General features: G+C 39.5%; 1 protein-coding gene across 3 annotated transcripts; it reads right to left on the reverse strand.

Annotated features, from left to right (window-relative positions):
* Nucleotides 1-5,681: 5,681 nt before the first annotated feature.
* ZDBF2 (zinc finger DBF-type containing 2) lies at nucleotides 5,682-45,066 on the reverse strand. Of its 3 annotated transcripts, none has more exons than XM_023542073.2 (6): nucleotides 44,940-45,066; nucleotides 39,531-39,583; nucleotides 38,753-38,825; nucleotides 37,786-37,889; nucleotides 21,820-21,941; nucleotides 5,682-15,479 (listed from the first exon to the last, which is right to left on the reverse strand). In XM_023542073.2, exons 4-6 carry the CDS (start codon nucleotides 37,843-37,845, stop codon nucleotides 8,231-8,233), a joined length of 7,431 nt encoding a protein of 2,476 aa, XP_023397841.1. In that variant the 5' UTR covers nucleotides 37,846-37,889; nucleotides 38,753-38,825; nucleotides 39,531-39,583; nucleotides 44,940-45,066; the 3' UTR covers nucleotides 5,682-8,230. The 3 variants fall into 3 exon arrangements, with proteins under 3 accessions (XP_023397841.1, XP_010584675.1, XP_064142837.1); XM_010586373.3 differs by having other exon boundaries at nucleotides 44,905-45,064; XM_064286767.1 differs by lacking the exon at nucleotides 44,940-45,066 and having other exon boundaries at nucleotides 39,531-44,881.
* Between the last annotated feature and the right edge of the window lie 27,023 nt (nucleotides 45,067-72,089).

A 72,089-nucleotide genomic window follows, 5' to 3' on the forward strand; every position in this document is an offset into this window, starting at 1 on the left:
GAAAAGCTACATAATAGAAGAAAATATTAGCCATACATGTATCTAACCAAGAATGCAAATCTAAAATACAGAAATAAGAAAAAGGCATCCTAATTGAGAAATGAGCAAAAGATATAACTGAGCACTTCATCAAAGCCAATATCCAAATGGCCAATAAACATATAAAAACTCATCAGCCTCATTATAACCAGCAAAATACAAACTGAAATTACAATGAGATACCATTACATACTCACTTGAATAAATTTAAAAAGACTGACGATCCCAGGTGCTGGTGAGGATGTTGAGCGACTGCAATTCTCATACCTAATTGCTGGGTACGTAAACTGGTACAATCACCTTGGAAAACTGGTAATATCTATTAAATCTTAACATAAAAATACCAGATGACTCAACAATTCTACTCCTAGAGATAAACTCAACAAAAATGAACGCATCAAATACACCAAACACATGCACAAGTATATCCATAGCCGCACTTTTTGTAATATCCCAAAACTAGGAAATAATCTAATTTTCCATTAATAGTAAACTAGATCAATAAAATGTAATCAGACAGCAGAATGCCATAAGGCAATGAGAAAGAATTACCACTATATGCCACAAACATAATGTTGAGTAAGAGAGGTCATTACACAAAAGAATATCATTAGCCTTTTATTCCATTTAGATACAGTTCAAAACAGGTAAAGGTAATCAATGATAATAGAAAATGGAATTGTGGTTATCTTTGGTGGGGATAGAGAATTGGGAGAAGGGACAAGGGGTGCTTTTGAGATGCCAGTAATGTTCTATTTCTTAATCTGCATGGTCATATGAATGTGTCCAATTGTAAAGATTCACCAAGCTGTATACTTAATATTTGTGTGCTTTTCTGTACACGAACATACATATATTGTGTTATACTTCAATTAAAATTTTAATTAAATGAATGTTGACCACGACCAGTACCATCATCAACAGGTCTTATCTCTGTGGCACATGTTGATTAGGATAACGGACAGTTTAGATACGATTCTCGGAGTCCAGTTACCTGCAAGCAATCCATTGTGAAAAGATTGAGAATATAGGGTGATATGTTGACACTGAAAAAATAAGGTATTACACAGCACAGTGAAGAATGCCAAAACAGGCAATAAAGGGACAAAGAGTCCTTTGCATAGAGGAAACGTAAAGGATTCAGGTGTGGGATAAGTGCACTCCAAAAGGCAGAGATCCTCACTGGTCTTGAATTTGGGGTAGTAATCAAGGATTAACAGGTCTAAGAGACATATAAAGGAATAGCTAGCCTCAGGCCTAATAGCTTTTATTATATTAGTTATCAGAAGACCAGGATACTGTTATCAGCTTTACTAAAAGCTAGCTACAAATACTATCAGTAATACAAAGGAACAAAATACTGATATATGCTACAACATGGATTAACTCCAAAACATAATGCTAAATTAAAGGTGCCAGACACAAAAGACAATGTATTATATGATTCCATTTATATGAAATGTTCAGAAAAAGCCGATCTATAAAGACAAAAAGATTAGTGGTAGTCTGGGGCTCAAGGTGGGAAAAGGTATGAACTGCAAATAGACATGAGGAATCTTAGTGAATGATGAAATATTCAAACACTGGATCGTAGTGATGGTTGCACAACTCCATACGTTTACTAAAAATCATTGAACTGTGCTGTGCACTTAAAACAAGTGAATTTTGTGGTATATAATTATTCAACAAAAATAAAACTATAATATTGGACAAGTCAATTAATTTCTCTGAGTCTGTTACATTAATAAGAAAATGAAAAGACTGGACCAGATGATTTATAAGGTCCCTTTCAAGTTGCCACCACCTGTCTGCCAGTTTCTTGTACTGTGGTAGCTACTGTGTTGCTGTGATGCTGGAAGTTATGCCTAGTATTTCAAATACCAGTAGGGTCACCCACTGGTTTCAGTGGAGGTGCCAGACTAAGGCAGACTAGGAAGAAAGGCCTGGCACTTTACTTCTGAAAAATCAGCCAATGAAAACCTTATGGATCATAACAGAACACTGGCCAACTTACTTTATTTGGACATGTCATCAAGAGAGATCTATCACTGAATGAGGACACCATGTTTGGTGAAGCAGAGGGCCAATGAGGGTGCGAAAGACCTCTGGTGAGATGGACTGGCACAATAACAACAACGGACTCGAACATGCCCGCAATCATGAGGATGACACAGGACCTGGCAACGTTTTGTTTATGTAAGGTAGCCATGAGTCAGAGTTGACTGTACAGCAGCTAAAAACAGCAACAACTTTTAAGTTGTATTCTAGGTCTATAATTTTAGAACTCTAGACTGCAGGCAGGATAGTTCAATGGTTAGGAGGACATACTATGCAATCACAGCATTGTATGGGTTTCAAATCCTGGCTCTACCACTTACTTGGCTCTGTGGCTTTGGGAAAATTACTTAACTGCTCTGTGCCTCAATTTTCTTACTGATACATACTGATAATTATAGTAACTTGGACTCTAATATAACAACAATCAAGTAGATGGCACAGAACCACGCAACGTTTCCTTATGTGGCAACTAACAACAACTCATAGGGGCTCTTGAAAGAATACAGGTTAAAAACTTAGAACGCCCAGCACTCAGTAAGGGCTCAGCTTATACACACACGTGTGCCCAGCTTAAAAACGTGGAAATTAAAATGCATGTAAAAACACAACATATATGCAATATATTATAAATGTAGGAAAAAATAAGTTCATAGTTATTTAAAGATTCTGTTAAAAAAAAAAAAAAAAACTATAGTTCATCCTAGGCCTATTCCTTAGTCAAGATAATTTAAAATACTTTAGGATAACTTTTAAAACATGCATGTGAAGTATAAAAAGAACAAAAGAAAATTTACTATATATCTTGTTATTTCCCTAATATTTGAAGGTCAAATACAGTATAAGGAAATTCTGAGGCTCTCTTCTAGCCTCCTTCTCTTCCTTTCTATTTTCTTAAGTTGATATTTTGGTGTGTAATTCCTTACATGGTTTTTCAGTATTTTCCTTATTTTCTATATATGAAAGTCCTTTATTGAAAGTGAATTTCCTCTTACATTTTGTTTGTAAAGAGCAGGATGTTGTTCAACCTGAGACTATAATTCTGAACCCAAAAACCCAGAAGTCAATACCACTGAGGCCAAAGTTATCTACCTCACTGATGTATACACACTCTTCCATGTTTTCTTGTCTTTTTTTTAACATACTCTATGGCATGGCATTGGAGGCACTCGCTGTATCTGTTGCCAGTAAGTGTCAAACAATGACATAAACACTGTCTTCAGAGCTGAATCCTGTTCACTGATCCTTTCCATACAGATAAAGTGAAAAATTGCTAATCCAACTAAGAAACAGTTATTTAATATTAGTAACTCTGAAATAACTACTCCATTGAATATAACCTGTGTATCTTTGGTTAACCTATTTTCTCACCAGTGTCAATACTTATATTTTTTTTATTGTTTTTATAAAACATACTTCTGTTTTCATTATTCTCTGATTCTTTATGTACTCTCAGAAAATGGTTCCAACGTGAAGAGAAAGTAAAGACAAATTTCAATACACAATAAATTTCATCTTCAAAAACAAGTTTACCCTTGGGTGGGGCTAAGATGGTGGAATAGTCAGCGGCTTCCTGTCGTCCCTCTTACAACAAAGACATGAAAAAACAAGTGAATCAATTATATAGGACGATCTAGGAGCTCATCAAAGACAAAGCTGAAGAGTCAGACTGAGCAGCAGCAGGAAGAATTGAAAAGCAGCAGAGAAACGCCAGTCGCAAGGTCGCCAGCGCCTGCTGCCTGGGTCAGCCAGCATGCCTAGGCTGAGGTGAGCAATGCTGTTCAGGCCGCATGTTACGTAGGGTGAGGCTGGGCAGCGGGGAGTCTGCACATGCCTCCAGGGCCAGGTGGAAGCAGTGCTGGACCTTCGAAAGCTAAGTGCAAGCATTGAACCTACCTGTGTGGGCAAAATAACCCCTTCCTCCCACAGTGGAGGGTGCTTCCTTTCCTTTACCCACTCACCACTTCACTCTACTCTGACACCAGTTTGGCAGTATTCAACAACTGCCACATTCGTTAAGCCAGGAACTCTGGGCTATGTGAGCCCACATCAGTCTTGCGGCTTTAAAAAACGCCATGCCCCCTAAGCCAGGGACTCTGGGTGGGTCAGGAGGCCCTGCCCCTTCACCCAGCCACTGGCATAAGGAGTTCACAGACTTGCACTGCCCTTCACCCCTGCCTAGACCTGTGTGGACCCATTTGACATCACATGCCCTCATTAAAACTGTGGGCATACACCTGAAGCCCATTCCCAACTACAGCAGCCAAGGGGGAGCTGCAGATTCATGATATTTGACACCGCCCTGCCCCTTAAACAGGGGCCTCACCCACCCACACCAGGGGCCTGAGGGCTGGTGGTACCACCCATTCCATCTAGCCACCCACGAAAGGGGTCTGAGAATAAGTGGTGCCTCCCACTCTCTCCAGCCACCACCACTGGCTATTCAAGGACAGGCTGCAATACCCCACCACTATGCGCTCTAAGGGACAGGGACATGTCCTCCACCCAGGCACCCGGGGCAGCCATCAGCCCTGTCTTGTTCCACACAAAGCCCCCTACTGCAGCCAGATACCTGTGCCTGCTCTAAACACCCCTATGCAGCCTTGCCCATCTAGGACTATAGGTGAGAGTCTGTACTACATACTCGGTGACTGATGACCTGGACACCTGTGCTACATCCACTCAAGAAAAGTGAACAGACTCCTGAACTCGCACACCTAGTAGCTGCTCTGACCACCTGGAGACAGGATGTGAGAGCTTCAAAGATGCCAATAGCCGAAGTAACTCACATGCCCAGCCTACTTTGGCATATCAAAACAAAACAATAAGTTAGGACACAGTAAACAAACATACAACAAATAAATGTAGTAATTTATTGTTGCCTTTTGAATATTTATTGTCAATATCAAATCACATAAAGAAGCAGGTCAAGACGGCTCCAGCAAGCGATCAAAATAAAGAACCAGGAAACCTTCCAGAGGAAGATACGGTAATAGAACTGCTTGAGGCGGAATTCAAAAGACTAATACACAGAGCTCTCCAAGAGATCAGGAAGGAGATAGACAAAACTCAGACCAAGCCAAGGAACACAAAGACAAGTCAATAGGGGAATTCAGAAAAACAATGCAAGAACAAAGCGACAGAATTAACAGGCTGATAGAATCCATACAGGGACAGCAACTAGCAATCCAAAAGATTAACAATAAAATTTCAGAAATAGACAACTCAATAGAAGGTCACAGGAGCAGAACTGAGGCAATGGAAGTCAGAATTAGTGAGACTGAAGATAAATCCCTTGACACCAATTTATTTGAAGAAAAATCAGAAAAACAAGTTTACTTTTTAAATTGCATGTAAAAAATACATCATTAGTCTTCACATTAATTTACATGAAAATATATAACTATTTGAATATTTAAATATAGTTTCTCTTGACAAAGAAAAGTGACACTCAGAGCCCTAGATACATAAATAAATTAAACACACAAATACAAAACACTCTTTATACAATATAGTCCACATACCATATAACTTAAGAAATTATAATATCTATGCAAGATACTGAACAAGGACAAGATCAATATTCATTTTTTTTTTTTTTTTTTTTTTTACTATTAGGAGAATTTAATGTATTCTTGAATACACAAAAACAGCCAGTTGTTTAATCTGCAGGTTAAGCCAAAATGTATTTAGACAAAGGGGCACATCTTGTATCCTCCCAAATTCTGAAAGTAATGAATTTCCAATTTAATTTAAATTATAATTTTTATAATTTCAAGTTTTCGTCTAAAATAATATTGACTATAAAAATTTAGCAAACATTTCCAAACTGTTAAAACAACATCATCAGTATTGTGTCATACTTTTATACTTTCAATAATATAAAGCTTAAATATAAACCTTTTTTTTAAAAAACGGCACTTAGAAGTTCTCAATCTAAAAAGTATGGCAGAATTTTTTAATTTAAATTTTTGATCACTTGAATTACAACAATTATCTTCTCTGCATGATATAATAACAATAGATCTTATACATCATATGTACATCGATTATATGTTCTCTTGTTTTTAAAAACCCAGAGGCACCTTGGGAGAAAGGCCTGGTGATCTAATTCCAAAAAACCACCCATTGGAAATCCTACGGAGTACATTTCTACTCTGACACACATGGGGTCACCATGAGTCGGAATGGGCTTGATGGCAAATGATGTGGTTTTTGCTTTTAAACTTATACTAAAAGCATGTAGAATGTCAATTAATAATACTTAAGGGAATTATGTGTCTATTTCATAAGGAAAAAAGACACCAATACCCACAAATTCAATACATTTTATATATTAGTTATTTGTTTACTTCCTAACCAGTCGAGAAGGCAAAAAAAAAAAAAAAAAACCAGTCGAGAAGTTTTCTTCCAAAATTAAAATTGGAAGATTATTTTGAACTAGTGGTCCACAGTGATATTTTAAAAAGGAAATTAAAATCTTTGTAATGAGGAGAAAGGTTGAAGAAGACATCACATATGTTGCTTTGCCAGTAAAAATACAAACATTGGCCCATTTTTTTTAACATAATTACTGTTTAAATTTAGAAATAAGTAAATTATAACATAACACTATCATAACAAACCCACATGTTAAATAAATGGCTCCTGAAATAAAGCATGTAGAAACCAACTGTTATACCATATTTTGTCAATTTTAAGATAACATATTTTTACATCTCTGAAACCATGATACATCTTACCATTGATCCTAGTTTCAATAAAATACGGTAGTTGTACGATATAGTTGAAACTCATGCCTCCTCCTAACACTAATGGTTTAAAGGGGTCCAGGATCTTAACAGGCAATTAGATGCATGGATAACAGCTCAATCAGTGTCCCTGAATAAAGGATCTAAATATATTCTGAGTACTCCAGACTTGAACTGCCTATTTTAATACCTTTTATTTGAACTATTAAAATCAGCTAGCAAGTTAAAGGAAAACCAAACTAATGTAAAAATACATTCTTTTTCACTTGTAAAATGGGCCTCACTTACATTACCCATTCTGTTCACTCTTTTGAAATATTAAGACATAAATAATTTATTAATAACAATTAATGGCCTGCCCAAAAATATTACCAAAACCACTAATTTCAGTCCAAGCTATTAAGAAATGTTATGGTAATGCCTAAAATATTTTTAAGACATAAGGCCACAAAATAACCTGGGTTTTTATATCAAACCACCGATTCTTCATGCAGAGAAGAATAAAGGTAGCAGAAAATAATGACCACACTGGCAAGCTCATTTTGCTCTTAAAATGTAACAACGCAAAAGAAAAACCTGCAGAGATCGTATGTGCGCGTGTGTCCAAACGCTTAAAGGTCAAGGAATCTCATTCTATAGAATTTAAAGGAAAAATAAGTTATCTTTTGTTTATGATCACTTAAGTCTACCTTGGAGCCCTGGTGGCACAGTAGTTAAGAACTCACCTACTAACCAAAAGGTCAGGAGTTCAAATCCACCATCTGCTCCTTAGAAACCCTATGGGGCAGTCCTACTCTGTCCTATAGGGTCAGCATGAGTTGGAATTGACTCGGCAGCGATAGGTTTTTGGTAAGTCAACCCCAGTCAAAGTTGAGGTAATTTATTATAGTTATTTCCTTTTGATTATCCAGTAAGATTACTATATCGACAATGCCACTTTGAAACACATAGGACGTAGGTATATACTCATTTGTTCCAATTTTTAAAAAGTAAAGATAGCATTTAATAAGTTTGCTAAGCACATTCTCTAAATGTTATAACCTGCCGGCAGGAGAGGTGCAATCATAAAAAATAAATAAGAAGGGCATGAGTTAAGAGACAAAATTTTATATACTGTACTGGGTGGGTACTAAATTATATCATGATATAAATTAAGATGAAGCTCTTCTACTGAAAATGGACAAAGGGTGCTTCTGAGACTTAGAAAAGAAATAGGACCCTAAGCACTGATTTCAAATGAATATAAAAGTTCTGAAAAATAATATCTATAGCAAAATAGCTCAAGGTTAGTTTTCCCACCAAAGTCAGGAAAGCTATGTGCACTAGGTACCAAATATATTTCCGCTGAAGTACTGACTCCTCAACTAGTTGTAACACAAAAACTTCTAGTTTACCTTATTACCGCTCAATCTGTTTGACAGCCGAGTCTTGACTCTATCAGATTGTGGTATCTGAGAAGATAAACTTCGCAAATCATACACTTTCACGGGTTCAGAAGGCTGTTTTTGTGTCCTAAGGCGATTTTTATTACGATTCATCTTCCTTCCTGCAACACGGGAAGGATCCTGCACAGGCTGCTTTGGAGCAGACCTCGCCATAGCTCCGAACTGCTCTTCAGCGCCAGCTGATGGCACTGAGTTCGAAAGTATTTGGTCTGGTCTCTTCACCTTCTTTTGCCTTCTGACTTCAGATTTTTTCTTCTGCAGATTCATTCCAATAGAAATGTTCTTGGATTGATATCGATGACGTAAAAAAGCCGAGTATTTTGGAATATACTTTCTAATTATATCACCTGGTTTAGTCCTACTCCAAATCGGTTGTTTTTCTGAAGTTATTCTGTCTTTTTGCTGAAGAACAATTGGCTTATCATTAGCTGTCACCTTCCTTCTCCACATTTTTTTACTTTTACTTTCTAAAAACTCATTTCTGCCTGATTTTGCAGAGACTTGGGCAGCATCAGGATTTAAAAGAGTTAAGTGGAAATTACTTTCCTTTGGTACATCACTAGAATTCAAAATCTCTGATCCCTCTAGAAACACAGAAGACCCACTGGCCTCCTGATGCGACTTTAACTCATATCCATATCTTACGGGAACAGCCGTAAAAGATGCTGAAGCGGAGCTTTGTATGTAAGCATCATTTTCCTGTGCACGGCAGTCTGGGTCGCTCCTGTTGAAATGAATTTTCACCCAGTTATCACTGTCAGATTCTGGTACTACTGTGTTAGGAGGATCAATTACAGTTTGCTTAGTCAACGGGTCATAATACCTAATAGAACTCTGCTTATACTTGTACTGTATATTATCCCAACTATTTTGCCCCATTTCAGAGAAACTGAGGGATTCATCTTCCTTCGGTTTAGTATTTGGAGAAGAAAGAACATAGACTAAGGCATTGGGTTGCAAAGGTTTCAAGACTTCAGTACGTGATTCAGGAAATTCAATTGTTCCCATTTCTTTTGTTGTTATTTTGTCGTTCTGTAAACGTAAACGCTTCCTTTTTGGTGCGTCTTCTTCTTGTCTAATTATTTCTCTTTTCATCACTGGGTAACTATTAAAATTGGTTTGAGTTCCATGGCTGACTTTCACAGTCTGGCATCGAGGAGCCATGTGCCATTTTTGTTTATAAGGCCTCTTTGCTTTAGAATGAAGGCATGGTTTATCTAAGGCCATCGAAAAGTCATCAATATCCAAAACATCACCTTCAATATCATCACAATCTGATAGCACTTGAACTGATGTAGTTTTCTGGTTAAGGTCAGCCCAGGTAACCTTTTTTCCTTCATTTGAATTATTTTTTTTAATTGTCCTGGTCTCACAGTCATCATCAAAGTAACAGTGGAAACGACCTTCCTTGAATTCCTTCACAAGAGCATTTATTTTTACATCATCTTCTCTCATTATTTGAGACCATGTTTTCCCTACAAATGAGGGAGGGACGTGAGGCAAGTCTTCAAGAACTGGTTCATCAAAATTATCTTCTGCGATCCTCTTTGTTTTCTCCAGGTTGCTTAGAGGATTAACCATGGAAACAGAGCTTGAATAGGTGTCATGGTTATCTTTCAGGTCAAAGGATATCGTCTCAAATAGGTCTATTTTATTAACAGCTTCGTTAGGCTGGTCACTGTCGCACTGAAGAGAAGGATCACATTGTAAATTCATCTCAGGATCATAAGGTTCACAGCTTATACTTTCTAGATCTGTATGTTTTAACTTCAAAGAGTTTTCTTTATCAGCCATTTCATAGATCACTGACTCAGGGGAAGAATCATAATCCGTTGCAGAAGTACTATATTCACAGCTCTGATTTTTTAGGCCAGCATCTCCCAGGTTCTTTTGAAGATTGACTTTTTTGGTAGCTTTTTGTACTTGATCAGTCACTGACTGAGAAGAGTTTTCCCAGTTGAATTTTCTTTTAGGACCCCTGGATCCACAACTCTTATCTTCTGAGCCAATATATTTCTTCATTTTTTTATAAGGCCTTTGAGAGTGGTAACTCATGGACTGATGTGAAACATCAGCATTAAACTCTATCTCAGAACCACAAGGATCACAGCTCAAATCTTCCAGAATAATATAGTCTCCTTTCTGGTTTACTAATTTGAAAATCTCTTTGGATTGGTTTGTCACTGATTGAGGAGAACCTTCACAAACGTATCTCATTTCAGAATCACAAGAAGAGTCACAACTCTCATCTTCTACACCAATACAATCTTCATTTATACAGTTTGTTTCTTTGACAGTCATTTGAGGCTGGTCAGTCACTGACTGAAAAGGGGTATCAGAATCAGAAATTATTTCGCAATCACTATCACTGGTCACCAGGTTCAAATATACCACCTCATGAAGATTTGTTTCTTTGACTGACCCTTGAGATGGGTTAACTACTATTTGAAGAGGGACATCAGAAACACAAATCATTTCAGAATCACTAGGTTCACTGGTCTTTTCTTCCATGCCAAGATGCTTTTCTTTCTGAAAATCAGTTTCTTTGCAAGCCACCTGAGGTTGGTCAACATCTATCTGAAAATGAACACCAGAATCAAATTTTATTTCAGAAGCAATGGATTTATAGTTCTTATTTTCTAGGTCATTATGATCCTTCTTTTGAAAGCTGATTTCTTTGACAGCTACAGGAGACTGATCACCCACGAACTGAATGGAAACATCAGAATTGTAAGTCACTTCAAAATCACCTAGTTTATAGCTCTTATCTTCCAGATAAATACGGTCTTCCTTCCAAAGACTTGTTTCTTTAACAGCTTTCTGAAGCTGGTCATCCACTGGCTGAATAGGATTATCAGAATCAAAACTTATTTCAGGACCACAAGCATCATTGCTTTTATCTTCCAAATTGGCATGTTCCTGTTCCAAAATGTGTAGCTGTTCAACAACTGGCTGAATAGGGACATTTGAAGAACGAATTACTCCAGAACCATTGAGTTCATAGCCTTTATTATCCAGATAAACATTTTCCTCCCTCAGATTTCTTTCTTTAACAGCCTCTTGAATTTCATCAGCCACAGAATGAAGAGGTTTGTCAGAACCACAAGTTATTTTAGAACCACTAGGCTTGACAATCTTATCTTCCAAGTCAACATGCTTCTTCCAAAGGTTGACCTCCTTAAGTACTTCTTCAGTTTGACCAGCCGCTGACGGAAGAACATCAGAATCATACGCGATTTCATAACTCCCAGATTCACGCCTCTTATCTTCCGTATTAACTTCTTCATCCTCCCAAAGACTTATTTCTTTAACAGCTTTCTGAAGCTGGTCAGCCACTGACTGAAGAGGGTCATCAGAATCAAAACTTATTTCAGAACCACAAGACTGATCGTGCTTATCTTCTAGTTCAATATGCTCCTGCTCCAAAATAGTTATTTGAGGTTGATCAATTATTGACTGAAGCAAGAAATCAGAATCTAAACTCATTTCAGAACCACTACTTTGGCTGTCCTTATCTTCCAGGTAAACATGATCTTCCTTCTCAAGGTTTGTTTGTTTAACAACTACTTCAGGTTGATCAGTGGCAGCCTGAGGAGAAACATCAGAATTGTGTATTAATTTAGAACCATTAGGTTCATCAATCTTATTTCCCAGGCCAATATGCTCTTCCTTCCATAAGTTTATTTTTTTAATAGCCTCCTGGATTTGTTCAGCCAATGCCTGAAGAGGGTAATGAGAATCAAAACTTATTTTTGAACCACTAGATTCACTGTTCTTATTCTCCAGATCAACACACTTTTCCTTCAAAAGAGTTAGGTGAGGTCGGTCAGTCATGAAATGAAAAGGGGCATCAACATCCAAACTTATTCCAAAACCTCTAGATTCAGTACTTTCATCTTCTGGGTCAACACGATCCTCTACAAGTTTTTGAGTCCGTGACCGAAGAGAGACATCAGAATCCAAAGCTATTTCAGAACGACTACAATTATCACTCTTATTTTCTAGAGCAACACGCTCTTCTTTCTGAATGTTCGTTTTTTTAATACATGTTTGAGGTTCAGTCACTAAATAATGGGGGATATCAGAATCCAAAATCAGTTCAGAACCACTACATTCAGCACTTTTACCTTCCAAGTCAGCATGCTTTTCGTTTTGAAGGTGTGTTTTTTCAACCACTACTTCAGGTTGGCAAATCACTGATTTAAGGGGCATACCAGAATCCAACTTTGTGTCAGAAAGAGTAAAATCATTACTTTTGTTTCCCAAACGTACACGTTCTTCTTTCTGATGGTTTATATCTTTAACAGCTATGTCAGGATGATCAGTTATTAAATGAAGAGGAATATCAGATTTCCAACTGATTTCAGAAACACGAAATTCACGGCCCTTAGTTTCTAAGTGTACACGCTCTTCTTTCTGAAGGTTTACTTCTTTATCAGCTATGACAGAATGATCAATCGCTAAGTGAAGAGGGATATCAGATTCCAAACTCATTTCAGAAACAGTAGGTCTGTTACCCTTAGTTTCTAAGTATGCTTGTCCATTTTTTTCAAGGTTTCGTTCATCAACAGAAACTTCAGAACAGTCAGTCACTGAATGAAAAGTGTCATCATAATCCGAGCTTAATTCCAAACCTCTGGGTTCACTTCCTTTATTTTCTAAGTTTAGCTGCTCTTCTTTTTGAAGATTAAGCTTTTTAATAGCTACATTAGTAGGATTAGTCACTGAATGAAGAGGGATACCAGAATCCAAACTTATTTCAGAACCAGTGGATTCATCACTCTTCCTTTCTAAATGTACATGCTCTTCTTCCTGAATGGTTCTTTCTTTAACAGCTACCTCAGATTGTTCAGTATCTGAATGAACGGGTATATCAGAATCAAAAGTTATGTCAGAAACACACGATGCATTACTTTTATTTTCCAGATCAACATATTCCTCCTCATAAACAGTTACCTGAGGCTGGTCAACTACTGACTGAAGAGAAATATCTGATTCAAAAGTTATATCAGAACTATTTGACTCAAAGTTCTTATCTTGCAGCTTAATGTGATCTTTTATTTCTTCAAAATCTAGCCGAGACTGCTCAGTAACAGCGAGAAGGGGATCAGAATCAAAAGTCAGCTCAGAGCTGGAGCAGTCATAGCTTTTAATTTCCATGTCAACATTTAGCTCTTTCAAATTTATTTCATCCAGAGCCCCTTGACGTTGATCGTTAGATGACCAACAAAGAGAAGCCTCAGAATCAAAACTTAGATCAGAAATGCTAGGTTCATCACTCTTTTTCTCCAGGTCAGTATCTAACTCCTGAGGCTTTACCTCTTTAACTGTTACTTCAGATTGGTCAGCCATTATTTGAGTGTCACCATGGAAACTCATTTTAGGACCATGATATTCACAGTTCTTATCCACAAGATCAGCATTCTTCTCTCTCAGAATGTTTATCTCCTCGACAGCCCTCTTAGATTCATCAGTTACTATCTGAAGAGAGCCATCACAATCAAGACATGCTTTAACACCACTGGGCTTACAGTTCTTATCTTCCAGATCAACATGCCTCTCCTTTAGGTTTCCTCCCTCCACAGCCAGCTGACAATGATCTACTACTGACTGAGGAGAAAACTCACAATCAAAACTTGTTTCAGAACAACTTGATTCATAGTTCTTATCGACCAAGCCAATGTGAACCTTCTTCTGAAGTTTTATTTCTTTGACAGCCGATGGGAGCCGGTCGACCACTGCTTCAAGTGGGAAAGCAGAATCAGCACTTGTTTCAGAACTACTAGATCCATAGTTCTTATCAACCAAGCCAGTGTGCATTTCCATGGGAAGGTTTCTATCTTTTACAGACTGCTGAGGGTGGACAATAATTGGCTGAAGTGAGGTATCACAGTGAAAATCAATTTCAGAACTACCAGATTCATAGCTTTGGTCAACCAGACTAATATTCACAGACTTCTGAAGGCTTGTTTCTTTAACGGTCACTTGAGGTTGGCTGGTAATGAACTGAAGGGAACCATCACTATCAGAACTTACTTCAGAAGCACAAGATTTATTATTCTTATACTGCAGATCAGCATGTTCTTCCACTGGAAGGTTTATTTCTTTGGCAGTCACTTCAGACTGGTCAGTCAGCGAAAGAAAAGAGGAACTGCAATTAAAACTCATTTCAAAACCTCTGGATTCACAGTTCTTGTCTCCTGGGTCAACTTGTTCCTCCTTCCAAGGATTTAAATCTTGTACAGCCTCTTGGGGTTGATCAGACACGGAGTGAAGAGACCTACAATCAAACTTCATTTCGGAGCACACCGAGCTCTTCTGTTCCAAAACGCGTGACTTGTTAAAAAACATATGCTTTTCTTCTTGGGTATGATCCATATTAGAAAATAATTCTTCATGGTTCTTTGGAATGGCATCTTCAGAGATTCCTTTGTTAGAAGATATGTTAATTTTATCCAGGTTTGCTGCTGAGTTTTCTGCTAATTTAGAGAGAGATTCTGATCTTAAGGGGCCCTCGGTATCCATAAATTCATGAAATTTAAAGCCTGCTGACAAAGTTTTACCCTGAGGATTTACACCTTCCTGTAAAATCAATTTACCTGAATTTATGGATAAAGATTTCGTAGTTGATTCTTTAGGTTCCGGATACGAAACTGAAGAAGTTTCTACATGGGATGATAGTACAGGATTGCTAAAGCTGTTGCCTGGTTTTTCAAGGTATCTGTCAACTTTGTTTGGGTCATATTTGTTACCCGAATCCAAATGGGCTACTACTGGTAACCTCGTAGCATTAGATATAACTGGTCTATGATAAGAACTTTCAGATAAACGACTAGCAGGAGGAGCACTGGAAATCACTGGGGGACGTATTACGTTTTGTCCATTATTTGTAGCTTGATCAACATCTACCGGATTAAATTCTTGCATATTGCTCCCAATCTTATGAACAAACTTCAAGGTATACTGTTGTCCCTTCTCCAGTTTTTGAATAACCGATGGTCGAATTGAAATATCCTTTATATATTCCTGAGATTTGCTAGGTCTAGAAAATAACTCTTCGAAACTCTTGGTGGGTACATCTCCCCTGACTCCAGCAGTGTTCTTAACCATTTCTTCAGGAACGAAATCATCAAAAAGGGCCACTTCAGGTGACACAGTATTCTTAAGATGTCTCTCATGGTGCATTGACCTAAAAATCAAGGGGAAAAAAATTCATAAAGATATTCTAATATACATTTAAAATGTTAAAATAAAGGCACAGTAATTTTTTTTCTTTCCATTCCACGTCATCCCTAGAGGATAAAGAATCAGGGCAATCATACCAGACTGTATACTTACATACTTCAGAGAGGCAATCAGTGCAGAAGATGGAGGTAGCTGCACCAATTTTAAAACTTAATAATGGAAATGGCTCCTAAACATGAGAAAAATGCAAATAAAACCAAATGTTTTTCAGTTATCAGAATAGTAAGTATCAAAATATTTGACACAAGTCACTTAACCACTCTATGACTCAGTCTCCTTCTCTGAAAAGCACCAAAAAAACAAACCAAACCCACTGCCGCCAGGTCGATTCCAACTTATGGCAACCCTACAGGATAGTGTAAAACTGCCCCATAGGGTTTACAAAGAATGCGTGGTGGATTAGATCTGCTGACCCTTTGGTTAGCACCCAAACCCTTAACCACTAGGCCAACAGTATTTTCCCTCCTGAGACCGTTTTGAGGAACAAATTAATTGCAATATGTAAACTTTTTAAAAAGCCTGGCTCGTAATATGAATTCACAAATGTTAACTATTATTATTATAACACATTGTATTGGCAAGGCTGTAAGGACACTGGCATCTTACTACATCGCTTGTAGAAGTGCAGATTAATCTCTATAAAAAGCCATTTCTCAGTATCTTAAAGTGAAAAATGTACATACCTTCTGACCTAATAATTCTATTCTTGGTTTCTTTGTGTGCTTAATGAGGTATATACAAGAATATTCACTGCTACGCTTTTTTTTTTTTTTAACTCACAAATGACTGGAATCAACCTTAATGCTCATCAATTAGGTAAAGGTTAAATAATTTATGGTACTTAATGGAATACAGTATGAGCCCTGGTGGCACAATGATTAAGTGCTAGGCTGAGAACCGAAAGGTTGGTGGTTCAAACCCACCTAGCAGCTCCTTGGGAGAAAGATCTGGCGATCTGCTCCCATGAAGAGTACAGCCAAGAAAACTCTATGGGGCAGTTCTGCCCTGTCACATGTGGTCGCTGTTGAGTCAAAGTCGACTCGATGGCAGCGAACAACAACAAAAACAATGGAATACAGTGTAGGTTTTCATAATAATAAAGCAACTCTACATGTACTTTTAATAAAGATCAATTACTATAAAATACTGTTAGTGAAAAAAAGCATAGGGCCCTAGGTGGCACAGTTTGTGCCTGACTACTAACTTAGTGGTTGGTGGTTCGAATCTACCCAGTGCTTCTGCTGAAGAAAGGACTGGCAATCTACTTTTGTACTGTAAAGATTACCACCAAGAAGACCCTATGGACAGTTCTACACATGGGGCTGCCATGAATTGAAACTGACTTGATGTCAACGGATTTGGTTTTTTGTGATTTTTATAGTGAAAAAAACAAGTGTCTATAGAATGCTCCCATATATATGTACACTAGAGGAGCAAAGACCATATACTTGGAATATCTGCAGGACACACGAGAAACTGGTCACACTGGCTGCCTCCAGGTGACTAGGGTGGCTGGGGCAGGAATATGAGAAAGACTTACTTTTGAATGTGCCTTCTGAACTATGTCTATACATATATATTTCCCATTCAAATTTTTAAATTAAATTATTTTTAAAAGATCTAAAATATTCATGTCTAAAATCAGCCTATGAATCTCTCCTACCAGCATGAAGACAATGTACGGGCTCCAAAGCACTTCAGGATTTGCTCTTTCATATAAATATAACCAGTTGACTTGATGATACTGACATGTCATGAATGCTTAATTAAAAAGAAGCAAATATTCAGTCATGTAACAATCACCTACTAAGGACATACTACCATGTGAAAGATCCCATGATAGGCACTGAGGCAAATTCAAAGAAAGATGTTAACATCTTACATTAGTATGACACACTTGTTACAATTACTGAACCAATATCAATACATCATTATTAACTGAAGTCCATAGTTTATTCAGATTTCCTTAAGTTTCACCTAACATCTTTTTCTGTTCCTGGGTCCCAGCTACCAACAAAAGCCAACCTGTTGCCATTTTTGATTCTGACTCACAGCAACCCTGAAGGAGAGAGTAGAACTGCCCCGTAGGGTTTCCAAGAAACACCTGGAGGGTTTGAACTGCCAACTTTTTGGTTAGCAGCCGTGCTCTTAATCACTATGCCACCACGGTTTCCAGGGTCCCAGTCAGGATACCATATTAAAAAAAAAAAAAAAACCATATTAAGTCTTACAAAAAGGGGAAACTGGGTGAGAGTATATATCGGAACTCTCTGTATTATCGTCTCGATTTTCTGTAAATCTAAAACTGTTCTTAGAAAATAAAATCTATTAAAAACAATAAATAAATTAAAAACAAAAAAAGAAAGTAACTCCTAAAAATACTTTTATTAAGTATTTTTCAACTTGTGAGATGCCACAGTTGTCTAAGATAACAGGCACATACGAATTGGCCACATGCAATTGCTTTACTTTTAACAGGTCATAAATATTGCTGCTACTTTCCTTTCCATCTAAGTTTATTATCTTAATTTAGAATTTGAAAAGAGAAAAGTTAACCCTGACATGAAAATATACTACCATGTGGGGCAAAAAAATTCCATAAGTCTTCATACTTCTGAACTCTAGTCAGTGAAATTGCAGTGCAGTAATTACCCTAGTTCTCAGAGCCTAGGTTATCTTCATTCGCCTTAAAAAATATCACAACATTCTCAAAACAAAACTAATTTTGTAATATTTGACTAAGAAAGGAAAGAAAGAAAGGAAAGCAATCGCAAGATCAAACAATTTGGCAAAACCCCAAAAAGGTTAGGAATCACCATCTCGATGCTTTGATTTATATCTATATTTGTATATGCACGTGTTTAAGATTAACAACTAAGTAACAATCCACATTCCTAGACATTTGTAATTAACTTTATAAGAAAAAAAAAAAAACCTTCAAAAATCTAACCATTACAGGTTAAAAACCACTGTTTTATTTAACTCTTGGGTTAAACAGGAATTTAATAAAAATGATACATGAGTAAATAAAACAATTATATATTAAAACCTATGAGATGTGGTGTCAAAGGACACTTAGCACACTTAAATACTTGCATTTAAAAAAAAGAATGCATAGATACAAATTAACTAAGTGAACCCCCAACTCAAGATAGAAAAATAACAACCAAATCCTCCCTCCCAAAAAAGTAGAACAAACTGATAAAGAGAAAAAAGAAAAAAAAAAAATGAAGAGGGAAAAAAACCAAAGCAAGAGCTGATCTTTGCAAAAACCAAAATAATAGAAAACCCTACAATGTCTAGACAAGTGGAAAGAGTGAAGAAACAAAAATAAAACAAACTCTGTAATTTAGAAAGCATATAAATACAATTAAATCATGTGGCATTGGCATGGGATTAAAAATTTTCAAGGTAAAAGAATGGTATTCGAAACAGGTATATATGTCCAAACCAAACCAAATCCAGTGCCGTCGAGTCGATTCCAACTCATAGCGACCCTATAGGACAGAGCAGAACTGTCCCATAGAGTTTCCAAGGAGTGCCTGGTGGATCTGAACTGCTGACCCTTTGGTTAGCAGCTGTAGCACTTAACCACAATGCCACCAGGGTTTCTGGTATATATGTACATATACAAAAATACAGGAATCTACTTTGCTACAGATAGCATTTTATACCAATGAGGGCAATTATATAGCCTTTTATAAAAAATAATAATAATAAGTAAAAGTCCTGCCTAACACACTTACAAAAACAAATTCAGTGAAATAAAAAATATTTAAAAGAAGAAACAAGGACATGAAGAAAAGGACATGAAAGAAGCCATAAAGGAAAAGTTCCCTTAGATCCAATGACGTCAGAATGCTTTATTTCTGCATGGCAAAAGGCGCCATAAACAGTTGAAAGACATATGGCCACTTGTGAAAAAATATTTGAAATTTATTTAAAATACAAAAGGACTATTATCCATATGGAGCCCCAGTGGTGCAGTGGTTAAGAGCTATGGCTGCAAGCCAAAAGGTAAGCAGTTCAAATCCACCAGCTGCTCTATGGAAACCCTAGCGGGCAGTCCTGCTCTGTGCTATGGGGTTGCTAAGAGTCAGACTTGCTGGCAATGGGTTTATTATCCATATATAAATATCACTTATGAATCCAAAATACACAAATAATTCAGTAGAAAAATGGGAAGAGTATATGAACAAACAATTCATAGGATAGATGGACGGACAATAAATAAAGAGAAGCTTAATTTACTTATAAGTAAAGGCTACTTTTTACTTAAAAGATACCCTTTTTTGGCCTATTATATTGGAAGGAAAAAAGAAATTGGTAATTCCAGTGTTGGCAACAATGACATGAAATGTGCATTCTCATATACTATTGCCGTGAGTATTAACTAGTATGTATAGCCTTCTGGGAAGTGTCTATGAAGAATTAAAAATGTCCAAATACAATCTGAGTAACAAAATAATCATAATAATGATTAAAATTAAATAAATAAATATCCATGAGTCTATAACGATAGAAATAAATAAATGAGAGAACAAAGAAAACTCTTTTTTATGGTACAATTCTGATTAAAACATTTAATAACTTACAGAGAAGAATCATTAATGTATGCTGAAACAAGGGGATGAAAATATGATGAAAAGCAGAATATTTACATAGTCTCAAAGTACTTCCCCACAAGATACTTATAAATTATAAATGGAAAAATAGTAACTTTACAGTGGAGCAATGTAACAGATAGCACCACCTTAATCAAGTGACTCAGGTTAACATGGCAATAAAACATAATAACATCATGTGCTATATCATGTAATACACTCAGGGCACAATATCAGTTTTGAGGTATTCTTGCTCAAAATTCATAGCTTAACTTTAATGATGAGAAACCATCAAGCATACCTAAATTTAGGGATATCCTACAAAATAACTGGCCTATACTCTTTAAAAGTATTAAGGTCTTGAAAACAAAGGAAGACTAAGGAATTGTTCAAGATTAAAGACAAAGGAGATGCAACAACTAAATACAATGTGTGATTCTGGATTGAGTCCTGGTCAAAAAAGCATTGTTTGTATGACTGATAAACTGCAAATTTATTTTGATCAAGATAGACTAATTCTACCTTTCCACCACCTAAAAAACCACAAATTTTTTCTCTAATTTTTCCCACTAAAACTCTTCACCATTTGCTAAATTCTGGGTTGGTGACTTGCAAAGGAGAGTTCATCCCTTTTTCTGATCTAGGAGCCCTGGTGGCACAGTGGTGAAGCAGCTCGGCTGCTAACCAGAAGGGCAGTGGTTTGAACCCACCAGTGGCTCCATGGGAGAAAGGTCTGGCAGTCTACTTCCATGAAGATTTACAGCCTTGCAAACCTTTTGGGGCGGCTCTGCTCTGTCCTATAGGGTCATTACAAGTCGGAAGCGACTGGACAGCAGTGGGTTTGGTTTTAGGTTGGTGGTGCTGATCTCAGCTAATTGTGCACAGACATGCTAATCATCTGTTTCGCATTACTTGTACGGGTGTGGCCGCAAACTCACAAGAATATTTAATATGATTTTCCATCAATGTTTTCCCTTAACGTAGGGCCTTAAATGTTGTCAAATATTTCTTTTTATTAAAACAACCAAAACAAACTGATACAAGAGAAAGCTATTGAGATATTGACAGATTATAAGAAGACCAATTCTATTTGATGACTCTTCTATTCAGAGCTAACAAGAACATGGAATTGACTTAGTTTTTACTTTGATCACACTCTGCTATTACACTAGCTTTTCTGTTACTAATCTTTTAAAAGCTATTTTTACTCCTCCCTTTGTCCCCTGCTTAATCCCATGACATACTCATAACATCAAAAAACCAAACCAAATCCATTGCCATCAAGTCGATTCCAACTCATAGCAACCCTATAAAGACAGAGCAGAACTGGTCCATAGCGGTTCCAAGGAGCACCTGGAGGATTCAAACTGCCAACCTTTTAGTTAACAGCTGAACTCTTAACCACTGCGCCACCAGGGTTTCTTACAAAGGATCTTAATGATATGTAACCATTTACTGGCCTAAGATTTTTGTTTAGGAAAATGCATAGTGTAGGACACATGCTTCGTAGTGAAATTCCTTATTTAAGCTAAAAACATAATTGCAATAGAAAGTTAACACATGAAATTTCACGTCAACTACATTTCTTGATGCAAAGATTCGCTTTAAAAAGTCCTGGAACACAACCAACCAGTGTAACATATAACTATGAAATAATATTCCTCCTCTCGGCTACTTTACCTGCTTTCTTGATACTGATATGGGTGGTGCCGCAGTACATCCTGCAAAAAACGCTCCATCAGACTACTGCTACCCATCCTTTTCTCTGTGGCCATGTTTCTGTGATGGGCACTGAACATATGCTATAAAGAAAAACAAAGTGAATGTTATTAAGTTGGTAATCTTAGTAGTGAGAGTGTCACAGGCCGGATTCATTTATGTACTGCTGGAAGAAGTATAAATTGGTACGCCCTTTTATACAGTAATGCTGAAATATGCATCTGAAAACAAACAAAACAACAAACTCATTGCCGTAGAGTCAATTCCAACTCATAGCAACCCTATAGGGCAGAGCAGAACTGCCTCATAGGGTTTCCAAGAAGCAAGTGATGGATTCGAACTGCCAACCTTGTGGTTAGCAGCTATAGCTGTTAACCACTGTGCCACCAGGGCTCCAAAAACCATGAAAATATCTCTAAATCTACCCTAAGGAAATCATCTTAAATGTGGATAATTTATACAAAAATGATGCTTATTACAACATGAAAACAAAAAACTAAATCTCACCTGTGTTGAACAGTAAAATTCTTAAATTATACTATGCCATGGGATGTAATACTATTACCACAATAAAACTCTTTAAAAGATGTAATACTATGCAGCCATTTAAAATGAGACGATTGTGAGGATGGCGCAGGACCTCACAGTGTTTCCTTCTATTGTACATAGGGTCGCTATGAGTTGAAACTGACTCGACAGAACCTAACAACAAAACGAGACAAATAATTTTTAAATAACCTGGAAAAATGTGATATATTAAGAGAAAAATGGGGTGCAAAAAATCACATGTACAGTTTTATCTCAAACTACAGTTTAAAAATGTACAAATAAATGGTAAAAAATATAAAAACATCTTAAAAGCACTTACATTTGAATGGTATAATTATGGGTGATTTTTTCTTCATAAGAGAATTTTTCTTATATATTGTCTTAGTTATCTAGTGCTGCTATATTGCAAGTGGGTGGCTTTAACAAACAGAAGTTTATTTTCTCATAGTATAGGAGGCTACAAATCAAATTCAGGGAGCCGTGGTGGCACAGTGGTTAAGAGCGCGAATCCACCAGTTGCTCCCTGGAAACCTTGTTCTATCTGTCCTATAGGGTTGCTATGAGTCAGGATCGACTGGACAGCAATGAATTTGGTTTGGTTTTTGGTTTTGCTCTAGGGGAGGGCTTTCTCTCTCTGCTGGTTCTAGAGCAAAGTCCCTGTCTCCTCTGAGCTTCTGCTCCTGGGCAATTTCCATGTGCTTGACATCTCTCTTGTCCCATCTTCCTTTGCTAGATTGCATTTAATCTCTTTAAATTTCAAAAGAGATTGACTCAAAATACACCCTACACCCACCACGTGTCTGTCACTTTGTCGTACTGTGGTGGCTTGTGTGTTACTGTGATACAGGAAGCTTTGCCATCGGTATTTCAAGTACCAAAATGGTCACCCTTGGTGGACAGGTTTTAGCAGAGCTTCCAGACTAAGATAGACTAGGAAGAAGGGTCTGGCAGTCTACTTCTGAGAAAACTGACCAGTGAAAACCTTATGAATAGCAACAGAATATTGTCTGACACAGTGCTGGAAGATGAGCCCCTCAGGTTAGAAGGCACTCAAAATACAGCTGGGGAAGAGCTACCTCCTCAAAGTAGAGTCGACCTGAATGTCACAGATAGAGTTAAACTTTCAGGGTCTTCATCTGCTGATGTGGCAAGGCTCAAAATGAGAAGAAACAGCTGCAAACACCTACTAATAATCAGAATGTGGAATGTATGAGGTATGAATCTAGGAAAACTGGAAGTCATCAAAAATGAACTGGAACATATAAACATTGATATCCTAGGCATTAGTGAGCTGAAATGCACTGGTATTGGCCATTCTGAATCAGACAATCATATGATGTACTATGCGGGGAATGACAAACTGAAGAGGAATGGCTTCACACTCATTGTCAAAAAGAACATTTCAAGATCTATCCTGAAGTACAACACTGTCAGGGATAGGATAATATCTATACACTTACAATGAAAACCAGTTAACAGAGCTATTATTCAAATTTACACACCAATCGCTAGGCCACAGATGAAGAAATTGAAGATTTTTACTACCTTCTGCAGTCTGAAATTGATCCAACATGCAATCAAGATGCATTGATAATTACTGGTGATTGGAATGCTAAAGTTAAAGAAGGATCTGTAGTTTGAAAATATGGCCTTGGTGACAGAAATGACGTCAGAGATCGCATGACAGAATTTTGCAAGACCAATGACTTCTTCAATGCAAATACCCTTTTTCAACAACATAAACAGTGACTATACATGTGGACCTCACCAGATGTAATATACAGGAATCAAATTGACTACATCTGTGGAAAAAGATGATGGAAAAGCTCGATATCATCAGTCCAAACGAGGCCAGGGGCCAACTGTGGAACAGACCATCAATTGCTCATATGCAAGTTCAAGCTGAAGAAAATTAGAGCAAGTTCACAACAGCCAAAGTACAACCTTGAGTATATCCTATCTGGATTTAGAGATCATCTCAAGAACAGATTGGTCACACTGAACATTAATGACTGAAGACAAGACGAGTTGTGGAATGACATCAAGGACATCATACATGAAGAAAGCAAGATGTCATTAAAAATACAGGAAAGAAAGAAAAGACCAAAGTGGACATCAGAAGAGACCCTGAAATTTGCTCTTCAATGTAAATTACCTAAAGTGAAAGGAAGAAATGATGAAGAACTAAATAGAAGATTTCAAAGGGTGGCTCCAGAAGACAAAGTATTATAATGATATGTACAAAGTATTATAATGATACGTTCTTCCCAAAAGGGAAGAACACACTCAGCATTTCTCAAGCTGAAAGAACTGAAGAAAAAATTCAAGCCTCGAGTTGCAATACTGAAGGATTCTACAGGGAAAATATTAAACAACGCAGGAACCATCAAAAGAAGACAGAAGGAATACACAGAGTCCCTATATAAAAAAAGAACCGATCAACATTCAACCATTTCAGGAGGTAGCGTATGATCAAGAACAGATGACAGTGAGGAAGAAGTTCAAGCTGCATTGAAGGCACTAGTGAAAAAAACGCTCCAGGAACTGACAGAAAACCAACTGAGATGTTTCAACAGACGGATGCAGCGCTAGAGGTGCTCATTGGTCTATGTCAAGAAATTTGGAAGACAGCTACCTGGGCCAACCAACTGGAAGAGATCCATATGTGTACCTGTACCAAAGAAAGTGGATCCAACAGAATGAGGCAATTATCAAACAATATCATTAATATCCAAAAACCAAAAAACCAAACCCGTGTGCCACTGAGTCAATTTCGACTCATCATTAATATCACACACAGGTAAAGTTTTGCTGAAGATCATTCAAAAGAGGCTGCAGCAGTACATTGGCAGCGAGCTGCCAGAAAATCAAGCTGGATTCAGAAGGGGATATGAAACCAGGGATATCATTGCTGATGCCAGATGGATATTAGCTGAAAGCAGAGGATACCAGAAAGATGTCTACCTGTGTTTTATGGACTATGCAAAGGCATTTGACTGTGTGGATCATAACAAGTGATGGATAACATTGTGAAGAATGGGAATTCCAAACAATTGTGCTCATGAGGAACCTGTACACAGACAAAGAAGCAGTCATTCGAACAGAACAAGGGGATATTGGCTGGTTTAAAGTCAAGAAAGTTGTGCATCAGGGACTTGTGTCTTTTTACCATACTTATTCTGTATGCTGAGCTGAGCGAATAACCTAAGAAGCTGGACGATATGAAGAACGCGGCATCAAGATTGGAGGAAGACTCATGAACAACTTATGATATGCAGATGACATAACTTTGCTTGTTGAAAGTGAAGAAGACTTGAAGCACTTACTGATGAAGATCGAAGACCACAGCCTTCAGTTTGGATTGCACCTCAACATAAAAACAAAAATCCTCACAACTGGACCAATAAGCAACATCATGATAAACGGAGAAAATACCAAGGTTGCCAAGGATTTGATTTTACTTGTATCCACAATCAACACCCAGGGAAGCAGCAGTAAAAAAGTCAAAAGATACACTGCATTGGGCGAATCTGTTCCAAAAGACCTCACTAAGGTGTTAAAAAGCAAAGATGTCACTTTAAGGACTACGGTGGGCCTGACCCAAGCCATGGTGTTTTCAATTGACTTATATGCATGTGAAAGCTGGACAACGAATAAGAAGGACCTAAGAATTGGCGCCTTTGAATTATGGTGTTGGTGAAGAATATTGAATATACCATGGATTGCCAAAAGAACAAACAAATCTGTCTTGGGAAGAAGTATAGCCAGAATGCTCATTAGAAGCAGGGACAGCAAGACTTCATCTCACATACTTTGTACATGTTATCAGGAGGGATCAGTCCCTGGAAAAGAACATCAGGCTAGGTAAAGTAGAGGGTCACCGAAAAAGAGGAAGACCCTCAATGAGATAGACTGACACAGTGGCTGCAACAACAGACTCAAGCATAACAACGATTGTGAGGACGGCGCAGGCCCGGGGAGTTTTTTCTTCTGTTGTACATAGAGTCTCTATGAGTTGGAAATGACCTGACAGCTCTTAACACAACACACCCTACACTAATCCTGTCTCATTAACATAACAAAGACAATCCATTCCCAAATGGGATGATAACCACAGACATAGAGGTAAGGATTTACAACACATTTTTAGGGAACACAATTCAACCCATAACATATATGTATATACATTCTTGTATTTTTCAATGAACACATATTTTTATAACAATGCTATTAAAAGAGCAACATTTGATGCCTGTATTAAAAGAGGTCAAAGATTAATTCACAAAAGCCATCATTTTCCTCCAAAGATTAAAAATCCTGATTTAAACAGAATATAGGAATACACTACATCTTTCTGTTTTAAAATTCTGTCCATACTTAGGATTCTGCCTTTCTTTTTTTTTTTTTGATTTTGGTAAAGGTGTAACAAAATATTTGCCATTTCAATATTCTCCACATGTACAATTTAGTGAAATTAATTATGTTCAACATCTTGTTCAACCATCACCAGTACTGTTTCTAAGCTTTTTCATTACCCTTACAGAAACTGTGTCCCCTATCCAATGACTGCCCCCATCCCTTCCTCCCACCCCACCGCCCCCCGCCACCAATATACTTTGGTCTCCAAACAATTGCATATTGGCTTTACTACTATCATTTTACATACAGATTAGCAAAAAAAGATGGGAAAGAAGTCTAGTATCTATTAAGCACCCATCATGCCAAACACAGTGGTATTCCATTCATGCACACATTGTTGCTAGCTGCCACAGAGTTGATTCCGGCTCATGACAACCCCATGTGTAATACAGCAGAACTGCTCCAAAGGGTTTTTTTGGCTGTAATCTTTACAGAAGCAGACGGCAAGGCCTTTCTTTCACAGCACTGCTGGGTAGGTTTAAACTGACAACCTTGCGTTTAGTAGCCAAGTGCTTAGCCATCTGCACCACCCAGGGGGTGTCACCCTTTATTTAGTTTTTCTTTTAAATTTCTCTCAATGCTTATAGTTTTCTGTATAAAGATCTTATACATCTTTTTATACTTATTCCTTAGGATTTGATGTTCTTTAATACTGTTGTAAATTACATATTTTTTAAATATATTTTTTAAATCTCATTTTCTGTATAGTATTTGTATATAAAATTATAATTAATTTTTATATTGACCAAAAAGCCTTTTTTTAAAAATAATTTTTATTGTGCTTTAAGTGAAAGTTTACAAATCAAGTCAGTCACATATAAGCTTATATACACCTTACTACATACTCCCACTTTTTCTCCCCCTAACGAGTCAGCCCACTCTCTCCTTCCATGATGGTTTTGCCAGTTTCTAACACTATCTACCCTCCCATCTCCCCTCCAGACAGGAGATGCCAACACAGTCTCAAGTGTCCACCTGATACAGGTAGCTCACTCTTCATCAGCATCTCTCTCCAACCCATTGTCCAGTCCCTTCTATGTCTGATGAGTTGTCTTCCGGAATGGTTCCTGTCCTGGACCAACAGAAGGTTTGGGGACCATGACCGCAGGGATTCTTCTAGTCTCAGTCAGACCATTAAGTCTGGTCTTTTTATGAGAATTTGGGGTATGCATCCCACTGTTCTCCTGCTCCCTCAGGGGTTCTCTGTTGTGCTCCCTGTCAGGGCAGTCCTCGGTTGTGGCTGGGCACCATCTAGTTCCTCTGGTCTCAGGATGATGTAAGTCTTTAGTTCATGTGGCCCTTTCTATCTCTTGGGCTCATAGTTGTCCTGTGACCTTGGTGTTCTTCATTCTCCTTTGATCCAGGTGGGTTGAGACCAATTGATGCATCTTAGATGGCTGCTTGTTAGCATTTAAGACCCCAGACGCCACACTTCAAAGTAGGATGCAGAATGTTTTCATAGAATTTATTTTGCCAATTGACTTAGAAGTCCCCTTAAGCCATAGTCTCCAAACCCCCGCCCTTGCTCCGCTGACCTTCGAAGCATTCAGTTTATCCTGGAAACTTCTTTGCTCTTGGTCCAATCCAGTTGAGCTGACCTTCCCTGTATTAAGTACTGCCCTTCCCTTCACCTAAAGTAGTTCTTATCTACTAACTAATCAGTAAATAACCCTTTTGCACCCTCCCTCCCTCCCCCTTCTCGTAATCGCAAAAGAATGTGTTCTTCTCAGTTTATACTATTTCTTAAGATCTTATAATAGTGGTCTTATACAATATTTGTCCTTTTGCCTCTGACTAATTTCACTCAGCATAATGCCTTCCAGGTTCCTCCATGTTATGAAATGTTTCACAGATTCGTCACTGTTCTTTATCGATGCATACTATTCCACTGTGTTAATATACCATAATTTACTTAACCATTCATCTATTGATGGATACCTTGGTTGCTTCCAGCTTTTTGCTATTGTAAACAGAGCTGCAATAAACATGGATGTGCACATATCTGTTCATGTAAAGGCTCTTATTTCTCTAGGGTATATTCTGAGGAGTGGAATTTCTGGGTTGTATGGTAGTTCTACTTCTAACTTTTCAAGAAAACGCCAGATAGATTTCCAAAGTGGTTGTACCATTTGACATTCCCACCAGCAGTGTGTAAGAGTTCCAATCTCTCCGCAGCCTCTCCAACATTTATTATTTTGGGTTTTTTGGATTAATGCCAGCCTTGTGTTGGAGTGAGATGGAATCTCATCGTAGTTTTAATTTGCATTTCTCTACTGGCTAATGAGCGAGAGCATTTTCTCATGTATCTGTTAGCTGCCTGAATATCTTCTTTAGTGAAGTGTGTGTTCATATCCTTTGCCCACTTCTTGATTGGGTTGTTTGTCTTTTCGTGGTTGAGTTTTGACAGAATCATATAGATTTTAGAGATCAGGCGCTGGTCGGAGATGTATAGCTGAAAATTTTTTCCCAATCTGTAGGTGGTCTTTTTACTCTTTTGGTGAAGTCCTTAGATGAGCATAGGTGTTTGATTTTTAGGAGCTCCCAGTTATCTGGTTTCTCTTCGTCATTTTTGGTAATGTTTTGTATTCTGTTTATGCCTTGTATTAGGGCTCCTAACGTTGTCCCTATTTTTTCTTCCATGATCTTTATCGTTTTAGTCTTTATGTTTAGGTCTTTGATCCATTTGGAGTTAGTTTTTGTGCATGGTGTGAGGTATAGAACCTGTTTCATTTTTTTGCAAATGGATGTCCAGTTATGCCAGCACCATTTGTGAAAAAAACTATCTTTTCCCCAATTAACTGACACTGGGCCTTTGTCAAATATCAGCTGCTCATATGTGGATGGATTTATATCTGAGTTCTCAATTCTGTTCCATTGGTCTATGTGCCTGTTGTTGTACCAGTACCAGGCTGTTTTGACTACTGTGGCTGTATAATATGTTCTAAAATCAGGCAGAGTGAGGCCTCCCACTTCTCTTCTTCAAAAAGCCTTTTTTAAACTCATTTATTAATTTTGACAATTTATCTCGGTATCTTTTAGAACTTCCTATGTCTACAACCATATATAAATTATGACAGTTTTATTTCTCTTCATCTAATCTTTATCATTTTTGTATCTTTTTCCTTCCTTATTTCAGTGGCTAGAGCCTCTGATAAAATGCTAAATATAGCTGTAATTAAGACATCAAGTCTATTTCACTTACTATATTACTGATACATTTGGATTTATATCTGTAATTATTACTAAATCTTTATTACTAAATCTTTGTTTTTATTATTCTTGCCTATACAATATTCTTTTTTCTCTTCTGTCTTGTCTTCTGTGGATTGTTTCTTATTTTTCCATTTTTCTCCTCTTCATAAACTTGACTGAAACTAGTTTGGTTTTTGTTTCTTTGTTTATAAACTTGGTAATCAGCTACAGATTCTCTTCTGAGTCTATTAAGTGGTAAGAGATTACAACAAAGCAGTCCTGACCTATTAACGTCTAATGATACTCGTAATTTTTACTGTCTTCTTGAATAATGCCAACTCCTTAGGAACTAACTCCATTTAATCCCCTCCCAATTTCTATGCCAGTGTTGTTAATCTCACAAAATATCATTCATTTACAATGCCTACGTATTTACCCTCTCCATTGCTCTTCATTCCTTCCTGTATCTATAGCTTCCATCTGAGATCATTTTCCTTCTGCCTTGTGGTGTGACAAATTACTTAGTATAGCCTTTCTCATCATGGTCTTTTAACTCCCATCCAGGACTATAATTGACTTGTTTGCACAGCCCCGCCCAATCACCTGGGTGGGAGTTTTGCCTTAAAAGAGAGCCAATTCCAGAGCAGAGAAGAGAGACTGGCTGGAGAGACCCGCAGGAGACAGTGCAGTGGGCTTTCAGGCCCACTAAGCGAGAAAGCTGAGTGCCTTTGGGCAGGGACTGCGGGCCAAGGAGAATCCTACACCTGACCCACGAATTTGGGACCCGCCAGCCTCCACAACTGCGTGAGCCATTTCCTTTATATGGGTCATAGGTTCGTTAGTTCTGTGAGACACTGCAGTGAGTTGGGGAGCCCAAAGACAGGAGGGAGAGTACTGAGGGGAGAGGAAGTAGCTGATGTTAGAGATGATGGCATGGTACGGCAGCCTGGAAAAGTTGAACACTTGGGACATCTTTAACCTCCACCTCATAGGAACCAGCTTTGTGCTGATCCTTATAAAAGAAATTATTCATTTAGTTGATGTCTGAATGATGGGTTTCACTGCAATGGCCCAGACTCACTGAAATATGTGGTTTTGGGAAAAAGGGGATAAACAGGAGGATGAGAAACCTTTGGTTTCTGGACGGGATTAAAAACACCTGTGGATTGAAGCAGCTGTTATGCTGCAACCAGTTACCCAAAGCAAAGACTATTCATGGGATTTAGGAAAGGTGGCTCTAACTCCTGAGGAATTGGTTAATTGGATACATATGGAAATAAAGTGATAAAAGGCCAGACATACAACTCCTTGGTTTCTGTTATCCATAATAGCTGCAATGGCAGGAAAAAAGAATGTAGGGGCTGATTTTAGCACTGAACCAAGCCAGTTAGGGCACAACCCCCTACTCTCAGGGCTGACCCAGAAAAGAAAAATTAAGACAGCAGTTCCCCTATGTTGGCCACCAAAAAGGTAGTCTGGGGAGGAAACGGGCAAAACTAAGAAACTGTAGAAACCAGGGGGTACAGGGTAAGGAGTTGCTTCACTTTGTAGATCGGTATCGTCAGCTTCCTGAGGAATGGTTGCTAAACTGGATTTTGAGAGTGACTAATTTAGGGGCAACGTCCTTAGTTTTGAATGCTGTAGCATGGAAGAGGATATTTGTGTTGAGGCAAGACCCACAACTCACTATGCAATGGTCACGAATGATGATACAAGATCCATTTACACAGCAGGTTAACCCAGAGGCGACAGCCAGTCTGACAGACTGGATAAAATCTGTGGTGAGATCTGTTTACCCTGAGAAGGGAAACTGCCTCTCCCCTCCCCCTAAATACCCAATGGAACACTTCAGAGGCCACAGCTGATGCGCTGCTTATGCAAGCCATGCTGTCATGGCTTTATGTTGATCATGATATTCATCCAATGAGTATGCCCATTACATAGGTCACGGTAGATATGGTAATCAAGGGAGCCCCTTCTAAGTGGGTAACTCACGTAATGTTGCCACTAGTGTTGTACCTATGGAAGTGGGCTGAGGGGGAAACACTTACCAGACTGGTCTTGCTACGAGCAAGCTGAACTAGCACAGCAGTTTGGGTAAAAATAAATGACAAATGGAGGGAAGGAGGAATAATAGCTGAAGGTAAAGGAATGAATAAATAGGTTATGCAGCAAGAGAAGCCTAACATTATGCTGATACTTCGAGACTCAGAGCAAGGGAATAATCTCTCAGTGGAATTTTGTCAGAGGCCAGAAAGGAGGAAGACGAGATGACTTTTGAAAACCTGACCAGATCTGATGGAAACCCACAGCAGGCCTGAATGGCTGGTACCTGAGTAAACTTACCCTTTGAACTCTTTGGCCTGTTGAAGGGCTAATTGTTAAGGACTGTTTTGGACTAGTAAAATGATTGAGAGGGGGATGTTATCCTCCAAATATGAAAGGACCATGACTAGAAAAGCCAGGAGGTGGCCTGCAGTGTGACGAATTACTTAGCACGTACTTCCTTGCCATAGTATTGTAACCCCCACTCAGGTGATTAGGCGGGGATGTGCAAACAATTGTGGCCCACCAAGGGAACTGGTCAGTTTTGTCTTAAAAGAGAGCTAATTCCAGAGTAGAGGGGAGAGCCCGCCACCACCACGGAAGGAGACACTGGACAGAGAGACCACGCAGTAGGCTTTGTGGCCCACAAAGTGAGAAAGCTGAGGGCCAGGGAGAAGCTTATGCCTGACCCATGAATTTGGGACTTGCCAGCCTCCACAACCACGTGAGCCATTTCCTTCATACAGTTTATGAGTTCTGTGAGACTCTGCAGTGAATTAGGGAACCCAAAGACAGGAGAGAGAGTATGGAGAGAGGGAGTAGTTGATGTTAGAGATGATAGAGTGGTACAAAAGCTTGGGAATTTTAGATATTTGGGACATCTTTAACCTCCGCCTCATAGGAACCAGCTTTGTGATGATCCTTATAAAAGAAATTATTCATTTATGCCTAAAGAACTCTTTTAAGTATTTCCTTTAGAGAGGATCATTATTGTCTGAAAATGTTGTGTTTATTTTACCTTGATTTTTAAAACAGATATTGAGTATAGAATTCTAGGTTGGAAGTTATTTTTCTTTCTGTTGGCTTCCATTGTTTCTTTTGACTACTCAGCCAGATCTGGGCTCCATACTTAATTGCCTCAGTAGCTCTCCGAGTTCTTTGAACATATATATACACGTTCCAGCCTACGCAGTTGGTACAAATTACCTTGTCTGTCAGTATAAGTCTAGTCTTTTTAAATGTCAGTTTAGTGCTGGTGCATCCAAATGTATAAAAGTTATTATTTTAAACCTTAGGGGGGAAAATATTACACTAAATGCTTGTTGGACAGAGCTCATAGTTAATGAATTAACACAGTTTATCATTATCAAAGGTTCAACAAATAATCTTCCAGTCAACTGATGATATCATTTACAATCATGGAGAAATATTAAAGTCTTGAGATTTATTATCTGCCTCCTCATATTTATGATTAACATTAAAAATTATTTCTTTTAAAGAGGAAAGAGGGATGGAAATCACAATATTTTCCTTAGTATTTATTTTTAAGTTATTACTAGTAGGTAATTACAGAAAACAAATGACACAACACCGAATTTTTACATATTATGAGCTTGTCTGAGATAGCATCTCAGATGTAGAAGTTTAGCAGTAACAGAACCAGAACTTCATTACATTAATACTTCACCTATGATACAATTCCATAGTTTAAACCCAGGAGAAAAACTCAAGATCCTTGTAAATTAACAGTCCTGGTCATAAAACTGCAGCTACTATGAACGTGAATACTTCTTTCAAAATCTCTATACATAATCCTTCACACAAAAAATTAAAGAAAACACTATCCAACTCATTCTATGAGGCCAACATCCAAACAATGATATCACAAGAATATAAAGCCATACACCAATATCCTTTATGAATACAGATGTAAAAATTCTTAACAAAATACTAGCAAACTGAATCCAACATATAAGAAGGATTATACACCATGACCAAGGGGATTTATCCCAGGAATGCAAGACTGGCTTATCATTTGGGAAAAGCAACTAATGTAATATACTAGTAATGAGAATAAAGGGAAAAATACACAATTGTCTACTAGATGTAGAAAAGCACTTGAGTAAATCCAACACCCTTTCATGATTCAACAAAGTAGGAATAGAAGGGAACTTCTTCAACCTGATGAAGGGCATCTATGAAAAACTCACAGATGACATACTTAACGGAAAGACTGAAAGCTTCCCCTAGGATCAGGAATAAGACAAGAATGTCCGCACTTGCCACTGCTATTCAAGATTGTACCGGAGGTTCTAGCCAGAGTAATTAGGCAAGAAAAAGATGTAAAAGGCATCCATTAGTCCAAAGGACTAATGGACCACAATTACCACAGACTCCACCAGACAGAGTCCAGAGCAACTAGATGGTGCCCAGCTACCACCAACAACTGTTCTGACAAGAATCACAATAGAGGGTCCCAGACAGAGTGGGAGAAAAATGTAGAACAAAATTCAAATGCATGGAAGACCAGACCTATTGGTCTGAGACTGGAGAAACCCTCAGAGTATGGCCCCTGGACACCCTTTTAAACTCAGTATTGATGTTCACCCTTCAGCCAAAGATTAGACACGCCCTACAAAACAGTAACACACATAGTCCAACAATGTGCATGAGGCTAAATGGGCACACCAGCCCAAATGCAAAGATAAAAAGGCAGGCGGGAACAGGAACACTGGGCAAATGGAAATGGGGAACCCGAGGTTGAGAAGGGGAATATGTTCACACATCACAGGGCTGGCAACCAATGTCACACAAAAAAAATTGTGTATTAATTGTTTAATAAGAAACTAATTTGCTCTGTAAGCTTTTACCTAAAGCACAATAAAATAAATAAGATGAAAGGCATATAGATTGGAAAGAAAGAAGTAAAACTTTTTCTATTTGCAGATGACATGATCTAGCATATAGAAAATCCTATGGAGTACACACACACACAAACTACCAGAGCTAATAATCAGAGCTAAGTTAGAGCTAATAAATGAGCTCAGCAAGACTGCAGATCAGTACACAAAAATCAGTGGTAGTTCTATATGCTAGCAATGTTCAATACAAAAATAAAATTAAAATAATTCTATTTACAAAAGCATCAGAAAAAATATTTAAGAATAAATTTAACAAAAGAAGTGCAAGATATGTACACTGAAAACGATACACATAGATGAAAAAATTAAAGATCTAAATAAATGAAATGACATTCTCTATTCATGGATTAGAAGACTTAACTATTGTTAAAACAGCAATACTCCCTAAATTGATCAACAGATTGAATGCAATCCCTACCGAAATTCCAGCTGCCTTTACAAAAATTAACAATTTGATCCTAAAATTTATATGGAAATGCAAGGGACCCAGAATAGCCAAAACAACATTGAAAAAGAACAAAGTTAGACGACTCAATATTCTTGATATCAAAACTTATTATAAAGCTACGGTAAACAAGGCAGTATGGTACTGGCATAGAATAGATATATATATGTTGGACAATGAAACAGAATTGAGAGTTCAAAAATAAACCTTTACATTTATGGTAAATTGTATTTCAACAAGGATGTCAAGACAACTCAATATGGAACAAATAGTCTTTTCAACAAATGCTCCTGGGACAATTGGATAGCCACAAGCAGAAGAATGAAGTTGGGCTCCTATCTGACGCCATATACAAAAATTAAAATGGATCAAAGAACTAAAAGTATAAAACTCTTAGAAGAAAACATAGGCATAAACGTTTGTGACCTTGGATTAGGCAGTGGTTTCTTAAATATGAAACCAGAAGCACAAACAACAACAGAAAAAAATATTTAAATTGGAATACATAAAATGAAAAACTTTTATGCTGCAAAGGAAACTACCATGGAATGGAAGAAAATATTAGCAAATCATATATCTCATAAGGGTATAGTATCAAGAATACATGAAGAACCCTTATGACTCGGCAATAAAAAGACAATCCAATTTAAAAATGCACAAAGAAGTTGAATAGGCATTTCTCCAAAGATGACATACAAATGGACAGTAAGCAGATGAAAAGATACTCAGTGTCATTAAAACAAATAATGTCATTAGGGATATGCAAATCAAAAACACAACGACACTACTTCATACCTACCAGAACAGCTATAATCAAAAAGGCAGTTAACAAGTGTTTGCAAGGATGCGGAGAAATTGGAACCTCATACCCACATTGCTGGTGGGAATATAAAATGGTACAGCCACCTTGGAAAACAATCTGGCCATTTCTCAAAAAAAAGTTAAACATAGTTACCATATGACCCAGCAATTCCATTCCTAGTTCTATAACCAAGAGAACTGAAAACATATGCTCATACAAAAACTTGTACATGAATGTTCTTAGGAACATCACTCAGAATAGCCAAAAAGTGGAAACAAGCCTGATGTCTGTGAGTTTTTGAATGGATAAACAAAATGTGGTACATCCACAAAACTACAGTAGTATTAAGCCATAAAAAGGAACGCTACGACATGAATGAAGCTTGAAAACACTAAGACAAGTTAAAGAAGTCTGACAAAAAAGGTCAAGTAGTATATGATTCCATTTACATGAAAGTCCAGAACAGGCAAATCCATAAAGACAGAAAGTAGATTAGTAGTTGCCAGGGGCTGAGGGCAGAAAGAATGTGGAGTGACTGCTAATGGAACTGGGGTTTCTTCTTGGGATATTAAAATATTCTGGAATCAGTGGTGATGGCTGCACCATTTTGTGAATATACTAAAAATCGCGGAATTATACACTTTTAAAGGGTGAAGTTTATGATATGAACTATATATCAATAAAAAATTAATTAAAAAGTTTCTTCATACAACCTTTCGCCTGTCGGATGGTGCTTTTAAAATATAAGTTGGATAAATTTACTTCTCAAAAATCTCAAATGGCTTCCCATATCACTTGGAATAAAATTTAAAGTCCTTACCTTAATCCACAATGTTTTACATAGTCTACTTCTCTGAATTCTTCCCTTACTACTTAACACCCATGTCCCAACTCCACAGCCGCTACACTGGCCTCCTGACTTTCAGGTAGCATGCCAATGGCCCTTCTGCCTCAGGGTATCTGTGCTCTACCTAGAAACTCTTCCCCAGATATCTGCAATGATGGCCCTCATACTTTATTCAAATCTCAAATGCCACTTCCTTAAAGAGGCCTTACCTGGCCACCCTACCTAAAATAGGACTCCCTTACCTATTTTGGAGCCCTGGTGGTGCAATGGTTAAGAGGATGGCTGCTAACAAGAGGTTGTCTGTCGAATCCACCAGCTGTTCCTTGGAAACCCTATGGGGCAGTTCTATTCTGTCCTATAGGGTCGCTATGAGTCAGATAATCAACTCAACAGCAATGGGGCTTGTTTTGTTGTTGTTGTTCCCAATTTTATTTTCTTCACAGCACTTATTACAATCTGACATATTATATACTAAATGTATGTGATTATTTCTGTCTTACTCCACTGGAATGTTCACCCTCTGAAAAAAAGGGACTTGGTTTCATTACAGTTGTATCCCCTAGGGTCTTAAACAAGATCTGGCCACTAGTAGATTCTCAATATGATCTGTTCAATGAATGCATAAATGAATTTAATAGATTATAAAAGAGGAGAAAATCATAGCTAAGTCCTGAGAGGCACTACCATATTAATAGCAATCTCTCACCTGTTCCAGGTTATTATAGAGCACGCGGCAATAGCTGCAATATCCTTGTCCACTCTGCATATTAAATAACCAAAGTCAAGTGGTTATATCCTTGAATACTCAAACTGAAAAAAAGAAAAATGCCAAAATCACAATAATTCCTTACTACCATGAGGAAAATAACTATGATAATATAAGAGACAGAAATTCATTCATGAGCACTACCCAATCCTATTACTAATACTTCAGTATAAAATACAAGACAAGGCTGTCATGAGCTATCAAATCAGTGAGCCTGCAGTAGAGAGAGATAAGAGGTAAGCATCATTTGAAAGAGTACTTTGTTGCCAACATTTAAAGCCTAGATGATTAAATTTTTAATCAATTCTCTAAACTTATTAGAATTATTAGGAACTGATTCAGTATTGAAGAATACAGTACTCAATTTTTAAAGGCAAATTATAATTTCTAAGGTATTATTGTAATATATTTACTATAACGGGGCTCATTCATTTTTCCATCATATTTCTATACCAAACCACTGTCATCAAGTCAATGCCGACTCAAATTATTTCATTCAGCAATGTCACATATAACCTCTGACCGTGTCATGGCAGTTTCTGCTTAGTTTACAAAGAGGCAGATTTTGAAACAATGTATCCAACAAAGTTGCTAATGATTGCGATAATAGCTAATTTAAATTCTGAAACACAGACATTTCTCTTCTGACAATTATATAAACCAGGTAAGCAGGGAATTTCCCCCCACCACCAGTGGTGAATTCTTGTCTGCTGGAAAATATGTAACAAAGATTCTATAGTGTGGAGCATTCCTGCGTTTTCCTGTATAAGATTATTATTCTGCAACTGAAGAGCATAATTGTTAATTAAACCCACTGACCAAAAAAACGAAATCACAGCATTAAAACCAATAACATGAGAACAGAAAAGCCTCTTTAAGCCAAAATGCTAGCATAACATTCACTTACCTTTTACTTTTTGAGGAAACTTTGATTCTGATTTCTCACATTTACAAGGAAAATAAATCACTAAAACCAGCCTCTAAAATAAAGAACACATAATAAATTATTTACTTAAAATGTGTCTTCTTTTCCCATTAATTTATTTCATATATTAAAATGAAGCAACAAAATGAAACAGCTTTAAGTTATATTTGTACGTATGACTATTTGCAGGCTACGAGAACCCTAGAGCTTAAACCTCAACTTTGAAAATCATAAAATGACATTTTAGTGCTTTATTGCAAATGTAATTAAAACATTCATTGAATCAAAGGCAAAATCAAGTACGCGTCTATCACCACAAAACACACACACTTAAATACCTTAAATTTTTTTTTAATCTTTAACTTTTATGGCCTTTAACTCCCATGGCATTTTCACCTGTCATTTCCATAACCTCTAGTGACATATAAATCCATAATGACAGTAAGCGGCAATGAATCAGAAGCACCTGTTGGCATTTTTAAAAATTTACATGCTAGAATCCCACCTGAAACTTACTGAATCAAAATCCCTTGAGAGGAGGGCAGGCACGTAAATACTATCTTTATTTAAAATACTACAAGGTGATTCTGATATGGGTTGATGCAATAATATGCCATCATTTTTATCTATTTTAATAAAATTCTTATTAAAGGAATAATATTTTAAGTCTTTAAGATTATATTATTTTGCATGGCTAAGTGGGTCTTCTTAAGCAAACTCCGAATTCTACTGGTAACTGATATTTTTTTAAGTAATTTACCTTCTGCAGAAAAAGGTAGGTATTTCATCAGCGAGATTAGTCCTGGGAAACTTCTGTAAATTAAAATAAACAATTTAAAAAGAAGATAAGCCCCCCCATAAACATCTACCATTCGCTGAATAAGTACCCCATGTCGTATTTGTTAGAAAAGTGATGTGATGTTTCCAATAATAGAAAAAGTATTAACTTTTGAACACAAACAACTTTACATGCTTTGACGCTGAATCCCACATGACCTCCTAAAATACTCTGGAGCAAATAGACGGATGGCCCATCTAACCCACCATCAAACACTTCAAATCTGTAGCTATAAAACAATATAAGCAGCAACTGTGCCTCTGGTAAGGTCAAGAAGCAAAAATGCTATCAACCACAAAATAAGCATCATGAAAAGCTTTTAAAAGACATACATATATGAAATTAAGTTTGGATCCTAGACTAACCACCCAACTCTTAGCTACCACGTTAGTTTTTGTGAAAAATATTGTCAATTCTTTGTATCAATGGACATTTTTGTCCACTGAATAACTGAAATATTAATTTTTTACCCCTCCACATTATTGTGAGCAAAATGTTGACCCTTATCCAGGATCATTCGTTAACAAAAAATTCGAGCACTTGGATTCAAAACAGCCAGTGATACCACCGTAAAATCAAGGGATACCTATTACACACCTATCCTGTGCAGAGTTCCATGCTTGGAGCTTTAATGGATACAGAGAACTATAAGACAATTTTTTTAAGTTTAAAATGTGATTGGGAAATTAATGCAAGTTACAGTACCAGGTGGTGTTTGAGAAACATCTAAGTACAAATATACGCTAATGGGTTCAATTGCAAAGTTTAGTTTTAGCTGGGATTGCCAGGGATGTCACAGTGGATATGGTTTTTTAACTGGAAGACGGGTAGGATTTGATTACAAAAAGACCAGGAAGAGGTATTACAAGTAACAAACAAGCAATGGTACAAAGATACAAAAAAAAAGAAAAGGCGAGGTAATTTGGAGATAGCAATCTGACAAGTTCAACTGTATCTAAGGTTTCATTTGAGAATTTAAGGAGAAAAAACACAGAGTAGGTCGAGTTTTGACATGGTAAGATTTAAAAGAAGGCTAAATAATTTAGACCATAATTTTAGGCAGTGTGGAATTTTTTTTGCAAAGAGATATTCTCAAAGAATGCTTGAAGAAAATTCTGAAATAAGGTTCTTTTCTTCTCAAAGAAGCTCTTCAAGAGTAAAGATCATAGTTGTTGAACTACTCAGTACCATCTCCTAGGATACTACGATTTCTAGATTACAGAACACCAATACCTAGAATTTAGATAATACCCAAAACATACAAATTCAAAGAGTCAAGAAAAACTTAAAATTTCATTTATGTTTGTAAATTAGGAAAACACATACTCTTTTTCTTTTAAAAATGGCTTTTATTATGGAAGTAAAACATGCTTGTATAGTACAATTATAAAAATACAGATAAAGAAAAATAGTATGAAATCTGCTATAATCCTACTACCCACTGTAAATATCTGTTATATATTCTTCTTTGTTCTAAACATATTTTTACAAAAATGGAATGGTACTGTATTTTCTATTCTATAAGCTGCTTTTTTCACTTAATCACATATGATGAGCACCAATATATGTCATTATATATAATTCCAAACAGCATGTTTAATGATTGCATCATATTGCATTTTATCAGTGAAAGATAGAAGCTCTCCTACCTGACAAGAACCAAAGGTTGGTAAGTTAACTTTTTAGAGTCAGGAAATAGGATAATTTAAAAAATACCCATACACGTAACAGAAACCCTGGTGGTGTAGTGGTTAAGAGCTACGGTTGCTAACCAAAAGGTCGGCAGTTTGAATCTACCAGGTGTTCCTTGGAAACTCTATGGGGCAGTTCTACTGTGTCCTATATCGTCACCATGAGTTGGAAATGACTCAATGGCAATGGTTTTTCTCTTTTTATACACATAATTTTAGTATTTTAACTTAAACATATAAATGTATGTGAATGTTTGACTTAAGGTCAAGTTGGGTTTGATGGTTTGGTTTTGTTGGGGCTTTTTGTAGGTAGGTCTGCTAGAGTTCCAGATCAGTTTTGTTCATAAACCACATTCATAACGTATCCTCGGCAAGTTTCCATATTGGTGTCTCTGAAGCAAAACAAGTACTTAAAAGCATTTTCAAAACTGAGAGCATTATTACTGATTTTTAAGATTTTTTTCCAAAACACTTATTTTTCATAAAAATAGCAATGCTATTTAAAAAAAAAAAAAACCATATTCAAACTACAACTTCACTGGTTTATGTAACATTTACAATTGCATAAACCAACTTGGGGCAGTGAACAGAGATCTCTGAACTGTCTGACTTCCGCACAACCAATTCAACAGAAATTGTGTTTTTTCTGTTTTATGGAGTATTACTTGCACACCTGAGATGTGTACCTGCTGCAGAGGTAAACACCAGTGAAAACACTGACAAAATGAGTTCAGAGCTGTGTGTGTTTTTCAAGTTGACTGTGACATCAAAATAAGAGCCAACAAAATCCAACATCCCCATGCAAAACATTTTTCAATTACCTGACCAGAGGGGCCCAACTTAAACAGAAAATAAGACAAGACAACAGAAGGGCATGTGGTCAACTGATTGTTGTTGTGTCCTGCCTCCAGTCAATTCTGACTCATAGTGATTCTATATGACAGACTGGAACCGCCCCATAAGGTTTTCTAGGCTATAGTCTTTGAGAGGAGCCCTTGTGGCACAGAGGTTAAAATGCTTGGTTGTTAACTAAAAGGTCAATGGTTTGAACCTGCGAGCTGCTGTAGGATGGCAGGGGGCTTTTTTTTTTTTTTTTTTTTTAATCTTTATAGAGGGTGCTCTGGTGGAACAATGATTAACCACTAGGCTTTTAACCAAAAGGTGAGTGGTTTGAACTTGGCGGGGGGTGTTGGGGGTAAGACTTGGTGATCTCCTCCCATAAAGATGACAGCCTAGAAAACCTTAAGGGGCAGGTCTACTCTGTCCCACAGGCTTGCTATAAGTCAGAATGGACTCAACAGTGCAAAACAAAAACCACCTTTATGGGGAATGGAGCCCTGGTGGTGAAATGGTTAAGTACTGGGCTGTTAACCAAAAAGTTAGTGGTTTGAACCCACCAACTGCTATGGTCGGGTGTGGTGGGGAGACCTTGCCATCTGCTCCTGTAAAGATGACCACCTAGGAAACCATAGCAGTTCTACTTTGTCCTAGAGTGTCACGCAATCTTTATGGGAAAGGAGCCCTGGTGGCGAAGTGGCTAAGCTCTGGGCTGCTAATGGAAGGATCCCTTAAGCACTCAGCTGTTAACCAAAAGATTGGCAGTTGGTACCCACCAGCTGCTGCACAGGGGAAAAGACTTGGTGATCTGCTCTGGTAGAGATGAGAGCCTAGGAAACCCTACGCGGCATTTCTACTCTGTCCTATAGTGTTGCTGAGGCAGAATTCACTAGATGGCACACACAACAAAACATCAATCTTTAGGGGTGCAGATCCCAGGTCTCCCACACAGCTGCTGGTGGGTTCAAATCTTGGACCTCTTGGTTAGCAGCAGAACGCTTAACCATTGCACCATCAGAGCTCCTTAGCTAACACTTCAAATCTGAGTCAGGTGCCATGTCAACAGCTTCACACGCGTTATTTCATCTAGAAATCTAACGGTCTTATGAGGTAGGTGCTATGTTGTTGTTGTTTGTTGCTGGCGCGTACATTCCAACTCATGGCTACCCCATGTGTGCAGAGTACAACTGTGCCCCAAAGGATTTTCAAGACTGTGACCCTCTGGAAGCTGATCACCAGGCCTGTCTTCCCGGTGAGAACCTCAACGTCTCGGCTAGTAGTCAAGTGCTTAATCAGTTGTGCCACCCATCACAAATCAGGAAACTGAGATTTAGGAAGAAAAGGCACTGGCCCAGATCACACACAATAAGCAATAGCTGGAATTTCACCCTAAATAAATATCAGCAGCTTATGCTCCTAAACCTCTTAACTTGAATGAAATGCTGCTTTTCTATATTTTCAGGAATACTAATTGTTTTAATATTAGGCAAAAACAATTAGATATCTAATTTGCTATAAGAAACAGCCACATATTCCAAAAAAGCAGTAAAACCAATGTTTATCTTAGTTGCATCACTGCTCCTATCCTGAGGTGTGTGCCAACAATACCTCGGATTAGTGAGTTTCAATTTAGCACAACACAGGGATACGTTTTATACTGCAATCCAGCACGCCCGCGCGCACACACACACAAAGGTAAAAAAAAAAAAAAAAGGCTTCACAAAACAATACTGTCACGACACAGTGCATTTTGGTTTTTTCCATACTCTTATTTCATTGTTTTAAAATGCTAGTCACAACCCACTGATTTTACAATTCACTAATGCGTTGAAAAAAAATTATCAAATTGAGCAAACAATATTTTATAGAAGCTCGTTGTTACCCTGAATTTTCAGCTTATTTCTATTCAATATACTGGCCACCGTGTAACAAGTTTCTTAACCCAGGTACATGGACATGAAAATTCTTGCCTTCCAGGCTCTGGGTCAGTGCAATCTGAGGCGGCACCAGCGTTTTGTCAGTGAGAAAGATCTTTATACAGTGATACAAAAAAAGCTCTGCATGTATTAAGCGAAAAAAGCAAGTTACATAAATACCCCATTCAAGAAACACACGTAAACGTCTATGCATTCTTTAAGGAACGGGAGATATACCCCGAACTGTTTATAGTGATTTCCTTTTGAGGATGTGATTGCTATAGGCTTTCTTGCGTTTTGTTTCGTTTTTTCCTCAGATAATACGGTCGGAAAAAAAGGAAAGATACTTCCATTTTTTTTCGGGGGGCCGGGGGGGCATTCGTTTCTTGAGAACCAGTATGTTCCGCGCGATACCTAAAATCACCGCGTCGCGTAATTTTAGGAGCTGGAAGGGCCTTCTAGCGGCAAGGAATAATGACGCGGTCATTTGACCAGTCGCGCATCTGTCGTAGGATGGTAGTAAAACGATCATTCAAACAAAAATCGAACAATTCCGAAATAAACTAATCTCCAGAGGCTGGTAAGGGCCTATGTCTAAGGGTAGCTGGAAAGAACGCAGGGTACCGAAGCAAGGGGTATGTGGACAGGTGGCTCCGGACCTCGGCCGCACAGGTGCCTGGACCACTCCCTGCGAATACACAGTCCTACCTAAACCCGACCTCCGTAGGCCACCCCTGCCCCGATCCAACATGCCGGAGACCTCCGCCCAAGGCCTCGCGGGCCCCTCCTACCCAGGGGCCTGGACATAGCGCAAGGCAGTCTGTGCCCCACCTCCTCCCACGCCCCAGCCACCTCGATCCCGGCCCGGAGACGCCGGCCTCGCTCACTCAGGAGGGGCAGAACGGGACTCGGGGTGAGGAGAAGCCGAGGACCTGCGAGGCCTCCGCAGGAGCCAGGTGAGCTGTTCTTGAGTCCCTCGGGAGGAAGGAGCCCCGGGCGCGAGGCAAGCACAGCCCGCCCCCAGCCCTGCGTCTCAGCCCCGCCCCAGCTCCGCGCCTGCGTATCAGCTCCGCGCTCACCTCCTCAGAGACCGCCCTGATTCCATCTGGGCCACCGTAGGGGACGAGGGGAGGAGTGAGGCCGCCGCCTTCCTATACCAGTTCAGAGGCGGCAGCGAGACCCCAGGCCCTTTTTGGGCGCTGCCGTCTTTAGAGCTGGCCACGTATGGCGAGAGGGGGAGAAGCAGCGTGTGACTGCTTCTCATGAATCTCCACCTGGTCATGCGGGCATCCAACAGGAACTTGGCCTTAGGGCACTCAGTGAGGTTTGACGTCAGGGAAGGTGCGAAAATGGGGGCCCCTTCTGACGCAGAAACAAGGGGGGGCTGCCCCACCACCACCGGGAATCTCTTAAGGGGATACCTCTTTCCTAGTCAGGGCCCCACTCAGAAGATGGTGATATCAAACCTGGTCCAACCATAGCACAGCTAGGATGCGAGATAGAGACCAAGGTTTTAGCATTTAAGGGCCCAAATAGAAATTCTAATTCAAAACAACATGAAGTGTAGAAAAGAAAATGCGGCAGGCACAGGTAAGAGAGCTAGTAGTGTGCACTGTTCTCATGTGGTTTCCACTGTGTGCTGCATCTACCAAAAGCTACTGTTTAATGAGCACTTACTCTGTGATAAGCACTCTGCTTAACGTTTACTATAAATATTCTTGCATTAATCCTCAGGGTACCTCTGTAATATAAACGTTATTGCTATTCTCTTATGAGAAATCAGGGAAGCCTTGGTAGGATAGTGGTTAAGGGTTGGGGCTGCTAACCAAAAAGTTCGGCAGTTCAAATCCACCAGGAGCTCCTTGGAAACTCTGTGGGGCAGTTGTACTCTGTCCTATAGGCTAGCTATGAGTCAGAATCAACTCGATGGCAGTGGGTTTGGTTTTTTTTGGTTCTGAGAAATCAATCATTTCAGGAGGTAGCATATGATATGGAACCAATAGTACCGAAGGAAAAAGTATAAGTTGAACTGACGGTATTGGCAAAAAAACAAGGCTCCAAAAATTGACGGAATATCAATTGAGATGTTTTAACAAACGGATGCAGCACTGGAAGTGCTCACTTGCTTAGGCCAAGAAATTTGGAAGACAGCTGTCTGGCCCTCTGACTGGAAGAGATCCATATTTGTGCCTAGTTCCAAAAAAGGTGATCTAACTGTGGAAATAATCAAACAATGTCGTTAATATCACACGCAAGTAAAATTCTGCTGAAGATCATTCAAAAGTGGCTGTGGCAGTATATCAACAGGGAACTGTCAGAAATTCAAGCTGGATTCAGAAGAGGACCTGGAACCAGGGATATCATTGCTGATGTCAGATGGATCCTGGCTAGAAGCAGAAAATACCAGAAAAATGTTTACCTGTGTTTTATTGACTATGCAAAGGCATTGGACCCTGTGGATCATAACAAATAATGGATAACATTGAGAAGAATGAGAATTCCAGAATACTTAATTGTGCTCATGAGGTACCTGTACATAGACGAAGAGATAGTCGTTCGAACAGAACAAGGGTTTACTGTGTGGTTTAAAGTCAGGAAAGGTGTGCATCAGGTTTGTATCTGTTCACCATACCTATTCAATCTGTATGCTGAGCAAATAATCTGAGAAGCTGGACAGTGTGAAGAAGAATGGGGCATCAAGGTTGGAGAAAGATGCATTAATAACCTGCATTATGCAGACGACACAACTTTGCTTGCTGAAAATGAAGAGGACTTGAAGCACTTTCTGATGAAGATCAAAGACCACAGCCTTCAATATGGATTACATCTCAACATAAAGAAAACAAAATCCTCACAACTGGACCAGTAAACAACATCTTGATAAATGGAGAAAAGGCTGAAGTTATGAAGGATTTCATTTTACTTGGATCCACGGTCAACACACGTGGAAGCAGCAGTCAAGAAATCAAGAGATCCATTGCATTGGGCAAATCTGCAATAGACCTCTTTAAAGTGTTGAAAAACAAAGATGTCACCTTGAAGACTAAGGTGTGCCTGACCCAAGCCATAGTGTTCTCAATCACCTCTCATGCGAAAGCTGGACAATGAATAAGGCAGATTGAAGAATTGATGATTTTAAATTGTGTTGGCAGTGAATACTGAATTTACCATGAACTGCCTAAAGAAGAAACAAATCAGTCTTGGAAGAAGTACAACCAGAATGCTTAGAAGCAAGGATGGTAAGACTACATCTCACATACTTTGGATATGTTAGGAGGGATCTGTCCCTGGAGAAGGACATCAGTGAGTTGGATTGACACAGTGGCTGCAACAACGGGGTCAGGCATAACAAGGGTTGTGAGGATGGTGCAGGACCAGGCAATGTTTTGTTCTGTTGTGCATAGGGTCGCTATGAGTCAGAACTGACAGGACAGCACCTAACAGCAACAAGAACACAACAAATCAGAAAACTGAGGCTTAAGGAGGTTAGGCATTCAAAGGGCTACACTGCACATTTACTGTACTTGCTACTGTGGATGTGGTGGTGAGCAAAAACAGTATAATGAAAGATTGAAGATTACAAACCTAAACAAACCACGATACTGGGTGTATAATTATAACCAGTGATAAAAAGATGATTTATACCTAAAATGGAGAGGGCTCTCAGTTGGAGAGCTTTTGTCTTACGGAAAAAATAATCTTAGAATGGGCTACTTTGCTCTTTGGCTGTTGCTATAATTATCATTACACTCTTTTGATAAGCTTGTCATGTTGTCCCTTTTTTTAAAACTTGTCCATAGCTTTTGCATCCATAGTTTCCATTTGTGATGGTTAAGATTGTCAACTTAGGTAGGCCATGATTCTCAATGTTTTGGCAGTTGTATAATGTTGTGATCACTTCCCTGTTGAAATTTGATGCATGATCACCCCCATGATGGAATCTGCTAAGTGGTACCGGTGGGGGTGGGGCCTTTGGCAGCTCACTACCCCCTCAGCCTTCATCTTTCCGCCTTCCACCACCTACTTCCTTCCTGCTCGCCTTGCAAAAGTTGTTGGCTTATTTAGGATCCAGCAGCTGTTTTTTGTCTGACCTCTGGTTCTTGGGACTTGAGCTAGCAGCTTACGTGTCCAACTTGGGATTCATCGATCTTCACACCCTGTGAGCAAGAGTTCTGCTCCCTGACCTGCATATCTTGGGTTCACCAGCCCCTGCAGCTAAGTGACTCAGAAACCTTAAGGTCTTGCCTGCTGACCTTGGGGATTCCTCGACTGTCACACCCTGTGAGCGGGAGTTCTGTTGTCCAACTTGCTTATCTTGGGTTCACCAGGTTCTGCGGCTCTGCGAATTGGGAAAGGCCTCTAACCTGATCCAAGGACTTGGGACTTTCCAACCCCTACAATCACATGAGCTGTTCCCTTGATATAAATCTCTCTCTCTATATGCGTTACTGGTTTTGCTTCTCTAGAGACCCCAGCCTAAGACACCATAGTTTATTTCTTGCTACATCTTTCCTCCACTGCTACTCTGACTTATAATCCCTTTTAGATTTTTTTTAGCCAATCAAAAAGTTCTAATTTCTTTTAATGCCACCTCCATCTGTGTTCCAGCCTTGCAATTAATGAAAGAAAATCCGTTATACATTAACTCAGCCACCATGTCATATTTCACAGATTCTCAGTCACTTTTTTCATACCTTTAACATGTCTGAAATCAGACTACGTCTTACAAATTGGTTTCTTAACATCACTGGCCAGGTGACAGTCTTAACCTAGTTGTCATTGCCTCCACATATTGTTGCATATAACCGTTCAGATTGTCCTTGTTTCATCTGAATTAAGTGCACTGCTTAAGAAAACCTACAACCCTAAGAGAAAGAGAATTAACAGGCATAGGACTCTCTAGAGTTTTGTCTTAGGCTGGGTTCTGTACAGAAGCAAAAACCAGTAAGGCATGTAAACATATATATAAGGAGAGATTTATATCAAGGAAATGGCTCATGTGCTTGCAGAGGCTGCAGCATCCCAAGCCCGTCAGTCAGGATAGAGGTTTTTCCTGATCCCTATAGCCACATGGGGCCGGCAAACCCAAGATTGGCAGACCAGAGAGCAAGGCTGTTGCTCACAGGCTGTGAAGATCAATGAATACCAAATCAGCAGGCAAGACCACAGGTAAGCTGGTAGCTCAAGTCCCAAAAACCAGAAGTCAGATGAACAGGAGGCAACTGCAGGATCCAGAATGAGTAAAAGCACCCAAGTCGTGCCAGAACGTCCACCCACACTCAATGCAGGCCACATGCCCAAGGAAACTCCCCTTCAACCAATTGGCTGCTCACAGCAGATCCCATCATGGGGGTTGTCTTAGTCATCTAGTCTTGCCATACAGAAATACCACAAGTGGATGGCTTTAACAAAGAAATACTTATTTCCTCACAGTAAAGTAGGCTAAAAGTCCAAATTCAAGGTGTCAGCTCCAAAGGAAGGCTGTCTCTGTTGGCTCTGGAAAAAGGTCCTTGTCTTCAGTCTTCCCATGGTCAAGGAGCTTCTCAGGTGCAGGGACCCTGGGTCCAAAGGATGCACTCTGCTCCTGGCACTGCTTTCTTGGTGGCACAAGGTCCCCAACTCTCTGCTTGGTTCCCTTTCCTTTTATTTCCTGAGAGATAAAAGGGGGTGCAGGCCACACCCCAGGGAAACTCCCTTTACCTTGGATCAGGGGGGTGACCCAAGTAAGGGTGGTACAATCCCACCCTAATCCTCTCAACATAAAATTACAATCACAGAATGGAGGATAACCACACATGGCTTAACCAAGTTGATACACACATTTTGGGGGGGGACATAATTCAGTCCATGACAGGGGTGATCGCATATCAGATCTCAACAGGGAAGTGACCACATCATCACACAACTGCCAAAACACTGAGAATCATGGCCCAGCCCAGTTGATACACAGTCTTAACCATCACAGTCCACCTGTCAACTTGACACCTGTACACATCTCCTTAAAGCATACATAATCTGTGAATAAAGATAAAATCATACTTGTGTGTGATACAACAAACACACGTACAATCAAAAATGTGCTAGCCCTGTTTACATCTTGTATTTTATAAGTGAAGAAAACAATATTTCGTGCACAATATAAAGCAGAAATACTGATAACAATTACAGTCCTCATTTCTGCAACTGATCAGATAGCCATAACTGGTATTTAGAACTACCTTTTTCCACCAAGCATTCCGTATTCTTTTTGCCCTCAACAGGTCATAGTTTGTTTCTGATGGGGTGACCCAAACCGTCATTCCTAAAGGGCCTAGGCCGTCATTAGTCATGTTGGAACGTGGTTGCTGTAGTTTTCCATTGACTTTAATCACAGGGCATGATAGTACTCAGAGATACCCTAAGGGATCTCCTGCATTCCATACATATTCTTCTTTACCTCTGTTATGTAATTGCCTTAGTCATCTAGTGCTGCCATAACAGAAATACCACAGCGGATGGCTTTAACAAAGAGAAATTTATTTTCTCACAGTTTAGTAGGTTACAAGTACGAATTCAGGGTGCCAGCTCCAGGAGGGAAGCCTTTCTCTCTCTTTAGGCTTTGGAGGAAGGTCCTTGTCCTCAATCTTTCCCTGGTCGAGGAGCTTCTCAGGCATAGGGACCCCGTGTCCAAAGGACGCGCTCTGCTCCTGGTGCTGCTTTCTTGGTAGTATGAGGTCCCCAACTCCCTGCTTGCTTCCCTTTCCTTTTATCTCTTGAGAGAGAAAAGGTGGTGCAGGCCACACCCTGGGGAAGCTCCCTTTACTTTGGATCAGGAAGGTGACTTGAGAAAGGGTGGTGTTACAATCCCACTAATCCCCTCAACATAAAATTACAAAATGGAGGACAACCACAGAATACTGGGAATCATGGCCTAATCAAGTTGACATTTTTGGGGGGACACAATTCAATCCATGACGGTAATATCAATCCAGTTTCCTTTTGGTAATCAGGATCAATCACACCAGCCAGTATGGTAGCTCCCTTCTTTGCTTGTTTATCCAGTAGCATAAGGAGCCAAAGTGGCCAGGTGGCATTCTTAGCTTCCAGTTCAGTGGAATCAGTCATGTGTCTCCAAATATGAGCATTCCTCCCTTTGGAACTAAGACCTCTAGACCTGCAGAGCATAAGGTCACGGGGACAGGAAGCAAAAATCTTGTGAGTGGGTCGCAATAGTAGGGGTAATAATGAGTGATGCCACTCCCATTTCTACCCCTCGATCCCTGGACCTGTGAATCCTGGATATAGGAGATAGAACAACATCTGTTGGACACTGGTTTACAGCATATACAGCCTCCTGGAGAGCATTGCCCTGTATCACCACCTAGCTGGTGCTGTAATTGTGTCTTTAGGCCATTCCATCATTCTGTCAAGCCAGCTGCTTCAGGATGATGAGGAACATGGTAAAACCAGTGAATTCCATGAGCACACTTCACTTGCTGTGAAGTGACTCCCTTGATTTGAGGCAATGCTGTGAGGGATACCAGGACAGTGGATAAGGCATTCTGTAAGTCCACGGATGGTAGTTTTGGCAGAAACACTGCATGCAGGGAAGGCAAATCCATATCCAGAGTAAGTGTCTATTCCAGTAAGAACAAAATGCTGCCATTTCCATGCTGGAGGTGGTCTAATGTAATCAACTTGCCACCAGGTTACTGGCTACCTCGAGGGACGGTGCCATATTGGGGACTCAGTGTTGGTCCTCGCTGCTGGCCAATTGGGTACTCAGCAGTGGCTGTAGCCAAGTCGGCTTTGGTGAGTGGAAGTCCATGTTGCTGAGCCCATGCATGACCTCCATCCCTGCCACCGTGGCCACTTTGTTCATGGGCCCATCGACCACTGATGGGAGTAGCTAGGGAAAGAGGATGAGTGGTTTCCATAGACTGCATCATCTTATCCACTTGATTGTTAAAATCCTCCTCTGCTGAGGTCACCCTTTGGTGAGTACTCACATGAGACACAAATGTCTTCACTTATTTGGCCCATTCAGAGAAATCTATCCACATACCTCTTCCCCATAAATCCTTGCCTCCAATTTTCCAATCATGTTCATTCCAAGTCCCTAACCATCCAGCCAAACCGTTGGCCACAGCTCATGAATCAGAATACAATCACACATCTGGCCATTGCTCCTTCCAAGCAATGTGAACGACCAGGTGCACTGCTTGAAGTTCTGCCTGTTGGGAGGATTTCCCTTCACCATTGTCCTTCAAGGAGGTCCCAGAAAGGGGCTGTAGTGCTGTCGCTGTCCACTTTTGAGTGATGCCTGCACATCGTGCAGAACCATCTGTAAACCAGGCATAAGTTTTCCAGTTCTTCATGCAACTTAATTGTCCGACTTTATGACTCTGTGGGTCACACAACACCCAGTTCATGATGGGCAGCTCAGGCCTCATGGTGACTTAGTGTCCCATAGTTAAGCTTTCAGCCGCTACTAAGGCCCAGTAATGAGCAAAAAGCTGTTTCTCAAAAGGAGAGTAGTTATCTGCAGAGGATAGCAGGGATTTTCTCTGGAATCCTAAGAGTCTGTGCTGTGATTTACCAATAGGGGCCTGCAAAAGACTCCAGACAGCATCTATATCTGCCACGGACACTTCAAGCACCATTGGATCAGCCAGATCATATGACCCAAGTAGCAGAGCAGCTTGTAAAGGAGCCTGAACCTGTTGCAGAGCCTTCTCTCATTCTGGGCCTCCCTCAAAACTAACAGATTTTCAAGGCACTTTATAAATAGGCTGGAGTAGCCCATCAAAAGAGGCCAAATCGGTGTTGTGCCTCCTTTTTAGTTGTGGAAGGAGCCGGGTGCAATAACTTTTCCTTCACTTTAGAAGGAATATCTCAACATGCCCCACACCACTGGACCCCTAGAAATTTCACTGAGGCGGAAGGTGCCTGAAATTTTGTGGGACTAATTTCCCCACGCTCTTGCATGCAAATGTTTTACCAGTAAGTCCAGAGTCATTGACACTTCTTCCTTACTAGATCCAGTCAGCATCATGTCATCAATGTAGTGGACCAGTGTGACATCTTGTGGAAGGGAAAGGTGATCAAGGTTCCTGTGAACTAAATTATGACATATGGCTGGAAAGTTGATGTAGCTCTGAGGTAGGCAACTGAAGATATATTGCTGACCTTGCCACAGCTAAAGGCAAACTACTGATGGTCCTTCAAAACAAGTATGGAGAAAAAAGGCATTAGCGAGATCAAAAGCTGCATACCAGGTGTGTTAATTTGCTAAAGCAATGAGACTACATGTGGAACAGTAGCTGCAATTGGAGTCATCACCTGGTTGCATCCATCTGCTGTTTGCACAGGCCAGACAGGCAAATTGAAAAGGAATGTGGTAGGAATCATCACCCCTGCATCCTTCAAGTCCTTGATGGTGGCAGTTATCTCTGCAGTCCCTCCAGAAATGTGTTATTGCTTTTGGTTTATTGTTTTCCTAGATAGCAGTTCTAATGGCTTCCACTTGGCTTTTCCTGCCATAATATCCCTTACTCCATTTGTCAGGGATCCAATGTGGGGATTCTGCCAGTTGCTGCGTATATCTATGCCAATTATGCATTCTAGAACTGGGGAAATCTCTCAGGATGGGTTCAAGGACCCACTGGACCTACTTTGAAATGGACATGAGCTAAGACTCCATTAATAACCTCCGTATGCCTTCACCCTGGGTCTCTAGTGTCAGTTCAGAGCCAGTATCTAGTAATCCCTGAAAAGTCTGATTATTTCCTTTTAGCCAATGAACAGTCACTGTTGTAACTGGGATCATAGATTCCTTGGGGAAGGCTGGAAGAAAGACTATCAGTTTTTGGCAGTGTATTAGAGTCCTTCCTCAAGGGGACCCAGCGTCCCTTTCAATCAAGGGGTTGTGGGTCTGTAAACTCTCTCAAGTCTGGGAATTAATTGAGGGGATTTGACTCTCCGTTCTGGTCAGTCAAGTTAGACTGCTGTTCACTTGACCTAGAATTCACCCACTTGTATAGATCAAATAAATACTTAGTAGATCTCTTAACTGTTTCACTCCTAGGGGCACCATGACTAAGTAGCCAACACCATAAGTCCATATAAGTCAGACTATTCTGATTACTGCTTTGACTCTACTGTCCATTATGGTAACCACGCCCACCTTTTCTTTGTCAATTGAGTGCCGTGACTTGGCCGCTACCACCATGGGCCCCAATCAGCCTCACTGTAGTTAGGTGTCTTAATTCAGTTAGAGCAGTTCCCATTGCCAAATCTGACTTACATAAAATAGCAATCATGGCAGTCTTCAAGGATGCTAAGGCTCCCTTCACAAATCTGTTCCTTACCGTTGTAGTAAAAGGTGTGTCCTCTGGGAACTCCATGTGTGGGTGTGTGGGTCTAACCTGATAAATCTGCTCTAGCATGCTGCCTTAGTTATCTAGTACTGCTATAACAAATACCAGAAGTGGGTGGCTTTAACAAAGAGAAATTTATTTCTTCTCAGTAAAGTAGGCTAAAAGTCCAAATTCAGGGTGTTAGCTCCAAGGGAAGACTTCCTCCCTCTATCAGCCTTATCAGTCTTCCCCTGGACTAGGAGCTTCTCCACACAGGGAACCTGGATCCAAAGGATGTGCTCTGCTCCCAGCACTGCTTTCTTGGTAGTATGAGGTCATCCCTCTGCTCACCTCCCTTTCATTTTTATCTTGAGGGATAAAAGGTGGTACAGGCCGCACCCCAGAGGAACTCCCTTTACATTGGATGGGGGATGTAACCTTGGTAAGAGTGTTACAATTCCACCCTAATCCTCTTTAACATAAAATTACAATCAAAGTGGAGGACAACCACACAATACTGGGAATCATGACCCAGCCAAATTGATATACTTTGGGGGGGACATGATTCAATCCATGACATTCCACCCTTTGGCCCCCCCCAAAATCACATCCTTGTAACATGCAAAACATATTCATCCCATCATATCATACCAAAAGTCTTAACTTCAAGTCCATAATCCAAAAATTCCCCTTCATCTATGAAATCTAGAATACAAGTTATCTGCTTCCAAAGGTACAATGGCAGAACAGGCACAAGCTAGACATTTCCATTACGAATGGGAGAAATTGGGGGAAAAGAAGGCATAACAGGCACCAAGCAAGTCAGCGGAACACATTACATTAGCCCTCAAGGCTTTGAAAATAATCCTTGGTTCTCTGAGACAATTTACACAATGGCCCTGCCCTCCAGACTCTAGATATTGGCCACACTCTCCAGATTCTGAGTGGAGGTCCCTCGGCCCTGGGCTTCAGCTCCACCATCTAGGCCCACTGGACAGCAACTCTGCTCCCTCGGCTTTAGGCACACCATTCTGCTAGTCCATATGAGCTGCGACTCCAACCTTAGAAACATCAAAGGCCGTGGCTCCACACTTTAAAACCCCAGAGATCTGGCCATACCTTTTAAGACTGAGGCATCCTGGCTTCTTGTGTTCCTTGTGTCTTCAGCTTCTGCTTCCTGGTATATTGGCCTCTTGGCTCCTCAGGCCTCATGCCAATATCTGCCTCGCTGGGGCAAGTGTTCCAAAGCTCTGTAGCTCCACTGATAAGTGACTGGAGGCACCCCACACCTCCAGGAAGCCTCCTGCACACAGGCAGTTAGCTCTTTTGCTTCATGGGTTGACAAGCCTAGCTCCACTGTTAGGTGCCCAGAGGCACTCCACTCTGCCAGGAAGCATCCTGTACACAGGCACTCAGTTTTCTCACTCTGTGAGTCAGCTCTAGTGCTGTCTGGCACTGGTCTCCTGGTTCTGCAGCTGCTAATTTCCTGCTGCTGGTCCTCTCTGCTCCTGCTGCTGTATCCATTCACAGTTTCAACAGCACTTCCATATTTTAGGTATCTGTTAGAGCACCACCCCGCTCTTGGTACCAAATTTTGTCTTAGTTATCTAGTGCTGCTAAAACAGAAATACCACAAGTGAAAGGCTTTAACAAGAGAAATCTATTTCTTCACAGTAAAGTAGGCTAAAACTCCAAATTCAGGATGTCAGCTCCAAGAGAAGGCTTTCTCTCTGTGTTGGTCTTCTTATCAGTCTTCCCCCGAAGTAGGAACTTCTCCATGCAGGGACCCTGGGTCCAAAGGACATGCTTTGCTCCCAGCACTGCTTTCATGGTGGTATGAGGTCCCCCTTCTTCACTTGCATCCCTTTCATTTTTATCTCTTGAGGTACATAGGATCAGGGATGTGAGCTTACTAAGGGTGTTACAATTCCACCCTAATCCTCTTTAACATAAAATTACAATAACAAAATGAAGGACAGCCACACAATCCTGGGAATCATGGCCCAGCCAAATTGATACACACATTTTTGGGGGGACATAATTTAATCCATGACACATGCCAATTTCTCTAAGCCTTGGATACCTTCTTCTACAGTATACCAAGACAGTTCTGGTACTTCAGCTTGATTTAGTGTAGGCCACCGCATAATACATGTTGTTAGATCCTTTCCTAACATCTCGAGCTGAAACACGGAATGAAGAATCTCTGCTTAGTAAGCCCATGTCAATATACTCAGACTGATCTATCTTTACGTTCTTTGCACCATTATCCCACACCCTTAATAGCCATTCTCACACATATTCCCCAGGTTTCTGTTTGTACATATTAAAAAAGTCAAGCAGTTCTTTCGTAATGTAGCATACCTCCTCCTGAGTTACACTTTGTACCTCACCTTCTGGGGCTCGCTGGGACTTAAGTCTAGTTATAGGTCTAGAAGTCAAAATTGCTGTGGAAATATTTTGAGAAAATTCAGCATTGTCTTGTAAAGCAACTGCCTCAGGCAATGTCCCAGACAAAGGCACTTTAGATGCAGCTGGGTTAATCTCATTAGATGGGAGTGGAGAGACTAATGGTTCTGTTGGAGTGAGTGATTCAACTGGGTTTAGGGGCTCAGTATCTCCAGCTTCCTGATTATCTGCCCATATGTCTCCATCCCAGGTTTCAGGATCCCATTTCTTCCCAACTGATGCCCTCACTTTAACTTCAGACACCTCTTGAGGTTGGCAGTTGAGTTGGCATTGTAATTCAGCCACTCTTATAATAAGACTCTGGGTTTGGTTTTTGGCAATATCAGCTCTGTTACTACAAGAAATAAGGCTTTCTTTCAAGGCACAAGAGGAAATTTTGAGGTCGTTTATGCAGCACATGGCTTTGACTCTGAAGCCCTGAGCTCATCTCTTTCTTTCACCAGTTTTTTTAGTGAAAGTAGGACCAACCAACCATCTCCCTTATACTCCTTATTATGACAAAATTGTAGAAAGGTATCATACATACAGTCACCCAGAGCCTTGCCTTTCACCAATACCTGATCTGTTAGTGGCGATATTTTGTGTATTTGAGTTGCCACCTCACTCCATGGATTAGCAGTGCCCTCTTTACTACTGGAAGCAGAGTCATCATCTTTAAGACTTTGGGAAAGTTAGTACTGGACGTTATATGAAAACCTTCCACTGATACCCGGTTAGATCAAGAAAGTGCCAACATCAAGACATTTAGAATAGGGGGGCGAAGCTGACGTGGCACCATGGACAGATGCACCATGCTGACCATCTGCAGCAAAGACCCAAAAAATTAAGTAAAACAGATACAAATGTCAATCCTGGAACCAACCCTAAGCATCAAATGAAGGGATAAAGAACTAGATCAAACACAGAATGGAAGAAGAAACTGGTGGAAAACAGAGAATGAGAAGAGATACAGAGTGGAGGTCCCCTGCCAATTAACATGGCACAGTATCACCATCTTGGAACACAGCCAGCAAGGACCACAGACAGGGCGTATGGGAAGGCAACTTCACTGAGTTCGCAACAGGAGACAGAGCACCCAGTAACCAGAGAAGCATACTTTCTCATCCTTCACTCTTCTGCCCCATATGCCAATTCCTCCTCTTCCCAATGGGCCATGCTACACAGATTGCCTAGACAGCCACCAGCCTGCCCCCACCAGCTGGCTCCAGCCACGCCATTTCCCCCCCTTTTTTCCTGCCTCCTATCTAGCCCTGCATGCCACCTCCAGCCCTTCCCAACAGGCCATGCCATGCTGCTCAGCTAGAGAGCCACCAGCCCACTGCCACCCCAAGTCCACCCCAACCCAACTGGCTGGCTACTGCAGTGCCTTGTTTTTTTTTTTCTTTTTTCCCTTCCTTTTCTTTCTTCCTTCCACCTAGCCCCGTACACCACTTCCAACCCTTCCCAACAGGCCATACCGCGCCATTTGGCTAGAGAGCCGTTGGCCCACGGCCACCCCAGGTCCACCCCACCCCATCGAGCTGGCTCCTGCAGTGCCTTTTTCTCCCCTCACCCCATTCTTCCTTTTCTTCCTCCCTCTCACCTAGGCCCATACACCACCATCATGTCTTCCCAATGGGCCATGCCGTACTGCTCAGAGAGTCACCGGCCCACGGCCACCTCAGGTCTGCCTTACCCCCACAGGCCAGCTCCCAGCATGCTGTTTTTTCCCCCTTTTCTTTTGTGCTCTCACCTAGCCCCATACACCACCTCCACCCCTTCCCAACAAGCCACACCTCACTGCCTCAGCTATAGAGTCACTCGCCCACCACCATCCCAGGTCTCCCCCACCCCCACCCGCTGGTTCCTGTTGCACTGCCATTATTTTCTGCTTACCTTTTTTCTCTTCTTCCCTTTCACCCTCCCACCTATCCCTGTATGTCACTTCCCCTCCCTTGCAACCAGCCCTCGAGTTCACCCTGCCCCTACACCCTGGCTTTCACCATGATGAAAGTTTATTTATTTTAATGTTACCATTTTTAAAAATTCTTTTCTCTTTTTTCCTCCCACCTAGCACCATACACTACTTCCCCCTGCTACCAACCACCCCCACACTGCTGTGGATGGAGAGCCACTGGACCGTGGCTGCCCCAGATCCACCCCACTCCAGCCCATTGGCTCCCGCTGCACCATCTTTTCCTTCTCTTCATTTTCTTTCTCCTTCCCACCTGGCTCCATAAGCCACCTACCCTCCCTTCTCACCAGCCCACAAGTCCGTCCCACCCCCACTCGTCAGCCCCCATGATGAGCCAGCTTTTAAATTTATTTTTATATATTTTTTCTGCCTTCTCCCTCCAACCCAGCCCCATACATCACCTCCCCTCCTACCACCAAACCCCCCATGCCACTGCAGCTAGAGATCCACTTGCTGGCCACCACCCCAGGTTCAGCCCACCCCCACCTGCCAACTCCCACCATGCCATTTTTTTCATCTCTTTCCTTTCTTTCTTCCTCCAACCTGGCTCCACCTCCCCCCCTTCCCACCAGCCCTCAGGCTCACCCCATTCCCACTCATCGACCCCACTGCGTAGCCAATTTTTTAAACTTTTTTTTTTTCTCTTTTTTCTTTATCTGTCCCACCTAGCTCTGAAGGCAACCTTCTCCGCTTCCCTCCAGACCCTGCCACACTACTGCAACAAGAGAGGCACCACACATTGGACTGCTGCTGCCCTGGGTCAGCCTTGCCCCCACCCCGGGACCCACCTTGCTGTCAATTTTTTTTCTTAATTCTTTTCTTTCTTCCTCCAACATAACCCAGTATATCACCTCCCCTCCCTTCCCACCGGCCCCCAGGTCCACCCTACCCCCACTGCCCAGTCCCCACTATGTCGCCATTTTTTTCTATCTTTCTCTCCCCTTTTTTTTGCCTTTCCACCTGACCCCATATACCACCTCCTCTTCTCACTGGCCACTGCTATACCGTCACAGAGCATCCCCGGTGCTCAACCCTGCAACCATGCCAGTCGCACACTGGCCCTTCCTTCCTGCCACTCAACCAGCTGCTGAATGGTGAGAAGCAAGCCCATATCACTCCACCTCTGACACCCCTGCCTATCTGGTGAGGGGCTGTGAACATTCCCCCACCGCTGGACCAACATCAGGAGCCAGACAATGCCCGTCCAGTCTGTCCTCAGCCCACCTCACCAAACCAGTATACAGTGAAGCAGCTTTACCCTGTCTGATGCTGCCCCACTGGATAAAGTTGTGAGAGCTATTGTGCCCACGGACAAGCAGCAAAGCATGCGTGGCCCACCCACCCAAACATATCAAAACAAAATAAAGAAGCAGGATGAAACAAATGAACATACAATCAATAAATAAAGAAGGTTACTGTCTTGGAGACAGCAGACAATATCAAAACATGCATTAAAAAATTAAAAAAGCAGGACAAGATGGCTCTAGCAAGTGACCAAAAAAATCAGATGTCCATGATAGGCAGTGGAATTCCCTGATATGGGATTCAAAAGACTAGTATTTAGGTCTCTCTGAGAAATTAGGAAAGAAACCAAGGAAATAATAGACAAAATCATGAAAAACTGACAAAACCAATGAAAACATAGCCAAAATCAAGGAAAACACAGACAAAGCAATAGAAGAATTCAGGAAAACAATACAAGAACAAAATGTCAAAATCCCCAACCACATTGCCATCAAGTCAATTCCAACTCATAGCTACCCCATAGGGCAGAGTAGAACTGCCCCATAGAGTTTCCAGTGAGCACTTGGTGGATTTGAACTGCTGACCATTTGGTTAGCAGTCATTAAACTATTAGAAATCATACAAAAACAGCAATTTGAAATCCAAAAGATAAACAAAATTTCAAAAACGGAAAACTCAATAGAAGGTCTGAGGGGCAAATTTAAAACAACTGAAGACAGAATCAGGAATATTGAAGACAAATCCATGGAAGCCATTTTTTTTTTTTTTTTTTTTTTTAGGAAAAATCAGAAAAAACAAGAGAAATGAAGAAAACCTAAAAATGATGTGAAACACAAGAGCAAAAATTTGCACATGATCAGACTTCTAGAATGGGGGGAGAAAATGGAAAACACAAGATTGTTGAAGATTTGCTGTCAGAAAACTTCCCAAATAACATTAAAGATGAAAAGCTGACTATCCAAAAAGCTGAACAAACCCCATATAAGAGAGACCCCAATAGAAAGTCGCCAAGACATATCATAAACATACTTGCCAAAACCAAAGACAAATAATCCTGAGAACAGCTCAAGAAAAATGAAAAGTCACTTAAGAAGGGGAAACAATAAGACTAATCTCTGATTACTTGGCAGAAACTATGCAGGCAAGAAGGCAATGGGATCATGTATATAAGACCATGAAAGGAAAAACTGCCAACCAAGAATAATATATCCTATGAAATTCTCTGTCAAATACAATGACAAAATTAGGACATTTCCAGATAAGCAGAAATTAAGGGAATTCATAAAAACTGAACCAAATTTAAAAGTAATATTAAAGGGAGTCCTTTGGTTAGAGAACCAACAGCATCAGACAAAAACTGGAGTCTAGGACACAAGATAGCATTAGCCAGATACCAACCTAGATAAAGAATTCTTAATAATAAAACAAACCAAAAAGACTTAAAACAGGGAAACAGATGTCAATTTTGTAAATGATGGCAAATTCAAAACAATAAAAGGGATTAAACAGGGTAGGTATAGAACTTTCAATTGGAGAGGAAGCCGAGGTGATATCAAGTAATAAAAGACTAGTGCAAACTTAGGAAGGTAAGGGTAAATTTCAAGGTAACCACAAAGAAAGTTAACAAACATACTCAGAAAAAAAAGGAGAAAAACTTAAAGAGTCAGTAAACAAAAAAGCTATAATAATGAAAGAAAAAAAAAATCCATAAACAAAAGGAACTCAGCACAGGAAAGTAAGAGGAATAAAGAACATGTCAGCACCCAGCAGCAGCCAAGTATACATTCTTTTCCAACACGCATGAAACATTCGCCAGAATAGACCACATTTTAGGCTACAAAGCAACTCTCAATAAAATCCAAAACATCCAAATACTACAGAGCATTCTCTTTGATGGCAATGCCATAAAAGTAGAAATCAATAACAGGAAGATTGAGGGAAAAAATTCAATTACACAGAAACTGAAAAACAACTGGTTAACAGATGTAATCAAAGAGGAAATTAAAAATTCCTGGAATCAAATGAGAATGAAAATACATCATACCAAAACCACAGCAAAGGCAGTGCAATAAATGTACACATCAAAAAAGAATGGGCCAAGATCAAAACCCTACATGTTGAACAAATGGAAAGAGAGCAGCAAGAGAAACCAAAGACACCCGAAGAAAGGAAATAATTAAGTTTAGAGCAGAAATAAATGAAATAGGAACAGAAAAACAATAGAAAGCATCAAGAAGACTAAAATTTGGTTCTTTGAAAATAACAACAAACTTGACAAACTGTTGGCCAAACAGACAAAAGAAAAACAGGAGAGGAAGCAAATAACCTACAAAAGAAATGAAATGGGGGACATTATAACAGACCCAACTGAAATAAAAAGGATAACAGAATACTATGAAAAATTGTTCTCCAACAAATTCAAGGATCTAGAGGAAAGGGACAAATTTCTAGAAACACACTACCTACCTAAACTAACACAAACAGAGGTTGAAAATCTGAACAGACCTGTATGTAACAAGAGAAGAGATTGAAGAGGTGATAAAAAAAAATTCCCAACAAAAAAAAGCCCTGGCCCAGATGGCTTCACTGGAGAATTCTACCAAACATTCAGAGAAGAGCTCACAACAGTACTATTCAAACTACTTCAGAGCATAGAAAAGGAAGGTATACTCCAAATTCATTCTATGAAGCCAGCATAACCCCAATACCAAAACCAGGCAAAGATACCAAAACAAAAGGAAATTACAGACCAATATCTCTCATGAACATAGATGCAAAAATTCTTAACAAAACTCTAGCCAGCAAAATTCAGCATCATATCAAAAAAATAATACACCATGACCATTTGTGATTCATACCAGGCATGCAAGGATGGTTCAACATTAGAAAATCAATATAGTCCACCACATAAAGAGAACAAAAGAAAAGAATCATATGATCATTTAGATTGATGCAAACAAGGCATTTGACAAAGTCCAACACTCATTCCTGATAAAAACTCTCAATAAAATAGGGATAGAAGGGAAATTTCTCAACATAATAAAAGTCTTCTATACAAAGCCAACAGCCATCATTCTCAACAAAGAGGATGAAAGCATTCCCCCTGAGAAAGGGAACAAGACAAGGATGCACTTTATCACCACCCCTATTTAACATTGTGCTAGAAGTCCTAGTTAAAGCAATAAGGCAAGAAAAACAAAGGGCATACAAATTGGAAAGGAAGAAGTAAAACTATCCCTATTCACAGACGATATGATCCTATACATAGAGAGCCCCCCAAAGATTCCAAAAGAAAACTACTGTAACTAGTAGAAACATTCAGTAGAGTAGCAGAGTATAAGATCAACATACAAAAATCAGTTCGGTTCCCATACACCAACAAAGAGAACTTGAAAAGGAAATCAGGCAAACAATACTATTTATGGCAGCCCTAATAAAATAAAATACTTAGGAATAAATCTAACCAGGGATGTAAAAGACCTATGCAAAGAAGCTACAAAACTCTATTGCAAGAAAAAGAGACCTACATAAATGGAAAAACATACCATGGCCATGGATAGGAAAACTCAACATGTGAAAATGTCAAATCTGCAGATATAAAGCAATCCCTATCCAAATACCAACAGCATTCTTTAACTAGATGGAAAAACTAAACACCAACTTTATATGAAAAGGAAAGAGGCCCTGGATAAGTGAAGAATTATTGAAGAAAAAGAACAAAGTAGAGGTCTCAAATGACCTGATCTCAGAATCTACTACACATCCATGGTAGTCAAAACAGACTGATACTGGTACAACAATAAACACATAGCCCAATGGAACAGAATCGAGAACCCAGATGTAAATCCATCCATTTATGGTCATTAAATAAGGATAAGACAGTCTTTTTAACAAATGGTGTTGGCAAAACTGGATGTCCATCTGTGGAAAAATGAAATAGGACCCATACCTCACACCATGCACAAAAACTGACTCAAAATGGATCAAAGACCTAAATATAAAACCTACAACTGTAAAGATCATGGAAGAAAAAATAGGGTCAAAGCTAGGGGTCATAATACATGGCATAAATTCAATACAAATCATAACAATGCACAAACAGAAGAAGATAAACTAGGTAACATGGAGCTCTTAAAAATGAAACACTTATCAAAAGACTTCACCAAAAGAATAAAAAGAGAACCTACAGACTGGGAAAAAAATGTTTGGCTATGACATATGGAACAGGGGTCTAATCTCTAAAACCCATAGAATACTTCAACACCTTAATAACAAAAAGAAAAATAATCCAATTAAAAATGGGGAAAAGGACATGAACAGACACTTTACCAAAGAGGACATTAAGGCAGCTAACAAGACACATGATCATTATGTGACTTATGATCGCTAGCCATTACAGAAATGCAAATCAAAACTACAATGAGGTACCATCTCACCCTGACATTACTGGTGCGACTCAAAAAAAAAAAACAGAAAATAGCAAAAGTTGGAGAGTTTGCAGGGAGATTGGAACTCTTATGCACCGCTGGTGGGAATGTAAAATGGTACAACCACTGTGGAAAATGATATGGCATCTCCTTAAAAGCTAGAAATAGAAAATATATGATCCAGCAACCCCACTCCTAGGAATATATCCTAGAGAAATATCACCTGCCACATGAATAGACATTTGCACACTCATGTTCATTACAACATTATTCACAATAGCAAAAAGATGGAAACAACCTAAGTGCCTATTAACAGATAAATGTATAAACAAACTATGGTTCACACACACAATGGAATGCTATGCAACACTAAAGAGCAATGATGAATCCATGAAACATTTCACAACACAGATGAATCTGGAGGGCATTATGCTTAGTGAAATAAGTCAATCACAAAAAGACAGATATCGTATGAGACCACTATTATACAAGCACGAGAAAAAGGTTTACACACAGAAAAAAAATAATCTGATGGTTACGAAGGTGGGTAGGGATGGGGAGGGATAGTCACTAACTAGATAACAGGGAATCGACTTGAGGGCACTGGGCAGTGGGTAGACAATAGGCAAGCGTTAAATTTTCTGAAAAGAAAGACAACATACAACATAGGGACGTCACCACAGTTTGACCAAGCTAAAGCCACAGAAGCCTCCTAGACACATCCAAATACCTTGAGGGACCGAGTTACTGGGGCTGGGGACCATGGTCTTAGGGAACATCTAGGTCAGTTGACATAGTTCATAAAGAAAATGTTCTACATCCTACTTTGGTAAGTAGCATCTAGGGTCTTGAAAGCTTGCGAGTGGCTATCTAAGATACATACATCTATTGATCCCATCACATATGGAGCAAAGGTGAATGAAAAAAACCAAAGACACAAAGACTAATGGAGCACATGAGCCTGAGCCAAGAAGAACTAGATGGTCGCTGGCTACCACCACTGACCACTCTGACAGGGATCACAACAGAGGGTTCCCAGACAGAGCAGGAGAAAAATGTGGAACAAAATTCAAACTCACAAACACAAGACTTACTGGTCTCACAAAGACAGGAGGAATCCCCCAGACTATGGCCCCCAGATACCCTGCTTACTCAGAACTGAAGACACGCCCAAAGTCTACCTTTCAGCTAAAAATTGTTGCTCGTTAGGTGCTGCCTATTCTATTCTGACACACAGTGACCCCATGTACAACAGAATAAAACACTGCCAGGTCCTGCACCATCCTCACAATTGTTGTTATGCTTGAGCCCATTGTTGCAGCCACTGTGTTAGTCCATCTCATTGAGGGTCTTCCTCTTTTGCTGACCCTCTACTACTTTATGAAGTGTGATGCTCACCAGGGACTGGTCCTCCTGATAACATGTCCAAAGTATGTAAGACAAAGTCTTGCCATCCTTGCTTCTAAAGAATATTCTGCTGTACTTCTTCCAAGAAAAATTTGTTCATTCTTCTGACAGTTCATGGTATATTCAATATTCTTCACCAACACTATAATTTAAAGCATCAATTCTTTGTTCTTCTTTATTCATCATGCAGCTTTCACATGCACAGGAGGGGATTGAAAAACACCATGACTTGGGTCAGGTGCACCTCAGGCCTCAAAGTGACAGTTTTGCTTTTTAACACTTTAAACAGATATTTTGCAGTAGATTTGCCCAAGGCAATACATCATTTGCTTTCTTAACCGCTGCTTCCATGGGCATTGATTGTGGATCCAAGTAAAATGAAATCCTTGACAACTTCAGTATTTTCTCCATTTATCATGATGTTCCTAATTGGTCCAGTGGTGAGGATTTTTGTTTTCTTTATGTAATACATACTGAAGTCTGTGGTCTTTGATCTTCATCTATAAGTGCTTCAAGGGTAAGACAGTAGTACACAGTACTGGGGAAGCCAGCACAACTTGTACAAGGCAAGATCATGGAAGCTCCATAGACACATCCAATCTCCCTGACGGACTGAATTGCTGGGCTGAGGGCTGTGGGGTCCATGGTCTTGGGGAACATCTAGCTCAACTGGCATACTATATTAAGAAAATGTTCTACATTCTACTTTGCTGAGTAGCATCTGGGGTCTTAAAAGCCTGTGAGCAGCCATCTAGGATACTCCACTGGTCTCACCCCTTCGGGAGCAAGGAAGAATGAAGAAAACTAAAGCTACGAGGGAAAGATAAGTCCAAAGGACTAATGGACTACATCTACCACGTCCTTTACCAGACTGAGTCCAGTACAACTAGATGGTGCTTGGCTACCACCAGTGACTGCTCTGACAGGGATCACAATAGAGTGTCTGGACAAAGCTGGAGGAAAATGTAGAACAAAATTCTGACTGCAAAGACTAGACTTGCTGGCCTGACAGAGACTGGAGAAACCATGAGAGTATGACCCCCGACACCCTTTCAGCTCAGTATTGAAGTCACTCCTGAGGTTCATCCTTTAGCCAAAGATTGGACAGGCCCATAAGACAAAACAAGACTAAAGGGGCACACCAGCCCAGGGGCAAAGACTAGAAGGCAGGGGGAACAGGAAAGCTAGTAATAGGGAACCTAAGGTTGAGAAGGGAGAGTGTTGACATGTCATGGGGTTGTTAACCAATGTCATACTATGTGTACTAACTGTTTAATGAGAAACTAGTTTGTTCTGTAAACCTTCATCTAAAAGTATGATAAAAAAAAAAAGTGCTTCAAATCCTCTTCACTTTCAGTGAGCAAGGTTGTGTCATCTGCATATCCCAGGTTGTTAATGAGTCTTCCTCCAATCCTGATGCCCTTTTCTTCATATAGTCCAGCTTGTCAAATTACTTGCTTAGCATACAGATTAAATAAGGATGGTGAAAGGATATAACCCAACCTACACCTTTCCTGATTTTAAACAATGCAGTATCTCCTTGTTCTGTTCAAATGACTGCCTCTAGTTCTATGTACAGGCTCCGCGTGAGCACAATTAAGTGTTCTGGAATTCCGACTCTTCATAATGTTATCCATCATTTGTTATGATCCACACAGTCAAATCCCTTTGCAAGTCAATGAAACACAGGTAAACATCTTTCTGGTATCCTCTGTTTTCAGACAAGATCCATCTGACATCAGCAATGATATCCCTCGTTTCATGTCCTCTTCTGTATATGGCTTGAATTACTGGTACTTCCCCGTCGATGTACCGCTGTAACCAATTTTGAATGATCTTCAGCAAATTTTTACTAGTGTATGATATTAATGATAAGTTTTGATAACTTCTTTATTCTGATGATCACCTTTCTTTGGAATGGGCACAAATATAGATCTCTTTCATTTGGTTGGCCAGGCAGCTGTTTGTTCCTTCTTTGTTTCCAACTTTCACATTCCAATCACCAGTAATTATCAATGCACCCAAATTTCTTGGCATAGACGAGTGCTGGCACTTCCAGTGCTGCACCCATTTGTTGAAACAAATGGTATTTTGTTTGCATTCTGTCAACTCCTGAAACCTTGTTTTTCACCAATGCTTTCAGCGCAGCCTGGACTTCTTCCTTCATGATCTGTTCTTGTTCGTATGCTACCTTCTGAAATGGTTGAACGTCGACCAATTCTTTTTGGTATAATGCCCCTGTGTATTCCATCCATCTTCTTCTGATGCTTCCTGCATCATTTAATATTTTCCTCATAGAATTCTTCAAATATTGCAACACAAGGCTTGAATTTTCTTTTCAGTCATTTCAGCTTGAGAAATGCCAGTGGTGTTCTTCCCTTTTAGTTTTCTAACAGTAGGTCTTGGCACATTTCATTACAATACTTTACTTTGTCTTCTCAAGCTTCCCTTTGAAATCTTCTGTTTAGCTCTTCTACGTCACCATTTCTTCCATTCGCTTTAGCTACTCTACATTCAAGAGCAAGTTTCAGAGTCTCTTCTGATATGCATTTTGGTCTTTTCTTTCTTTCCTGTCTTTTTAATGACCTTTTGCTTTCCTTATGTCCGATGTCCTTGATGTCATCCCACAACTCATCTGGTCTTTGGTCATTAGTGTTTAACGAGTGCAATCTATTCTTTAGGTAGTCTTTAAATTCAGGTGGGATATACTCAAGGTCATACTTTGGCTCTCATGGAACTTGTTCTAATTTTCTTCAGCTTCAACTTGAACTTGCATATGAACAATTGATGGTCTATTCCAGAGTCAGACCCTGTCCTTGTTCCGACTGATGATATTGAGCTTTTCCATCTTCTCTTTCCATAGATGTAGTCTATTTGATTCATGCATATTCCATCTGGCAAGGTCCATGTCTACAGTCATCATTTATGTTGGTGAAAAAGGGTATTTGCAATGAAGAAGTCCTTAGTCTTGCAAAATTCTATCATGTGATCTCTGGCGTCATTTCTATCACGGAGGCTGTATTTTCCAACTACTGTCCCTTCTTCATTGTTTCCAACTTTTGCATTTCAATCACCAGTAGTTATCAATGCAACTTGATTGTATGTTTGATCAATTTCAGACTGCAGAAGTTGGTAAAAATCTTCAACTTCTCCATCTTTGGCATTAGTGGCTGGTGCATAACTTTGAATCATAGTGGTATTACCTGGTCTTCCTTGTAGGCATATGGATATTATCCTAGCACTGACAGCATTGTACTTCAAGATAGATTTTGTGAAATGTTCTTTTTGATGATGAATACAATGCCAACCCTCTTCAGTTTGTCATTTCTGGCATAGTAGACCATATGATTGTCCAATTCAGAGTGACCAATACCAGTCCACATCAGCTCACTAACGCCTAGGATATCGATGTTTATGCATTCCTTTTCATTTGTGATGACTTCCCATTTTCCTAGATTCATACTTCATACATACCAAGTTCTGATTATTAATGGGTGTTTGCAACTGTTTCTTCTCCTTTTCAGCTGTGCCACATCAGTAAATGAAGGTCGCGAAAGCTTGAGTCCGTCCACGTCATTAAGGTTGACTCTACTTTGAGGAGGCAGCTCTTTCCCAATCATCTTTTGAGTATGTTTCAACCTGAGGGGCTCATTTTCCAGCACTATATCAGATAATGTTTTGCTGCTATTCATAAGGTTTTCACTATCTAATTTTTTCAGAAGTAGTCTGCCATGTCCTTCTTCCTAGTCTTCTTAGTCTGGAGGCTCAGCTGAAACCCGTCCACCATGGGTGACCCTGCCGGTATTTGAAATACTGGTGGCATAACTTCTAGCATCACAGCGAGATGCAAATCAGTTTGACAAACTGACAGATGTGTGGGGAGCCAAAGATTAGACAGTCCTATAAAACAAACAAGAACGCACGTGAGGAATGTGCTTCTTAGATCAATCAAGTGTACAACACCAAATGGACAACAACTTCCCAAAAGCAGAGAGGAGAATACAGGAAGGGACAGGAAACCTGGGTGAATGGACACAGGGAACTTGAGGTGTAAAAGGAAATGGGGAGAGTGCTGACACATTGTGGGGACTGGAACCAATGTCACAAAACAATTTGTGTATAAATTTTTGAATGAGAAACTAATTTGCATTGTAAACTTTCACCTAAAACACAATAAATAGTGGAACAGTCTTTTAAGATTTAATGCATAATCAACATTCTTGGTGCCCAGAAGATGATAGTGTGTGGAAAATCACAGCTATCAAAAACTCTGATTCAAAAAGTGATTCAGAAAAGTTGGACTCTGAATGTGATTAAGTTTTCAGAATACCTTAACAACTTTTACTTATATTCCCCTTTTTATGCATATACAATATTGACACATGATAATCTGTGTCTAAGACAGAAAGAGGTCTTTCACTAAGTATGAAATAAAAAATTAGATTATAAGAAATTGTGTTACACATTACTTGACAGAATTTTTTCCCAACATACTTTCATATAAAATTAGAGAAAGTGCTATCCTGCTTCACATTTGCTCCAGATTTTTATTAGCAATTACATTTTTATGGGAGATTTTAAATATAAGATTAAGTTCAAAAAGTTGGAATTTGTCCCTGTTTATCAACCCATTATAGGTCTAAATTCATTCACTCAGCAAATACTTATTTAAAGGACCCTTGAGATCAAATTTGGGTTTACATGTACTACATTCCCTCTCCCAGCATACCAGACCTTGGGGTGGAAAAACAGATCCTGTGTATGTGTTATTTCACCTTCCTTCAAGTGAAGAATAAAAACTGGTTTTATTTCCAGAAGTCATTCCAGTGATACATACAACTTGTAACCTATTAAGCTAACGTTAGGCTAATTTCTTAAGAAGGCTAAATCTATTACTGTGCATTTTGCTCTACCTTTACAGTCAGGTGAAGTCATTATAAGGAGTTCTGGTAGTGCTGTGGTTAAGTGCTCAGCTGCTAACTGAAAGATCAGCATTTAGAACCCTTAAGACTCTCTGCAGGAAAAAGGTGTGGCAGTCTCAGCCTTGGAAACCCTATGGGGCATTTCTACTCTGACATATAGGGGTTTTATGAGTTGGAATCAACTAAATGGCAGTGGGTTTGGTTTGGGTGGTTTGGGTTTGGGAGATCATTATGAAGTTTTTACCCATTAGTCTGGCATTTCATCTTATAGAAGAGTATAACATTACCTTTAATAAAGGATTCATTCAATGCCCCAACATATCATAGTTTAAAAAACTAATTAAAACAGTCCCAAAATATCTCTATCTATTTTGTTTTTGATTCTTCCCCATAATATAGTTCCCATTCTTGACAAAAATTTCACTCCCAAGGTAGAAGGATGGGTGGTAGTGCTAATGTCATCTAACTGGTTGGAACAGGAAGGAATAAAAAAAGTTAAATGTAAGAACTAAAACCATAAAACTCTTAGAAGAAAACATAGGGGTAATGTTTTGGGACCTAGTTTTTAATAACAGATTCTTAGATATGACTCCAAAAAGCACAAGCAACAAAAAGACAAAATGAAATCTCATTAAAATTTAAAACCTGTTCATCAAATAACTTTTTCAACAAAGTAGAGAGAAAACCTACAAATTGAGAGAAATTTTTTGGGAACCATGTATCTGATTTTATATATATGTATATATACACACACATACATATACCGTACAACTTAACAAAAAAAAACAACCCAATCAAAAAATGGGCAAATGACTTGAACAGATATTTCACCAAAGAAGAAATACAAATGGCCAACAAATACATGCAAAGATGCTCAATATAATTAGCCTTTAAGGAAATGAAAATCAAAACCACAAAGAGATATCACTTCACACCCACAAAAATGACTGATAAAAAAACGTAAAATAGTTGTTGGCCAGGATTTGGAGAAACTGGAACCCTTATCTGCTGCTGGTGGGATTGTGAAATGGTACAACCACTGTGGAAAACTGTTTGATGGCTCCTCAAAAAGTTAAACATAGAATTTCCATTAAAAAAAAAAAAAAAAAAACATTGCCACGGAGTCGATTTTGATTCATGACAAGCCCATGTGTTACAGAACTGCTCCATAGGATTTTCTTGGCTGTAGTCTTTATAGAAGCAGTTCATCATACCTTTCCTTGGCAGATCCACTGGGTGAGTTCAAACTGTCAACCTTTAGTTAGCAAACTGCTTG

This window comes from Loxodonta africana, chromosome 6 (assembly GCF_030014295.1).
Source record: "Loxodonta africana isolate mLoxAfr1 chromosome 6, mLoxAfr1.hap2, whole genome shotgun sequence".
Taxonomy (NCBI): domain Eukaryota; kingdom Metazoa; phylum Chordata; class Mammalia; order Proboscidea; family Elephantidae; genus Loxodonta; species Loxodonta africana.

Bases quoted from the DNA above. Each gene is read 5' to 3' on its own strand.
- ZDBF2 (XM_023542073.2), bottom strand. From the start codon at position 37,845: ATGCAGAGTGGACAAGGATATTGCAGCTATTGCCGCGTGCTCTATAAT. The intron at 21,942-37,785 runs GTGAGAGATTGC...TTTTCTTTATAG, and splicing joins TCTATAATAACCTGGAACAG to CATATGTTCAGTGCCCATCA. The intron at 15,480-21,819 runs GTAAAGTAGCCG...CTTGATTTTTAG, and splicing joins TATCAGTATCAAGAAAGCAG to GTCAATGCACCATGAGAGAC.